General features: G+C 40.0%; 1 protein-coding gene across 1 annotated transcript; it reads right to left on the minus strand.

Annotated features, from left to right (window-relative positions):
* Positions 1 to 30,889: 30,889 nt before the first annotated feature.
* On the minus strand, positions 30,890 to 51,509 carry TNFRSF9 (TNF receptor superfamily member 9). Its single transcript, XM_068537714.1, has 7 exons — positions 51,410 to 51,509; positions 50,295 to 50,402; positions 49,768 to 49,905; positions 49,159 to 49,225; positions 47,687 to 47,817; positions 47,041 to 47,175; positions 30,890 to 30,978 (listed from the first exon to the last, which is right to left on the minus strand). Exons 1-7 carry the CDS (start codon positions 51,507 to 51,509, stop codon positions 30,890 to 30,892), a joined length of 768 nt encoding a protein of 255 aa, XP_068393815.1.
* Between the last annotated feature and the right edge of the window lie 20,580 nt (positions 51,510 to 72,089).

A 72,089-nucleotide genomic window follows, 5' to 3' on the forward strand; every position in this document is an offset into this window, starting at 1 on the left:
ACTACAATGAGGCACCACCTCATACCAGTCAAAATGGCCATCAGTAAAAAGTCTACAAATAACAAATGCTGAAGAGGATGTGGAGAAAAGGGAACCCTCCTACACTGTTGATGGGAATGTAGGTTGGTGCAGCCACTGCAGAAAACAGTACAGAGGTTCCTCAGAAAACTAAAAATAGAATTACCATATGATCCAGCAATCCCACTCCTGGGCATATATCCAGACAAAACTATAATTCAAAAAAATGCATACACCACTATGTTCATAGCAGCACTATTCACAATAGCCAAAACATGGAAACAACCTAAATGCTCATTGACAGATGAATGGATAAAGAAGATGTGGTACATATATACAATGGAATATTACTCAGCCTTAAAAAAGAATGAAGTAATGCCATTTTCAGCAACATGGATGTAACTAGAGATTATCATACTAAGTGAAGTAAGTCAGAAAGAGAAAGACAAATACCATATGATATCACTTACATGTGGAATCTAAACTATGACACAAATGAACCTATCTATGAAACAGAAACAGAATCACAGACATAGAGAACAGACTGGTGGTTGCCAAGGGAGGGGGGTTGGGGGAGGCATGGAGTGGGAAGTTGGGGTTATTAGATGTAACTTTTTATATATAGAATGAATAAACAGTAAGGTCCTAGCACAGAGAAAAATATTCAATATTCTATGATAAACCATAATGGAAAAGAATATTTTTAAAAGAATGTATATATATATATATATACACACACACACACATATATATTCAGTTACATATATGTGTATATATGAATCACTTTGCTGTATGACAGTAATTAACATAACATTGTAAATCAACTATACTTCAATTTAAAAAATTAAAAATTTTTTTAAATTAAAAAAAGAAGTATATATATATATATATATATATATATATATTTTTATGGCTGTGTTTGGTCTTCGTTTCTGTGCAAGGGCTTTCTTCTAGTTGTGGCAAGCGGGGGCCACTCTTCATCGCGGTGCGTGGGCCTCTCACTATCACGGCCTCTCTTGTTGCGGAGCACAGGCTCCAGACGCGCAGGCTCAATAATTGTGGCTCACGGGCCCAGTTGCTCCACGGCATGTGGGATCTTCCCAGACCAGGGCTCAAACCCGTGTCCCCTGCATTGGCAGGCAGACTCTGAACCACTGCGCCACCAGGGAAGCCCCGTATATATGTTTTTATTGAACTATATTTGATTTACAATATTGTGTTATTTTCAGATGTACAGCAAACTGATTCAGTTATACATACATATTTTTTCAGATTATTTTCCATTATAGGTTATTACAAGGTATTGAATATCGTTCCCTGTGCTATACAGTAGATCCTTGTTGTTTATCTATTTTATAGTAGTGTGTATCTGTTAATCACATACTCCTAATTTATCCCCCCACCCCATCCCTTTTCCCTTTGGTAATCATAAGTTTGTTTTCTATGCCCGTGAGTCTGTTTCTGTTTTGTAAATAGATTCATTTGTATTATTTTTTAAATTCCATGTATAAGTGATATCACATAATATTTGTCTTTTTCTTTTGACTTACTTCACTTAGTATGATAATCTCCAGATCCATCCATGTTGCTGCAAATGGCAATATTTCATTCTTTTTTATGGTTGAGTAATATTCCATTGTGTATATGTACCACATCTTCTTTATCCACTCATCTGTCAATGGACACTTAGGTTGTTTCCATGATAGAAGTATATTTTATTGAAGTTTTTATATTAACTTACAACCCATGGAATCATGACCATCCTGCTATCCTTCACATTGAAAAGAAGGGAAAAAACCCCACAATTATTCACTCTATTCTACAATTGGAAATGATGGATTCTTCCTTCTCTAAAAAAAACTGTAGAATGAGTCGGAGGCAGAGCTAAAGATAAAATTGGTGTCTGGCTGCTGTGACAGGCTCTCTGCAGTGCATCGCAGGGCTGCCCTCCACCCGCGGCCAGCCCAGATAAAATGAGATATTTGAACCCTGCCCAGAGACTGGTCTCTGGGTTTGCACCTCTTCAATGATTTCTTAGTGTGAAGGCTGGTGGATAATCAGCTCACTGGTCCTTCTGCCAGGGATGCCAGGGGACAAACAGCAGTGCAGTTTGGATGCGCTGCTCACTTAGAACTATCAATGAAGGAAAGACACTGGGGCACCAGAGCCTGCTCAGGACCACGTGAAAGCTCTCAGAGAACCCATCTGAAATTTGTAGTTCATGTCCCTTTACATTTTGAGAATGTTAAAATTGTGTGTTTAATAAACATTGAACCTGGCTCTCACTGTGCATCAAACTCTCTGCAAACATTAACTCATGCATCCTCATGGCAGCCCCTACCTTCTCATCTCATCCTGTGGATGAGGACATGCGCACAGCGAGGTGAGGGGGCAGGTCCAGGACTCAGCAATGAAGGAGGGAGAAGGGTTTGAGCTCAAGCAGAATCTTGTTCTTGACTGCGCTGCTCTGGCTGTCTCTACAACACCAACTTTAGGAATGAACGACAGGCAGACTGATGGGGCATAGCTCACTGAGAGAACAGCACTGAGCACCAACGTGGAACACTGGGTGTTTGGTGCCAAATCTACCTGTGTGAGTCCAGGGATGGATGCCCAGGGACCCCATAGCTGGTTTTGCTCTGGCGAGATGTTCAGTGAATGATCCCCCCAAGGGTTTCCTTCCTGCGTGATCCATATACCTTCCAAGCCCCACCTACTTGTGAGGGAAGAACACACCTGAGAGAAGCTCAAGTCTGGGAACAGGGAAGCGGCCGCTGAGAAGGCTGCTAGAATCCAGATGGAATCCAGAGGGTCTGGTTGAGAAGTGCATGGATGGACATTAAGGGACCCTGCTCACAAAAGCAGAGATGGAGACTGATGGTTGTGAAGTGTATGGAGGGTCCCTCTGTGAGAAGAAAAGAAAGAGAAGGTAGGGAGGACATGGATTATGTTTGTTTGATCTCTAACTGAAACAAGCTGACGATGAGCTCATGCTGTCTGCCGTCCCCCACTTTGCTAAAGGATGCACCATTCCTCCAGACAGCTGCTCCGTGAGAGTCAGGGATCAGACCCCCTCGGGGCCGACCTTTCAAGCTCTGGCAGCACATGGCAAGAAGGAGGACCCTCCCTCGCCTTCCTTCTCATGATTTGCTCCTCACCCTGTGCCTCCCAGCCCCACCCACTTCATCTGGGACAATGACCTCCTTGTCCTTGAATCCATGGCACCATCAGATTGAAATCCAACAGTGGGATTTACCTTAACAGATCCAGGTGCTTCTATGGGATCTTCGCTACATTCATTGGGAAACATCATACAGAAAAGAAACAAAGTCAATAGAATATGTGAGAAGTTATAGGAAGGAGTTTTTCAGATCACTGAGAAATAGAGGGGGAAAAACATGCTGCTCTTCAGACCTGGAAATTGCTTTTAATCTTTTATTAATTTTTTGCCTTCTATTACTTTCTATGTCTTTAAAAATGGCTAGATGTTTAACTTAGATCTTCTTCATCAGCTTTGTGCAGAAAAAAAAATACACCATTCAGTGCATCAGTTACAATTGGCCACACCAAAACTGAAAACGTCTGAAGGGGTTATTACCTTAAAGGTGATGGTATTACCTCTTTTTTAAATATTTTATTTATTTATTTATGGCTGTGTTGGGTCTTCGTTTCTGTGCGAGGGCTTTCTCTACTTGCGGCAAGTGGGGGCCACTCTTCATTGCGGTGGGCGGGCCTCTCACTATCGTGGCCTCTCTTGTTGCAGAGCACAGGCTCCAGACACGCAGGCTCAGCAATTGTGGCTCACGGGCCTAGTCGCTCCGCGGCATGTGGGATCTTCCCACACCAGAGCTCGAACCCGTGTCCCCTGCATTGGCAGGCAGATTCTCAACCACTGCGCCACCAGAGAAGCCCAGTATTACCTCTTAATACCATCACCTTTAACTCTCAGGAAAAAGAGTGATTCACAGCTGGGGTGCTCAGGAACTTCCCTGGTGGTCCAGTGGTTATCCTCTGTGCTTCCATGGCAAGGCACACAGGTTTGATCCCTGATCAGGGAACTATGATCCCACATGCTGCTCAGCACGGCCAAATAAATACATCAATTAATTAATAATAAAAAAAGACTTCCCTGGTGGTGCAGTGGTTAAGAATCTGGTTGCCAATGCAGGGGACACGGGTTCAAGCCCTGGTCCTGGAAGATCCCACATACTGCGGAGCAACTATGCCCATGCACCACAATTACTGAGCCTGTGCTCTAGAGCCTGCTGGCTGCAACTACTGAGCCCACGTGCTGCAACTACAGATGCCTGTGTGCCTAGAGCCCATGCTCCACAACAAGAGAAGCCACTGCAATGAGAAGCCCATGCACTGCAACGAAGAGTAGCCCCCGCTCGATGCAACTAGAGAAAGCCCGCACACAGCAACGAAGACCCAACGCAGCCAAAAATAAATAAATAAATAAATTTATTTTTTTAAATTAATTTTTAAAAAACTGGGGCACTCAGTTCAGGAAATTCACAGGACAGACACAGTTGGCAAAAGAAGGTGAGGAGCAATGCAGTGCTGTTTAGAATCAGTAACTTGTCAATGATTAATTTAAAGAAAACTATCATCTGACATGATCAAAACTGAGAAATAGTCCTCCGTAACAAGAGTCAAACAAGGGAGTGAATTGCCCAACCCTTCAGAAACAAAAATGGAGCTGGAGGAATCAGGCTCCCTGACTTCAGACTATGCTACAAAGCTACAGTAATCAAGGCAGTATGGTACTGGCACAAAAATAGAAATACAGATCAACGGAACAGGATAGAAAGCCCAGAGATAAATCCACTCGCCTATGGTCACCTAATCTATGACAAAGGAAGCCAGAGTATACAATGGAGCAAAGATAGCCTTTTCAATAAGTGGTGCTGGGGAAACTGGACAGCTACATGTAAAAGAATGAAATTAAATCACTCCCTAACACCATACACAAAAATAAACTCAAAATGGATTAAAGACCTAAATGTAAGGCCAGACACTATAAAACTCTTAGACGAAAACATAGACAGAACACTCTTTGACATAAATCGCAGCAAGATCTTTTTTGACCCACCTCCTAGAGCAATGGAAATAAAAACAAAAATAAACAAATGGGACCTAATGAAACTTAAAAGCTTTTGCACAGCAAAGGAAACCATAAACAAGACGAAAAGACAACCCTCAGAACGGGAGAAAATATTTGCAAAGGAAGCAACTGACAGAGGATTAATCTCCAAAATATACAAACAGCTCATGAAGCTCAATATCAAAAAAAACAACAACAACCCAATCAAAAAATGGGCAGAAGACCTAAATAGACTTTCCTCCAAAGAAGACATACAGATGGCCAATAAACACATGAGAAGATGCTCAACATCACTAATTATTAGAGAAATGCAAATCAAAACTACAGTGAGGTATCACCTTACACCAGTCAGAATGGCCATCATGAAAAAATCTACAAACAATAAATGCTGGAGAGGTTGTGGAGAAAAGGGAACCCTCTTGCACTGTTGGTGGAATGTAAATTGATACAGCCACTATGGAGAACAGTATGGCGGTTCCTTAAAAAACTAAAAATAGAACTACCATATGACCCAGCAATCCCACTACTGGGCATATACCCAGAGAAAACCATAATTCAAAAAGACACATGGGGGCTTCCCTGGTGGCGCAGTGGTTGGGAGTCTGCCTGCCAATGCAGGGGACACGGGTTCGGGCCCTGGTCTGGGAGGATCCCACGTGCCGCGGAGCGGCTGGGCCCGTGGGCCACAACTGCTGAGCCTGGGCGTCTGGAGCCTCTGCTCCGCAACAAGAGAGGCCGCGATAGTGAGAGGCCCGTGCACCGCGATGAAGAGTGGCCCCCGCTCGCCGCGACTGGAGAAGGCCCTCACACAGAAGCGAAGACCCAACACAGCCAAAGATAAAAATAATAAATAAATAATAAATAAAAAAATTAAAAAAAAAAAAAAAGACACATGCACCCCAGTGTTCATTGCAGCACTATTTACAACAGCCAGGACATGGAAGCAACCTAAATGTCCACCAATAGAGGAATGGATAAAGAAGATGTGGTCCATATATACAATGGAATATTACTCAGCCATAAAAAGGAATGAAACTGGGTCATTTGTAAAGACGTGGATGGACCTAGAGACTGTCATACAAAGTGAAGTAAGTCAGAAAGAGAAAAACAAGTATTAACGCATATATGTGGAATCTGAAAAAATTGGTATAGATGATCTTATTTACAAAGGAGAAATAGAGACACAGACGTAGAGAACAAACGTAAGGATACCAAGGGGGAAAGGGGAAGGGGTGGGATGAATTGGGAGATTGGGATTGACATATATACACTATTGATACTATGTATAAAATAGATGACTAGTGAGAACCTACTATATAGCACAGGGAACCCTACTCAGTGCTCTGTGGTGACCTAAATGAGAAGGAAATCCAAAAAAGAGGGGATATATGTATACATATAGCCGCTTCACTTTGCTGTACAGTATAAACTAACAGAATATTGTAAAGCAACTATACTCCAATAAAATTTTTTTTAAAAAGAGGATGATTCTGGAACAGACTGTTACACTGATGAAACAGGTTCCTTTCATACTTTTTATTTATTGTGAATTTTTAAAAAAATTTATTGTGATATAAATTGACATTAAAATTTTTTAATGCTAAAAAAAAGAAGGTGAGGAGCAATGCAGTGCTGCTTAGAATCAGTAACTTGTCAATGATTAATTTAAAGACAACTATCATCTGACACGATCAAAACTGAGAAATAATCCTCCATAATAAGAGTCAAACAAGGGCGTGAATTGCCCAACCTTCGTTTCTTATTCAAGAATCACTAGAGTTCATTCAGGAATTTCATTTTGTAACTGAAATAAAAGAGTTGAATGTACATTGCAGGATGCTCTCTCCATTTTTCAGGCCAGTGTTTGAGATGCTAAATCTCAAAGGCAACAGAGATTTTTGTATCAGTGCTTGAGATAAATGACATTCTGTGTTCTGTCATCCAGACAAGAAACGTGGCGGGGGTGGGGGCGGGGGGAGGGAGTGAATGCCACTTTCCTCATTTCAATTCATTCTGAAAACCCCTTCCAAGGGAAATATGACAAGTGCTGAATGGAATGTTTTTCTAGGCTTTATTTGAATTTTAATGTGTTAATTAAGCCCCCAAACTGTGTTTTCACTTCACCTGTAATTAGATACTTGAGTTTTTGAAAGCGACATTGCAGCTAAGTGGGGAAAGGTGAGTCATCCAGTAACCGAGCAGGACCCTATGAGGCCTTCCTGGAATAGACCCCCCCACCCACGTCCTCCGCCTGCCTTTTGTCTGTAGAAAAACTTTAGCCAAAGAATAAATTTAATCAGAGAAGTGAGAAAATGCAGGAAAAAAGGGAAACAGTCAATCAAGACAAAATAATAATAACTTAGCCATTAAACAAGTCGAGGACATTTCGTTTTTCCTCAAGGACTATAGATAATATTCTGAGCCATGTCCTTTAAGCTGTTTTGCAGATACTGACACTCCCACCAGGTGGAAGAAATTAACTATATGCTGCCCCCAAGCACATTTTTGCTGTGCCGCACAGTTTGAGGGATCTCAATTCCCCGACCAGGGGTTGAACCCAGGCCACAGCAGTGAAAGCACCAAATCCTAACCACTAGACCACCAGGGAACTCCTGGGACACACAGTCTTGAGGGTACTAACCCACTGTGGCCCCCTTTGCCTGGCAAAGCAATAAAAGCTGCTCTTTTCTACTTCACCCATCACACTGTCTCCACATTTCTACTTGGCACTGGTAAACAGAAAGCAAGTTTTGGCAACAATCCATGTAGAAGAAAGAATGAAATGGAATCTCTACCTCACACCAAACATAAAGATCAGTTCTAGATAAACTAAGTAAAACAGAGGTAAAACTTCAGCAAATTAAACCCTGAATCCAGATGGCTTTACTGGTATAATGCTGTTCATAGTATTCTCTTATTATATGACCAAGTTCTATAGTTTATAGAATCAACACATATTACAGGCATACCTTGGAGATATTGCAGGTTCAGTTCGAGACCACTGCAATAAAGTGAATATCCAAATAAAGTGAGTCATACAAATTCTTTTGGTTTCCTAGTGCATATAAAAGTTATGTTTATACTGTAGTCTATTAAGTGAGCAATAGCATCGTGTCTAAAAATATAATGTACATACCTTAATTTAAAAAAATACCTTCTTGGGAATTCCCTGGCAGTCCAGTGGTTAGGACTCTGAGCTTTCACTGCCAAGGACCTGGGTTCAATCTCTGGGCTAAGATCTCACAAGCCACATGGCATGGCCAAACAAACAAAAAAAAAACTTTCTTGCTAAAAAATGCTAACCATCATCTAAGCCTTCAGCAAGTCATAATCTTTTTGCAATAGCAACATCAAAGATCACTGATCAATGAGCCATCTCTCTCTACCTGTGACTTGCGAGAGTGGCACCTCCAGTGGAACCCTGTGGGACATAACTCACTTTCCATGTGGATAGGAATTATCAAAGCAAAAACTGCACTGGGCAGAGTTATAGAGATTTCAAAAATTTTCTCTTGAAGTGGACCTTCAGGATGGCGGAGGAGTAAGATGTGGAGATCACCTTCCTCCCCACAAATACATCAAAAATACATCTACATGTGGAACAGCTCCTACAGAACACCCACTGAACGCTGGCAGAAGACCTCAGACTTCCCAAAAGGCAAGAAAATCCCCACATACCTGGGTAGGGCAAAAGAAAAAAGAAAAAACAGAGACAAAAGAATAGGGACGGGACCTGCACATCTGGGAGGGAACTGTGAAGGAGGAAAAGTTTCCACACACTAGGGAGCCCTTTCACTGGCGGAGATGGGGGGTGAGTGGGGGGGTGGGGTGGGGGGAAGCTTCGGAGCCACAGAGGAGAGCACAGTAACAGGGGTGCAGAGGGCAAAGCGGAGAGATTCCCACACAGAGGAACAGTGCCAACCAGCACTCACCAGCCTGACAGGATTTTCTGCTCACCCGCTGGGGCGGGTGGGGGCTGGGAGCTGAGGCTCGGGCTTCGGTCGGATCCCAGGGAGAGGACTGGGGTTGACTGCGTGAACACAGTCTGAAGGGGGCTAGTTCACCACAGCTAGCCAGGAGGGAGTCCAGGAAAAAGTCTGGAACTGCCTAAGTGTCAAGAGACCATTTTTTCGGGGTGCATGAGGAGAGGGGATTCCTTTCCTGTCTGCCCACAGAAGGCAGAGCACCGCCTAAATGAGCTCCAGAGACGGGCGCGAGCTCCGGCTATCTGCTCGGACCCCAGAGATGGGCGTGAAACGCTAAGGCTGCTGCTGCAGCCACCAAGAATTCTGTGTGCAAGCACAGGTCACTATCCACACCCTCCGGGAGCCTGTGTAGCACATCACTGCCAGGGCCCTGTGATCGAAGGACAACTTCCCCGGTAGAACACACAGCGTGCCTCAGGCTGTTGCAATGTCACGCCGGCCTCTGCTGCCACAGGCTCACCCCGCCTTCCAATTATAACTACTGTACCCCTTCCTCCCCCCGGCCTGAATGAGCCAGAGCCCCCTAATCAGCCGCTGCTTTAACCCTGTCCTGTCTGGGTGGGGAACAGATGCCCTCAGGCAACCTACACGCAGAAACGGGGCCAAATCCAAAGCTGAACCCCAGGAGCTGTGCAAGCAAAGAAGAGAAAGGGGAATCTCTCCTAGCAGCCTGAGGAGCAGCAGATTAAATCCTCACAATCAACTTGATGTACCTGCATCTGTGGAATACCTGAATAGACAACCAATCATCCCAAATTGAGGAGGTGGACTTTGGGAGCAACTGTAGACTTGGGGTTTGCTGTCTGTGACTGATTTGTTTCTGATTTTTATGTTTATCTTAGTATAGTTTTTAGCACTTGTTATCATTGGTGGATATGTTTATTGGTTTGGTTGCTCTCTTTTTAAAATTATTATTATTTTTTTATTTTAATAAATTTTTATTTATTAGTATTTTTTAATTTTTTCTTTCTTTCTTTTTTTCTCCCTTTTCTTCTGAGCCGTGTGGCTGACAGGGTCTTGGTGTTCCAGCCGGGTGTCAGGCCTGAGCCTCTGAGGTGGGAGAGTCAAGTTCAGGACATTGGACCACCAGAGACCTCCCAGCCCCACGTAATATCAATCTGCAGGAGCTCTCCCAGAGATCTCCATCTCAACGCTGAGACCCAGCTCCACTCAACGGCCAGCAAGATCCAGTGCTGGACGTCCCATGGCAAACAACTAGTAAGACAGGAACACAACCCCACCCATTAACAGAGAGGCTGCCTAAAATCATACTAAGTTCACAGACACCCCAAAACACACCACCAGATGCAGCCCTGCCCACCAGAAAGACAAGATACAGCCCCACCCACTAGAACACAGGCACAAGTCCCCTCCACCAGGAAGCCTACACAAGCCACTGAACTAACCTCACCCACTGGGGGCAGACACCAAAAACAACAGGAACTACGAACCTGCAGCCTGCAAAAAGGAGACCCCAAACACAGTAAGTTAAACAAAATGAGAAGACAGAGAAATATGCAGCAAATGAAGGAGCAAGCTAAAACCCACCAGACCAAATAAATGAAGAGGAAATAGGCAGTCTACCTGAAAAAGAATTCAGAGTAATGATAGTAAAGATGATCCAAAATCTTGGCAATAGAATGGGGAAAATACAAGAAACATTTAACAAGGACCTAGAAGAACTAAAGAGCAAATAAACACTGATGAACAACACAATAAATGAAATTTAAAATTCTCTAGAAGGAATCAATAGCAGAATAACTGAGGCAGAAGAATGGATAAGTGACCTGGAAGATAAAACAGTGGAAATTACTACAGCAGAGCAGAATAAAGAAAAAAGAATGAAAAGAATTGAGGACAGTCTCAGAGACCTCTGGGAGACCATTAAACACACCAACATTCGAATTATAGGGGCCCCAGAAGAAGAAGAGAAAAAGAAAGGGACTGATAAAATATTTGAAGAGATTATAGTTGAAAACTTCCCTCACATGGGAAAGAAGATAGTCAATCAAGCCCAGGAAAAGCAGAGAGTCCCATACAGGATAAATCCAAGGAGAAACATGCCAAGACACATATTAACCAAACTATCAAAAATTAAATACAAAGAAAAAATATTAAAAGCAGGAAAGGAAAAGCAACAAATACCATACAAGGGAATCCCCATAAGGTTAACAGCTGATCTTTCAGCAGAAACTCTGCAAGCCAGCGGGAGTGGCAGGACATATTTAAAATGATGAAAGGGAAAAACCTACAACCAAGATTACTCTACCCAGCAAGGATCTCATTCAGAGTCAACGGACAGAGAAATTAAAACTTTTACAGAAAAGCAAAAGTTAAGAGAATTCAGCACCACCAAACCAGCTCTACAACAAATGCTAAAGGAACTTCTCTAGGCAGGAAACACAAGGGAAGGAAAAGACCCACAAAAGCAAACCCAAAACAATTAAGGGAATGGTCATAGGAACATACATATCGATAATTACCTTAAATGTAAATGGATTAAATGCTCCAACCAAAAGAAATAGACTGGCTGAATGGATACAAAAACAAGACCCATATATATGATATCTACAAGAGACCCACTTCAGACCTAGGGACACATACAGACTGAAAGTGAGGGATGGAAAAAGATATTCCATGAAAATGGAAATCATAAGAAAGCTGAAGTAGCAGGGCTTCCCTGGTGGCGCAGAGGTTAAGAATCCACATGCCAACCTAAGTGTCCATTGACAGATGAATGGATAAAGAAGATGTGGCACATATATACAATGGAATGTTACTCAGCCATAAAAAGAAATGAAATTGAGTTATTTGTAGTGAGGTGGATGGACACAGAGAGTGTCATACAGAGTGAAGTAAGTTAGAAAGAGAAAAACAAATACCATATACTAACACATATATATGGAATCTAAAAAAAAAAAATGTTCTGAAGAACCTAGGGGCAGGACAGTAATAAAGACGCAGACATAGAGAATGGACTTGAGGACATGGGGAGGGGGAAGTGTAAGCTGGGATGAAGTGAGCGTGGCATGGACATATATACACTACCAAATGTAAAATAGATAGCTAGTGGGAAACAGCCACATAGCACAGGGAGATCAGCTCAGTGCTTTGTGTCCACCTAGAGGGGTGGGATAGGGAAGGTGGGAGGGAGACACAAGAGGGAGGAGATACGGGGATATATGTATGTGTATAGCTGATTCACTTTGATATACAGCAGAAACTAACACGCCATTGTAAAGCAATTATACTCCAATAAAGAGGTTAAAAAAAAAAATCTGCCAATGCAGGGGATACAGGTTTGGGCCCTTGTCCGGGAAGATCCCATGTGCCATAGAGCAACTAAGCCCGTGGGCCACAACTACTGAATCTGTGCTCTAGAGCCCATGAGCCGCAACAACTGAAGCCCATGTGCCACAACTACTGAAGCCCACGCACCTAGATCCCGTGCTCCACAACTAGAGAAGCCACCACAATGAGAAGCCCACATACCACAATGAGGAGTAGCCCCTGCTCACTGCAACTAGACAAAGCCCATGCGCAGCAACGAAGACACAACACAGCCAGAAATAAATTAATTAATTAAAATAAAATTTTAAAAAAAGCTGGAGTAGCAATTCTCATATCAGACAAAATAGACTTTAAAATAAAGACTATAACAAGGACAAAGAAGGACACTACATAATGATTGAAGGATCAATCCAAGAAGAAGATATAACAATTGTAAATATTTATGCACCCAAATTAGGATCACCTCAATACATAAGGCAAATGCTAACAACCATAAAAGGGGAAATCGACAGTAACACAATAATAGTAGGAGACTTTAACACCTCACTTTCACCAATGGACAGACCATCCAAAATGAAAATAAATAAGGAAACACGAGCTTTAAATGACATATTAAACAAGATGGACTTAATTGATATTTATAGGACATTCCATCCAAAAACAACAGATTACACTTTCTTCTCAAGTTCTCTTGGAACATTCTCCAGGATAGACCATATCTTGGGTCACAAATCAAGCCTTGGTAAACTTAAGAAAATTGAAATCGTATCAGATATCTTTTCCAACCACAATGCTATGTGACTAGATATCAATTACAGGAAAAAAAACCGTAAAAAATACAAACACATGGAGGCTAAACAATATGCTACTAAATAACCAAGAGATCACTGAAGAAATAAAAAAATACCTAAACAAATTACAAAGAAAACATGATGATCCAAAACCTATGGGATGCAGCAAAAGCAGTTCTAAGAAGGAAGTTTATAGCAATACAATCCTACCTCAAGAAACAAGAAAAATCTCAAATAAACAACCTAAACTTACACCTAAAGCAATTAGAGGAAGAAAAACAAAAAAACCCCCGAAGTTAGCAGAAGGAAAGAAATCATAAAGATCAGATCAGAAATAAATGAAAAAGAAAACAAGAAAATAACATAGATCAATAAAACTAAAAGCTGATTCTTTGAGAAAATAAACAAAATTGATAAACCATTAGCCAGACTCATCAAGAAAAAAAGGGAGAAGAATCAAGTCAACAGAATTAGAAATGAAAAAGGAGAAGTAACAACTGACACTGCAGAAATACAAAAGATCATGAGCAATTACTACAAGCAACTATATGCCAATAAAATGGACAACCTGGAAGAAATGGACAAATCCTTAGAAAAGTACAACCTTCCAAGACTGAACCAGGAAGAAATAGAAAATATAAACAGACCAATCACAAGCACTGAAATTGACACTGTGATTAAAAGTCTTCCAACAAACAAAGGCCCAGGACCAGATGGCTTCACAGGTGAATTCTATCAAACATTTAGAGAAGAGCTAACACCCATCCTTCTCAAACTCTTCCAAAATATTGCAGAGGGAGGAACACTCCCTAACTCATTCTACGAGGCCACCATCACCCTGATACCAAAACCAAAGATGTCACAAAAAAAGAAAAATACAGGCCAATATCACTGATGAACACAGATGCAAAAATCCTCAACAAAATACTAGCAAACAGAATCCAACAGCACATTAAAAGGATTATACACCATGATCAAGTGGGGCTTATCCCAGGAGTGCAAGGATTCTTCAATATATGCAAATCATTCAATGTGATACACCATATTAACAAACTAAAGGATAAAAACCATATGATCATCTCAATAGATGCAGAAAAAGCTTTCAACAAAATTCAATGCCCATTTATGATAAAAACTCTCTAGAAAGTAGGCATAGAGGGAACCTACCTCAACATAATAAAGGCCATATATGACAAACCCATAGCAAACATCATTCTCAATGGTGAAAAACCGAAACCATTTCTTCTAAGATCAGGAACAAGACAAGGTTGCCCACTCTCACCACTATTATTCAACATAGTTTTGGAAGTTTTAGCCACAGCAATCAGAGAAGAAAAAGAAATAAAAGGAACCCATATCAGAAAAGAAGAAGTAAAACTGTCACTGTTTGTAGATGACATGATACTATACATAGAGAATCCTAAAGATGTTACCAGAAAACTGCTAGAGCTAATCAGTGAATGTGGTAGAGTAGCAGGATACAAAATTAATGCACAGAAATCTCTTGAATTCCTATACACTAATGATGAAAAATCTGAAAGTGAAATTAAGGAAAGACTCCCATTTACCATTGCAACAAAAAGAATAAAATACCTAGGAATAAACCTACCTAGGGAGACAAAAGACCTGTATGCAGAAAACTATAAGACACTGATGAAAGAAATTAAAGATGATACAAACAGATGGAGAGATATATCATATTCTTGGATTGGAAGAATCAACATTGTGAAAATGACTCTACTACCCAAAGCAATCTACAGATTCAGTGCAATCCCTGTAACACTACCAATGGCATTTTTCACAGAACTAGAACAAAATATTTCAGAATTTGTATGGAAACACAAAAGATTCCATATAGCCAAAGCAATCTTGACAAAGAAAAACGGAGCTGGAGGAATCAGGCTCCCAGACTTCAGATTATACTACAAAGCTACAGTAATCAAGACAGTATGGTACTGGCACAAAACAGAAATATAGATCAATGGAACAAGATAGAAAGCCCAGAGATAAACCCATGCACATATGGTCACCCTATCTTTGATAAAGGAGACAAGAGTATACAATGGAGAAAAGATAGCCTCTTCAATAAGTGGTGCTGGGAAAACTGGACAGCTACATGTAAAAGAATTAAATTAGAACACTCCCTAACACCATACACAAAAATAAACTCAAAATGGTTTAAAGACCTAAATGTAAGGCCAAACACTATAAAATTCATAGAGGAAAACACAGGCAGAACACCCTATGACATAAATCACAGCAAGATCCTTTTTGAACCACCTCCTAGAGAAATGGAAATAAAAACAAAAATAAACAAATGGGACCTAATGAAACTTAAAAGCTTTTGCACAGCAAAGGAAACCATAAACAAGACGAAACGACAACCCTCAGAATGGGAGAAAATATTTGCAAACGAAGCAATTGACAAAGGATTAATCTCCGAATTATCCAAGCAACACATGCAGCTCAATATCAAAAAAACAAACAACCCAATCAAAAAATGGGCAGAAGACCTAAACAGATATTTCTCCAAAGAAGATGTACAGATTACCAACAAACACATGAAAAGATGCTCAACAACACTAATGATTAGAGAAAGCAAATCAAAACTACAATGAGGTATCACCTCACACCAGTCAGAATGGGTATCATCAAAAAATCTACAAACAATAAATGCTGGAGAGGGTCTGGAGAGAAGGGAACACTCTTGCGCTGTTGGTGGAGTGTAAATTGATACAGCCACTATGGAGAACAGTATGGCGGTTCCTTAAAAAACTAAAAATAGAACTACCATATGACCCAGCAATCTCACTACTGGGCATATACCCTGAGATAACCATAATTCAAAAAGAGTCATGTACCACAATGTTCATTGCAGCACTATTTACAGTAGCCAGGACATGGAAGCAACAGATGAATGGATAAAGAAGATGTGGCCCATATACACAATGGAATATTATTCAGCCAAAAAAAGAAATGAAATTGAGTTATTTGTAGTGAGGTGGATGGATCTAGAGTCTGTCATACAGAGTGAAGTAAGTCAGAAAGGGAAAAACAAACACCGTATACTAACACATATATATGGAATCTAAAAAAATTGGTTCTGATGAACCTAAGGGCAGGACAGGAATAAAGATGCAGACGTAGAGAATGGACTTGAGGACATGGGGAGGGGGAAGGGTAAGCTGGGACAAAGTGAGAGAGTAGCATTGACATATACACACTACCAAATGTAAAATAGATGGCTAGTGGGAAGCAGCTGCATAGCACAGGGAGATCAGCTCGGTGCTTTGTGACCACCTAGAGGGGTGAGATAGGGAGGGGGGAGGGAGACACAGGAGGGAGGGCACATGGGTATATATGTATGCATACAGCCGATTCACTTTGTTATAAGTAGAAACTAACACAACATTGTAAAGCAATTATACTCCAATAAAGATGTTAAAATTAATTAATTAATTAATTAAAAATACCTGGAGAACAATGAAAATGGAAACACAACCATCCAAAATCTATGGCACACAGCAGAAGCATTCTAGGAGGGAAACTTATAGTGATACAAGCCTACTTCAGCAAACAAGAAAAATCTTGAATAAATAATCTAACATTATGCCTAAAGAAATAGAAAAAGAAGAAGAAAACAAAATGCAAAGTTAGTAAAAGGGAAAAAATAAAGATCAGATCAGATAAATCAAATAGAGACTAAAAAATAGAAAATATTAATAAAACTAAGAGCTGATTCTTTAAAATATAAACAAAATTAATAAACCTTTAGCCAGATTCATCAAGAAAAAAACAAGGTCCAAATAAATAAATTCAGAAACAAAAGATGAAACATTACAACTGATATCACAGAAATACAAGGGATCATGAAAGATTACTATCATGCACCAATAAAATGAACAATCTAGAGTAATGGGTAAATTCCTAGAAATGTGCAGTATCCCAAGACTGAATCAGGAAGAAATAGAAAATATGAATAGACTGATTACCAGTAATGAAATTGAATCAATAATAATAATTTTAAAAACTCCCAACAAACAAAAGTTCAGGACCAGATGGCTTCACAAATGAATTCTACCAATCACTTAAAGAAGAGACAACACCTGTCTTTCTCAAGCTGTTCTCAAAAAATTGAAGAGGAGGGAATGCTTCCCAGTGTGTTCAAAGATAGCATTACCTTGATACCGAAACCAGACAAAAACACCACACACACAAAAATTACAGGACAATATCACTGATGAACACAGGTGCAAAAATCCTTAAGAAAATATTAGCAAACCAAATTCAATAATACATTAAAAGGATCACATACCACGATCAAGTGGAATTTATCCTAGAGATGCGAGGATGGTTCAATATCTGCAAATCAATCAGTGTGATACATCACATTAACAAATTGATTAACAAATTCATTTTCAAAGAATGAAAATCATATGATCATCTCTATAGATGCAGAAAACGCTTTTGACAAAATCCAATATCCATGTATGATAAAAACCCTCAACAAGTGGATATAGAGGGAACATACCTCAACATACTAAGGGTCATATATGATAAACCTACAGACAACATCATACTCAAAAGTGAAAAGCTGAAAGAATTTCCTCTAAGACAAGGAATAAGCAAGGATGTCCAATCTTGCCACTTTTGTTCAACAAAGTATCAGAAGTCCTAGCCATAGAAATCTGACAAGAAAAAGAAATAAAAGGTAATCAAATTGGAAAGGAAGAAGCAAAACTGTCACTGTTTGCAGATGATGAAATATTATATATAGAAAATCCTAAAGACACCACCAAAAAACTATTAGAATAAACAAATTCACTAAAGTTGCAGGACATAAAATTAATATACAGAAATCTGTTGCATTTCTATACACCAACAACAATCAGAGAGAGAAATTAAGAAAGCAATCTCATTTACAATTGCATCAAAAAGAATAAAATACCTGGGAATAAATTTAACCAAGGAAGTAAAAGACTTGTACTTGGAAGACTATAAGACACCGATGAAATAAATTGAAGACAACACAAACAAATGGAAAGTTATACCTTTCTTATTGACTGGAAGAATTAATATTGTTAAAATGACCATACTACCCAAGGCAATCTATAAATTCAAAGCAAAGTGTGTATGGAAACACAAAAGACCTCAAATAGGGGCTTCCCTGTTGGCACAGTGGTTGAGAATCCTCCTGCCAATGCAGGGGACATGGGTTCGAGCCCTGGTCCGGGAAGATCACACATGCCGCGGAGCAGCTAAGCCCGTGCACCACAACTATTGAGCCTGCACTCTAGAGCCCATGAGCCACAACTACTGAAGCCTGTGCACCTAGAGCCCATGCTCCACAAGAGAAGCCACTGCAATGAGAAGCCTGTGCACGGCAACGAAGAGTAGCCCCCACTTGCCACAACTAGAGAAAAGCCCTCATGCAACAACGAAGACCCAACGCAGCCAAAAATAAATAAATAAATAAATTTATTAAAAAAAAAAAAAAAAGACCTCAAATAGCCAAAGCAATCTTGAGAAAGAAGAACAAAGCTGGAGGTATCATGCTCCCTGATTTCAAACTATATTACAAGGTGAATGTAATCAAAACAGTATGGTTTTGGCACTAAAACAGACACATAGATCATTGGAACAGAATAGAGATCCCAGAAATAAACCCATACATATATGGGCAATTAATCTGCAACAAAAGAGGCAAGAATATACAATGGGGAAAAGACAGACTCTTCCATAAATGGTTTTGGGAAAACTGGACAGCTACATGCAAAAGAATCAAACTGGACTACTTTCTCTTACCATATACAAAAATAAACTCAAAATGGATTAAAGACTTAAATTTAAGACCTGAAACCATACAACTCCCAGCAGAAAACATAGGCAGAGCACTCTTTGACATCATTCTTGGCAATTTTTTTTTGTTTTATCTCTCAGGCAAGGGAAACAAAAGCAAATATAAACAAATGAGACTACATCAAACTAAAAAACTTTTACACAGCAGAGGAAACTATCAACAAAAGGAAAAGGTAGCCTATTGAATGGGAGGAGATATTTGCAAACAATATATGTGATAAGAGGTTAATATCCAAAATATACAAGGAACTCATTCAACTCAACATCAAAAAAAACCCAATTAAAAAATAGGCAGAGGGCTTGAATAGATATTTTTCTATAGAAGACATACAGATGTTCACAGACACATGAAAATATGTGCAACATCACTAATTATTGGGGAAATGCAAATCAAAACCACAAAAAGATATCAACCCACACCTGTCAGAATGGCCATCATTAAAAAGAACAAATACCAAGTGTTGGCAAGGATGTGGGGAAGAGGGAACCCTTGTGCACTGTTGATGGGAATGAAAATTGATGCAGCCACTGTGGAAAATAGCCTGGAGGTTTCTCAAAAAATTGAAAATAGAACTGCCATATTATCCAGCAATTTGACTTCTGGGTATTTACCTGAAGAAAACAAAAACACTAATTTGAAAAGATATCTGTACCCCAATGTTCATTGCGGCATTATTTACAATTGCAAAAATATAGAAGCAACCCAAGCATCGATCAATAGATGAATGGATAATGAAGATGTGGCATATGTACAACGGACTATTACTCAGCCAAAAAATTAAAAAGAAGAAATCTTGCCATTTGCAACAACATGGATGAATCTGGAGGATATTATGCTAAGTGAAAGAAGTCAGACAGAGAAAAACAAATACCGTATGATCTCACTTATACATGGAATCTAAAAAACAAAACAAAAACAGACTCACAGATACAGAGAACAAATAGTTGGTTGCCAGAAGGGGGCACTGGTGGGGTTGCAAAATAGGTGAAGGAGATTAAGAGGTACAAACCTCCAGTTATATAATAAATAAGCAACAGTGATATAATATATAGCATAAAGAGTATGGTCCATAATATTGTAATAACTTTGTATGGGAACAGATGGTTACTAGAATTATTGTGCTTATCATTTTATAATGTATGCAAATGTCAGATCATTATGGAGTACACTTTAAACTAACTTAATACTGCATGTCAACTATATTTCAATAAAAAAGAAGTGATTGAATTACAGGAAACTGTATTATAAACATGTCATTAGAAAACTTTGGGAAAAAAATGAACATTCACAATGTTGTGTAACCATTGCCACTATTTCCAGAACTTTTTCATCATCCTTACCCCCAGCCCCTGTTAAAGGACAATTTTGCAACACCTGTAAACATATTATTTTATTTCATTTTATTTTATTTTAAAATGCAAAATATTTTGATTTTTGTTTTAATCAATTTGGAACATGTATCAAAGTATAAAACAAATAATAGCTATTTCCTCTCAATTCATCCATATTTATAATAAATCTGGATAGCACATGGAAGAGGGTCTCTCTGAAAGTAATGATTTAGATATGCCAGGTTATTTGGTATTCGAAATACCTTTCAGAAAATTTTTGTTAAACACCATGAAGAACACAAAATTTTAGAAATTTTAATGGAATTTCATTGAATCTACAGGTAAATATTTTAAAATATTACTTTTTTCTTATCAGAAAATATGGCTTTCTTTCACTTTTCTCCCTATATGTGTACCTTGCATACCTTTTATATGATTTTTTTTTTTAGTTTTTATTGGAGTATAGCTGATTTACAATGTTGTGTTAGTTTCTGCTGTACAGCAAAGTGAATCGGTTATACATATACATACATCCACTCTTTTTTAGATACATTTCCCATTACAGAGTATTGAGTAGAGTTCCCTGTGCTGTACAGTACCTATAAACATTTTAAATTCACATGCCCTATAGTCCAGCAGTTTCACCTCCAGGGCTCTATAAAAATATTCATAAGCATGAAAGAAGAAATTCATTGCCGTATTAATATTCAACTTAGGGACTTCCCTGGTGGTCCAGTGGTAAAGAATCTGCCGTGCATGCAGGGGACATGGGTTCGATCCCTGGCCTGGGAACTAAGATCCCACATGCCACGGGGCAACTGAGGCCGCGCGCCACAACTACTGAGGTCGCCTGCCTCAGCGAGAGAGCCCACGTGCTGCAAAACTGCAGAGCCCACACGCCACAACTAGAGAAGAGAAAACCCACACGCCACAACTAGAGAGAAGCCCGCGTGCTGCAACAAAGAGCCCACGCGTCTCAACGAAAGATCCCGCATGCCGCAACTAAGACCCAACGCAGCAAAAAATAATAAATAAATAAATATTAAGAAATAGCACAAAAAATTCGACTTAATAATTAATAAGTAACGGTAGAGTGGTATGGCCTAATTTTAAGATATCATTGCAAATGCATCATGGAAAACAAATTTGTTTTTACTAATTATCTGCAGCAATTTAAGCATTTATCATGTGAGACAGTTTTGACACTCTTATTCCATATCTTTATTTAAAATTTATATCTTAAAAATGATTAAGGCTAAGCACTGATACCTAAAAATTCTAAAACAGCATTATTTTTCCATAGTATTCTCTATGAACATTTAACTTTATTTTAAGAATGCTTCATATTTGAGATCTATAGGCCAGAAGAAGAATTCTATTTTTAAAAAGTGTTCTTGTGACACAGGAATAAACATAGTGTAGGGTAATTTCATGTACCAAACATATTTATTCATTAACATTACACAAGCCATGAAGGAATTTGTCTTTTAAAATAAGGGAACATTGTTTCACTGTCAAACATACACACAGAATTCATTTGTAAAGCTTAATACATGGAATGTTTTACTTTAGATATAAGTCCCTGCTGTTTCAACTTCCTGTATTTTTTTCAGTGAAGAAGGAGGAACTGGAACACAGCCATGGTTATCAGACTGCAAAATTGCACAGGAGGTAAGCAGGCATCCCCACATGGGACAGCTGTGCTAGGATTGATTTCTTGGGGCCTCTTAGAACCAGACCAGCCAGTGTCTATATTTGGAAACACCATAATTGCAGGATATGTGATTATAATTACACTGAGTTATCAGCATTTGTTGCAATCAGAAATGTTAAATTGCTCAATAGAAGTAAGTGTTATTGCACTGAGCACGGCTAAACATGCTATACATGCTTATTTAATAAGAATATGATGAGATGGTTTCTTGAGTGCTTGGCTTGTGAGGGACACGGTGCCACATGCCTTATTTATGTCATCTTAGCAACTGCCCCATGTCATTTGACAAAGGAGGAAACCAAGGCTTAGAGGCTACGTTGACTCAGACACAAGGGGTGAGGGCAGTGATCAGACCTCAGACTGGCTGAGTCCAACATCCGTGAACTTAACCCAAATACTGTATGGCCTCAAGCTGTCTTAGTAGGTGTATCAGATGGAAGAGTTCTCAATAGATTCTGGCTTGCTATGTGACTTTAATAATAGTGAAAAGAAATCTTGCAAAAGCACAACCCAGGATTTCTTATGTATGCCAGCATGTGCTGGTCTAATGCCACCTCATCTCAGCTCTCTGTGTTTGACAGGTTGTCTCTTCCACACTGGGGTAAATTGTTTATTTCACAGGATCTTGCCAACACCAAGAGCAGAAAATGAAATCCCATCTCAGGTCCTCTGAATAGAAGCAAAATCGGAATGCAAAGGGAATGATATGCATCCCAAATGGAAGATAAAATCTTTAACTTTTCCCCCAATCACCCCAAAGTGGAAAAGAACACTTATATGATGCTCAGCCTTCTTACAAGTCCCTCTCCCTGCTAAGACCAGCAATCATGATCGAAGTTGGAAGAAAATAAACTGCTATCAATCTTAAAGCTCTCAGTAACCATAGTGAGCAACTCACCCAACCTGTGTCTTCACTGGGTAAAAGGTAGAAGAGAATTTGACGGGATCTTATTACAATAAATGAAAGCAGTTGGTGTTGCAGAAATATTTTCTTGAAAATTATGCAATAAGCGGGTGGCTCCCAATGTGCTTTCTTGATCTCATTCATTCACTCGTTCATTCAACCCACAGTTACTGGCACTTTCCAAGGGTCACAGCAGAAATTCAGTGGTTGGCAGACAATAAAGAAGAAAGAAATATACAATGTGATGTTAGGTGGTGATGAGGATGTCTGGTTACAGTGAGTTCTCTCCAGTATACAATGTACGCAACAGTCTGTACACCCAGTCTTTGTCATGGTCAAAGCCATATTCTGGTATCAAAGGCTCTGAGCTCTTCTTATCCCATGGAGGCTGGGGGCGGAGTGGGAGGTTGAAAGTGGGGAAGGAGGAAGGGGAGCACTTTTCAGCTGACTTCTTTCCCTTGCTGATGTCCATCTCCTCCTTGAAATTCTCATGCACTAGAGGAGGCTGGTTTGCTGGATCCTGCTGCTGGTGCCCTAACATTACCCTGTGAGTTAGTGTTTCTGGTAACCTGTCTTCAGAAAGATCGAATGATGTATTATAATGGCCTTTATAGTAAGTACCTAGTTCGTGTGTAAAATCTGAACTTGGAATCTTTCTGCAACTCTCTTGCCAATATCTTCAACTTCCTTCTCCCGCTGACCTCTGTCACTCCCTCCTGGAAAACCCCGGCCCCAGGGGCGGGGGGTGGGGTGGTGGTGGGCAGTTCGCTTGGTGTCTTCTGAGACCTTGCAGGAAGCTCGGCCCTAGTGGATCAGGACCCGCCGCCCCTGCAGGGTGAAGCTCTTACCTGGAAGGAGCTCGCCAACCTCCAATAAAATGAGCTCTTTATCTCCCATCCTCCAGCCTCCCCTACACCCTCCACACCGGCAGAGGACCCCAGAGAACCTTCTGTCTGGCAACCCCCCCCCCCTCCATCTAGCCCAGCACCTGCGTTCGTCTGGCCTCCATGGATACTTCCGCCCTCATTCCCTGCGCTCCAGCCACGCCCTGTCCGCCCATCAGGCACTGCCCGCCTGCCAGCCCCCCGCCCCCCCAACCTGATTCCCGTTCTAGACTCTCTCCTATTTATTTAGTTAGTTAGTTAGTTACAACGGGTCTTAGTTGCGGCTCCAGGGTTCCTTAGTTGTGGCTTGCCAGCTCCTTAGTTGCGGCATGCATGTGGGATGGAACCCAGGGCCCCTGCATTGGGAGCACAGAGTCTTATCCACTGCGCCGTCATGGAAGTCCCTAGACTCTCCCTTTAACATCTGCATCTCACCTTGCTCAAGTCTCTCTGATTAAAAGAGAACCAAATACTCCCCCTTAACGAGGTTTGCCCAATTTAGCAAATAAAAATACAGGTCGCCCATGGGAATTCGTTCCAGTGGTTAGGACTCTGAGCTCTCACTGCAAGGGCCCCGGGTTCAATCCCTGGTCAGGGAACTAAAATCCCACAAGCCACGTGGCCCAGCCAAAAAAACAAAAACAAAAACAAAAAACAGGACGCCCAGGTAAATTTGAATTTCAGATAAACCACAGACAATTTTTACTAAAAGCATGTCCCAAATAGTGCATGGGACCTATTTATACTGAGAAATTATTCACTTCTTCTCTAAAGTTCAAATTTAACTGGGAATGCCGTGTTTTATCCGATGACCCTACCCCAAGACACCAGGTGGCTCCCCGGTTCCCACGCCATCACCTTTCTTTCACCGTCTAACTTTTGAAAGGTTTGAGTTCGCCTGCTGTCTCTTACCATGCATTCCCACGGCCTGGTTTTCCCCCGAAAGAGTTCCCATTAAGGTTAATACTTTGTAGCTAAACCCAGGATCTGTTTTATTGTCAACTCTCCCGGCATCTTGGTGGCCGTGGATGGTCCTGACTCTACCGTCATCTGCTGGATTCTGGTGACCCCGCCCTGGCCTCTGCGATGCCCCTTTCCCCATCCCCCATCTCCCCCCCAACCCCCTGCACCATGTGGCCCCTCCGCTGGGGTATACCACAGGGTCCGGGGCTGACACTGGGCCTGCCCCTTCCTCCTCCAGGGTTTCTTTCTTCTGCTGATGGTACCACTGTCTTCCCAACTGCCCAAGCCAGGAACCAGGGCCTCGTGCCCCATCCCCAGATGTGTCCCTCCTGGAGGAGCCCCGCATCCCTTTAATCCATTGTCCTCACTGTAGTCAGGGAGATCTTTCGAAAATGCAAATCACATCAAATCCCTTTCCTGGCTCCCCAGTCAGTGGCCACAGTTTAAAATCCGAGCTTCTAAATTTAGCTCCTAAACTCTGGGTATTTGGTCCCTGCTGACCCTGCAGCTCCCTTCATCTCCCCTCCATTCCCTGACCCCAACTCTCACTCCCGTTTGCCTGGGACCCTCGCTTCTTCTGGAAAACACACAGCCTGAGTAGATACCACCTACTCTTCCCATTTGTCCTCACCGTCCCCAGGAAGCCCTCCCTCCACCCCTGCTGTGTGTGCTTTTCCCCCTTCCCCACCAAACAGGCAGGCGCCCTAATGCACAGCTGTCTCTTTACCAGGCTGGAAGTTCCAGGAGGTCAGTGCTCTTGCCTCCTACTTCACGAGTCTACTCCTGGCACATAGTAGGTCCTGGTAACATTGTGTCTCTTATCAGTCCCCTGGCCTCAAAGCCCTCAAGGGGGAGGTGGGTCCGTTGTCTTGGTGTCCTAGCATGGGGCTGATCAGAGCATCCAGAGGATGCCGGTCCAATGAAGAGGTCATCTATTTCAGAGTCATCCCTTCAGTGGGTTTGTCAGAATCAGCCTCTTCCATGAATTTGTGAAAGACGTGTTAATTGAAAGGCTTCAGTGACAATTTGAAATACAGCTGTCTGAATCAATATTGATATAAAAAACAGCATTCATGTTTGTATGTGACTAAAAAGTCAGGTGTTGGGAGACAAAGAAATCCCAAACTTGAAATCTTTCTCGTACCTAGGCACTAAAGTCTGTTTCCATCGTTTACAAAGAATAGCACATCATTTCACTATTAATTAGCCTTTATGATTTGACATTGCAACAGGAATAGAACTTTTTAAAAAATAAGTGTTTTTCTTAGATATTCTTTTTTTCTGTGAAATGGTCAATGTGTGTTTTATTATAGAGGTTTTTTAAAAAAGAGAGGTAATGACTGCTCTGCTGGCCCCACCACACACAGACCACACATAACTCACACTCTCTGTGGTCCGTGAGCACACCCCACCCACAGTGGAAAGATCGGCTCTGCAGAAGAGGGAGACACCCACTTCAGCCACCATATGCCCCTCATATCAAAAGTTTCCATCAGAGTGATACCTTCCACCAAAGAAGAAAATCCAAATTGGCTTCAGAAGTAACCGAAGCTTGTTTTGCAGCATTTAGAAAACTGTTTCCAACTTGTACATCCCTAAATATGTTCATTTGTTTGGATCAGAGAAATTTCCATGCATTTCTATTAAACTTAATTATTGGATTTCCTGAATTAATCCTCAAAGGGGACCATTTAATTCTGTCTTGATTTTCATTCTTTGTTAACTGTCATTTAGGGGGAAAGGTGACTCACACCCCCAAGTTCCTGTATTTTTCATTTATAACATTTAGACATTATACCAAAATATACTATGATAAGAGTATGGTACAGTCTGTGTAATAAACACAGCCTCTGTCAGATAAGCAGAATAAATGGTGGATTTTCTTTGTTTATAATCTGGGACAAATGAGTTAGCCTGGGTGGCCCAAGCCTGTGGGGCGTGACCGGTCCCTTTGTGTTTGTGGATAATGGACAACAGAGAATTAAACATCAAGAGTCCAAAGTTGAGAGTGAAAGAAAGCCATGTTGGAATTCAGTGTTGTAGTTTGGAAAAGGGAGAAAAAATTATACCTAGCTCTGTTCTGAAGCAGGGGTGAACGCCCTCAGCTTTGCTTTGCCTCTTATTTTAAAAGGATTGTAGCACCAATGACTGTTCTCTTATTCTTACCAGAATACCAGGTTAGCAGAATTCTTGCCTGAAACCTCCTGGTCAGGCTCCCAAAATATCAACCGGCTCCACCCAGAGACCGCATATGAGCCATTCAGGGAAGGTCAAAGTTCTCAAGTCAAATCTCAAATGTTCTTGTTCTGGAAAAGTAATCATGCCCATTCATACTTTTTCATGTGTTTGGTGAGATTGGCTAGAAAGTTTCAAAAAATCCTCCATAAATATTACCTTCATCTTTTACTATAAATAACAAACTCTTATCAAAACAGTAAAGAAAGAGCCAAATGGAGGTACTTCATCTATTTAAATTAAAACAAAAAATGTTTCTGAACACATTATTATATCATACACCAAAGCATCCTTTAAGGGGGAGGGAGGAATACCTATTATTATACTCGTTATTGCATTAAATTTCTTTCCGGCAGTAATTTTCTTGGAATGTGACCGAAGTGTCACATTTTCTTGGAATGTGACCGAGTGTGATCCAAGTCAATGTGATAGAACCATTGACTGAGTCATCTGCAATCAAATGCTTTTTTTTTCTTCCAGAAAAATCATTCGATATAACTCAACACCCTTTCATGATTACAAAATGAAAACTAGCCCTCTGCACTAACCAGGAATAGAAGCGAACTTCCTTAACCTGATCAAGTATATTTACCAAAAAAATACCCTGAAAGTATCCTCTATAAATAAGATAAAAAACAGACTAACACATTGTACTGGAGGTCCTGACAATAAGTCAAGCAGTACCCCCAAGCAAAAGAAATAAACGACAAAAGACTAGAAATGGAAAAAACTATTATTATGACAAATACCATGATTGTCTATATAGAAAACCCCAAAGAATCCACATACGTACTATTAGAAAATAAAAGGAAAGCTTAGGAAAGAGGCAGGCTATAAAGCAATATACGCAAATCAACGACATCTCTCTACTCCGATGACAAAAAAAAAAAAACTGCCTAAATGGCAACAACAACGAACCTAGAGATAAATCTAACTAAAGATGTACAAGTTCTGGAGAAACTTTATGAAACTTTATTGAAGGACATTAAAGACTTGTCCTGCCAGGTATCAAGAAGAGCTATTATTAAGCTACTGTAACAAAGACAGTGCGTATTGGCACACGGACAGATAAACCGACCAATGGAACAGAATAGAGAGCTTAGGAACCACCCGTGGATAGATGGAAATTTGATAAATGACAGAGGTGTATTGAAGATCCATAGGGAAAAAAGGGACCATTGGATAAATGGTACTGGGACTAGTGGTTATCCACATACAGAAGTCAACATTGGATCATTACTCACGACATACACAAAAATTACTCCTGATAGGTTAGAATTAAATACAAAAGACAAAACTTAAAACTTTTAGAATAAAATGTGAGGAAATATTTTTATGATATTGGGGCAGGGAAGGATTTCTTTAATCAGGACACCAAAAAAAAAATGTTAACCATGCAAGAAAAGAGCTGTAAACTGAACCATATTAAATTAACAACGTTTCCTCTTATTACCACAAAGACAAAGAGAGACACAATTTAAAAGAGAAAAAACAAATTGCACACAAATATTTATAGCACATATAAGTAACCAAAGATTATTATGTAGACTACATAAAGCACTTTTATGAATCTATAAGAAAAAGAGAAATAACCGAGTTTTTAAAATGGTTTAAAAAACACGAGCAAGCATTTCTCAAAAAAGAAACACAAAATGTATAAAAACGTGACGGAAATGCAAAATAAGACCATGGTGAGATGCCATCCTAAACCCACTAGGTTGGCAAAATTAAGTCTGAAAAAGCCTGAGGTGGCAAGGATGGGACTCAGTGGGACGCTTGTACGCTGCTGACAGGAGCACAAATTAGAAAAACCACATTGAAAAGCAGTTCAGCCCTGCAGTAGACTTTTTATTGTTCAGAAATGTTTGCTGCCCCTCCCTGTGTGATGATTATACTTTCTGCCCTATTATTGCCGAGCTTGGCTGCAGGAATTTTTCTTGAAGTTAGAATCTAGCCAACTACATATGAGTGTGTTCCTTTGCCACAACATGGTCAGTGTCCCAAGTAGAAGCTGCGCTCTCCACCTACATCCCAGAGTGAAATAACATGGGACAGAGTCACAGCCAGCCTTCAACGGGCATGTAATGACATCCAGAAATGCACCTCTGTTGTGTGGTTGTAATCCATTAAGATTTGGGGTGGGGGGCTCATTTGTCATTTCTGCATAATTTGGCATATCCTTACTGATACGGGACTAGCTCATAAAGTTGAACATTCATATGCCCTAAGATCCAGAAATTCTACTTTAAGGAAGTTTCCCTAGAGACACTCCTAAATGGAAAACATATAAAAGAACATTCATAGCAATATTTTCCATAATTGCAAAAAGAAACCTGGAAACAACCCAAATGTCCTTTGGTTCAGAGTGGATTGATAAATAATGGTATATTTGCAAAGCTATACAGCAGTAAATATGAATGTATTCTAGCTACGCACAATAACATGAATGAGTCTTACAAATATACTTCTGAGTGATTAAAGCACAAGTCTCCATACAGCACAATACCATTTTCATAAAGCTCAAAAACAAACAAAACTAAGTAAAATAGTTGTGGGGTACATAATTATATGATACATGATTTTCTTTTAAGCAAGGAAATGAGAGACAACATTGCTGTGAGAAGTTGCCTGGAGTTGGGGTGGGGAGGTAGACAGCAGATGAGGGAGGGAAGCAGCACACAGATGGATGCTCTGACCCTGACTTTGACCCTATAAAGGGTCAGTTATTAAATATTCTAGGCTTTGTGGGCCATACAGTCTCTGTCACAACTACTCAGAGTTTCAGATAATTTTATGCATCATGAGGTATTATTCTTATTTTGATTTGTTTTTAATTATTTAAACATGTAAAACCATTCTTAGCTCATAAACTATACGAAGGCACATGGCATCTCAGATTTGGCCCATGGGAGTTTGGCAACTCCTGCTCTAGTGCTCGGGTTGCGCTATGTGTTCATGGGTCTTCACTCCTGTTTCATTTACTAGTTTATGTATATCAAATATTACTGCTAAAGTTTTTACAAATAAAATAAAAAGTAAGCTGTGGCTCAGAGGGGAGTAGGACAAAGGCAGAAGATGGGAAGATGGAGAGGACGAAGGATATGCAGGGACATTTGATTCTTTCCAAAGCTGTTCCTCAAAGTTTGCTTTTTCTTCTTTTGTTTGTTTGTTTGTTTGTTTTTGGCCACATTGTGCAGCATGCAGGCTCTCAATTTCCCGACCTGGGATCAAACCTGTGCCCCCTGCATTGGGAGTGAGGCGTCTTAAGCACTGGACCACCAGGGAAGTCCCAAGGTCTGTTTTTTTTTTCAGTTTTTTGCTCTTGACCCCAAACTTGGGCAATGATGATGACTGTTCTCATTCTCCCCTGACAATGGAGGATGTCTTGTGCTGAATGATTGAACCAATGGAAAATTTGATGGGGGATAGTGCCTGCATCTTACGGCTTATTGCCATATGTCACATTAGCACCAAAAAAAAAAAAAAAAGAATTGATTTTGATTATAATTTTAGCTGTACCATTGGTCTACATGATTAAATTTAATTCTCTTTGGATTTCAAGAAAACTAGCCCAAACCTCTTAAGCAGTATCTAGAAAATGTCACTTTTACCACCACTTCTGTCCCATATTTCTGTTCTGTTAAAAGTGGTACATCTTGAAAGGCCAACTCATTAGCATTTAGAAAAAAAACTTAAGGTAACCCTTGGTATTATCCGGTATGGAGTTTTTAAACTTGAAAGGTACGGTAGTGGGATCCCTCATATTTCTCCTGTGATTCTTCCAACATGTCTTTGGATTTCCTCTTCACAGTTCACACTCTCCTTCCTCTTCTTCTGGAAACCGGCAACTGCAGGCATCTTCCTCTTGGGCTGTTTGTACTGGTCTCATAAATGCTAAAAAGTAATTTAAAAGACAGTTATCTTTTGTTGTCTGTTTGAATCATTTAACATTCATTTTCCATAAATCCCATTTGCAGAACATCTGTAAGCAGCAAACATTTTCAACTTTAGTTTGAACCAACTCATCAGCAAGAGAGGTAATAGCAAGTATAAACATTTTTTCAGGATTATTTTTTTTTTTACCAAATACTTTTTTATTGGTCCTGAAAAAAACTAGTTTCTTTATTGTCTACAAAGGCTAAAAACAGTCTTGAGCATGAATCATTATAGCATAAAATTAGTCATGTGCCAAACGTAACTGTAGTTTCAATTCAGCAGCACATGTTTTAGTCTTGAGGGTTACTTGGATTACACATTAGATGGTTTCTTTTGAATGAAATGCTTATGACATCGAGATGTTAAAGATACTCCCACTGCTTCCATCAATTAGTAAGTAAAGAACTGATTTATGCACTAGCTTCCAGATTTTCATTTACATGGTAGTGTATAGTATTTGTGTTTTTGCCGAGCAACTTTCAATCCTAAAATATATATTAAATTATACATATATATATATATATATATACACATACACACATATATAACTGTGTCCCCACACCCAAGTCCACCAGTAAATATAAATTATTTTTATAGCCTGTCAAAGCAAACGGTCCTACCCCAATTTTACATGCTTGTTACTATTAAAAATAAAAAATAACCAGGGGGCTTCCCTGGTGGCACAGTGGTTGAGAATCTGCCTGCAATGCAGGGGACACGAGTTCGAGCCCTGGTCTGGGAAGATCCCACATGCCACGGAGCAACTAGGCCCGTGAGCCACAATTACTGAGCCTGCGCATCTGGAGCCTGTGCTCCACAACAAGAGAGGCCGTGATAGTGAGAGGCCCACGCACCGCCATGAAGAGTGGCCCCCGCTTGCCGCAACTAGAGAAAGCCCTCGCACAGAAACGAAGACCCAACACAGCCATAAATAAATAAATAAGTGGATACATGTATTAAAAAACACACACACAAAAAAAAACCTGTTCACAGAACTGTTAAGAAAAAAAATAATAATAATAACCAAAACCCAGCAAGCACACTATCTCCAAGAACTTATGAAAAACTGGCAAGACATCCAGGAATACCAATGAGACGTTCTTTTCCTTTGAAATAGCATCGAAGATGAATTTTTAAATGGAAATCTGCTTCTGGAAGGATACAGTAGTCATAGTTTTCCCTATTCTTCCTGCCAAGTATTGCTGAAAAGGCTGGACGTTTTATATATAACAAACATAAGAGGAATCTGAAAGGTAGCAAGAAAGCAGACCAGTTAAGGAGCTTGGAACCCAAGGAACAATATGGCCTTGAGTTCCCTGAGTATTCTTTCTGTTTCATATGTCCCAGACTGGGAACTGGAGAAGTAGGCTAAAAAAAAAAAAAAAAAAAAATGCCCCAAGAAAAGTCTGCTCTCTCTAGCGACAAAACCAGGAAAAGAGCAGAGTAACAAGACTAAAAGCTTTTAGTTAATCACAGCTCTAATCTAGCAAAAAAAAAAAACAAAAAAAAACAAAAACAAAACAAAACAAAAAAAACCATGGCCCCACACCCAAGCCTGCCACTAAAGACCCAGTAGAGAGCACAGACTTACACCCTTGCCAACTCTATCAAGGCTCACTGCCCTATCCTCATTGGGGCAGCATCAGAGGAGTCCGAGTGGAGAGCTAGGACTTCACCACCACTCAACAGTAACAAGGCCACCCCCACCCCCCACCCATTCAGTGTCAGTGGAAACCATGTGGGGAGCAGGAACAAAGTATCTTTCCTCATCCCAGCCAGGGTAGTGTCAGTGGGGGCTTAGTGGGGAGCAATAACAAGGATCTACCACCCCCAGGAGGTCTAGTAGAGAACCTGGACTTCCACCTCCACCTGGCAGCATCTTCCTTCCTCTGCCAGAGTGGTGTTAGAGGAACCCTGAATAAACACCAGCTTTCAATTATATCCAAAGTCTGATAACATCATAGCCAATGTCTAGGTTTCAATTAAAAAAAAATCACTTGTCGTTCTAAGAGCTAGGAAGATCTCAACTTGAATAAGAAAAAGCAACAGATGCTAGCATCTAGGTGATATAGATGTTAGAGTTATCTGGCAAGGACGTTAAAGCAGCCATCATAAAGATACCTCACAGAATTCCCTGATGGTCCAGTGGCTAGGACTTAGTGGTTTCACTGCTGAGGGCCCAAGTTCAATCCCTGGTTGGGGGAACTAAGATCCCACAAGCTGCGTGGCATGGTAAAATAAAGAAGCTTCAACAAGCAATTGGGAACACATTTGAAGCAAATGAAAAAAAGAAAAGAAAATTTTAAAAAAGAACCAGGTGACAATTTTAGAACTGAAAAATTACAATAACCAAACTTTAAAATATCAGTGAATGGGCTCAGCACAAGAATGGAGAAGACAAAAGAAAGAATCATTACCCAATCTGAACAACAGAGAGAAAAGACTGGGAAAAAAATGAACAGAGCCTCAGAGACATGTGGGGCTATAGCCAAAAAAAGCTTAATATTCATGTCATTGGAGTCCTTGAAGAAGAAGAGAAAGAGAGTAAGGCTGAAAAAGTAATTGAAGGAATAATGGCCCAAAATTTCCCAAATCTGGAAAAAGGCATAAATCTACAGATTCAGGAAGCTAAGTGAATGCTAAACAGGATAATCCAAAGAAATCCACACCAAGATACATTGTAGTTTAAGTTTGGAAAACGAAAAACCAAAAAAAAAAAAAAAAAAGAAAGAAAGAAATCTTGAAAGCAGCCAGCGAGAAGCAACACATCACTTATAGGGGAAAAATAAATTGAATGACAGTGAATTTCTTACCAGAAACCAGGCAGGCCAGAAGAAGTGGCACAACATTTTTCAAGTGCTGAAAGAAAAGAACTCTCAAGCCCAAATTCTATATCCAGTGAAAATATCTTTCAGTAATGAAGGGGAAATCAAGAAATTTTCAGAAAAAAGAAAACCTACCCTAAAAGAATGGCTCAAGAACATTCTCTAAACAGAAGAGAGATGATAAAAGAAGGTATCTTGGAACATCAGGAAGGAAGAAAGAACAACAGAATGAGCAAATATATGGGTAAATAAAATAAACTTTCTTTCTCTTGAGTTTTCTCAATTATGTTTGATGGTTGAAACAAAAATTATAACACTGTCTAAGATGGATCTCAAAGCACGTAGCAGAAATATTTTAGGCAAGTATATTATAAATTGGAAGAGGTTAAAAGGATGTAAAGGGAGGTAAGATTTCTATACTTTTTTCAAACTGTTATAATGTTGATGTAGACTATATAAATTTGTATAATACTTAGAGCAACCACAGAAGAGCTATACAGAGATACATTCAAAAAAATATAAAGATAAATCAAAATGGAATTCTAAAAAATGTTCAAGTAATCCACAGGAATACAGAAAAAGAAAACAGAGAAATGAAAGCCAGAGAAAGCAAACAGAAAACAAAACATAAAATAATATCTTGAACCCTAACATATAAATAATTACATTAAATGTACATTGTTTAAATGTACCAATCAAAAGATAGAAATTAGTAGTGTGACCATTGTATGTAGTCTATAAGAAATTCACTTCAAATATAAAAATGTGGGAAGGTTGAAAGTAAAAGGATGCAAAAAGATATACCATGCATATTATTAATTTTTAAAAAGCAGGAGTGGCTATATTACTATCAGATAAAGTAGACTTCAGAGCAAAGAAAACTACCAGACATAGAGAGGGACCTTACATAATTATAAGAGTTAATTCACCAAGAAGGCATAGCAGTACTAAATATGTATACAACAAGCAACAGAGCTGCAAAATAGGTGAAACAAAACTGAAATGAGAAATATACAAATCCACAATTATATTTGAAGAATTAAACGGCCCTCTCCCAAGAGTTGATAGAAAAACTTGACAGAAAATCAGCAAGGATATAGAAGAACTCAACAACATCATCAATCAACAGGATCAAATCAATATTTATAGAACACTCCACCAATCTTTTCAAGTGTCTACAGAACATAGACCAAAATGGACCCTAACCTGGACCATGAACCAAACCTCAGCAAATTTAAAAGAAATCATACAAAGTGTGTCCTCTTATTATAGTGGAATTAAAATAGACATCAACAGCAGAAAGAAAACAAGAAAATCACCAAAAACTTGGAAACTGAAAAACACACTTTTAAATAATCAAGAGAAATACAAAAAATACACCAAACTGAATGAAAATGAAAAACACAACATATCAAAATGTGTGGACGCAGCTAATTGAGTACTGAGAAGGAAATTTATAACATGAAGTTCTTATATTAGAAAGAGAAAAAGTCTCAAGATTAGGAACCAAGATGGCGGAGTATAAGGACGTGCTCTCACTCCCTCTTGCAAGAACACCAGAATCACAACTAGCTGCTGGACAATCATTGACAGGAAGACAATGGAACTCATCAAAAAAGATACCCCACATCCAAAGGCAAAGGAGAAGCCACAATGAGATGGTAGGAGGGGCGCAATCACAGTAAAATCAAATCCCATAACTGCTGGGCGGGTGACTCACAGACTGGAGAACACTTATACCACAGAAGTCCACCCACTGGAGTGAAGGTTCTGAGCCCCATGTCAGGTTCCCAACCTGGGGGTCCGGCAATGGGAGGAGGAATTCCTAGAGAATCAGACTTTGAAGGCTAGCGGGATTTGACTGCAGGACTTCGACAGGACTAGGGGAAAGAGAGACTCCACTCTTGGAGGACACACACAAAGTAGTGTGTGCATCGGGACCCAGGGGAAGGAGCAGTGACCCCAGGGGAGACTGAATCAGACCTACCTGCTAGTATTGGAGGGTCTCCTGCAGAGGCAGGTGGTGGCTGTGGCTCACCACGGGGACAAGGACACTGGCAGCAGAAATTCTGGAAAGCGCTCCTTGGTGTGAGCCCTCCCAGAGTCCGCCATTAGCCCCACCAAAGAGCCCAGGTAGTCTCCAGTGTTGGGTTGCCTCAGGCCAAACAACCAACAGGGAGGGAACCCAGCCCCACCCATCAGCAGTCAAGCAGATTAAAGTTTTACTGAGGTCTGCCCACCAGAGCAACAGTCAGGTCTACCCACCACCAGTCCCTCCCATCAGGAAACTTGCACAAGCCTCTTAGATAGCCTCATCCACCAGAGAGCAGACAGCAGAAGCAAGGAGAACTACAATCCTGCAGCCTGTGGAACAAAAACCACATTCACAGAAAGATAGCCAAGATGATAAGGCAGAGGGCTATGTACCCGAGGAAGGAACAAGATAAAACCCCAGAAAAACAACTAAATGAAGTGGAGATAGGCAACCTTCCAGAAAAAGAATTCAGAATAATGATAGTGAAGATGATCCAGGACCTCAGAAAAAGAATGGAGGCAAAGATTGAGAAGATGCAAGAAATGTTTAACAAAGACCTAGAAGAATTAAAGAACAAACAAACAGAGATGACCAATACAATAACTGAAATGAAAACTACACTAGAAGGAATCAATAGCAGAATAACTGAAGCAGAAGAACGGATAAATGACCTGGAAGACAGAATGGTGCAATTCACTGCTGCGGAACAGAATAAAGAAAAAAGAATGAAAAGAAATGAAGACAGCCTAAGAGACCTCTGGGACAACATTAACCGCAACAACATTTGCATTATAGGGGTTCCAGAAGGAGAAGAGAGAGAGAAAGGACCCGAGAAAATATTTGAAGAGATTATAGTCGAAAACTTCCCTAACAGGGGAAAGGAAATAGCCACCCAAGTCCAGGAAGTGCAGAGTGTCCCATACAGGATAAACCCAAGGAGAAACAAGCTGAGACACATAGTAATCAAACTGGCAAAAATTAAAGACAAAGAAAAATTATTGAAAGCAGCAAGGGAAAAACGACAAATAACATACAAGGGAACTCCCATAAGGTTAACAGCTGATTTCTCAGCAGAAATTCTACAAGCCAGAAGGAAGTGGCATGATATACTTAAAGTGATGAAAGGGAAGAACCTACAAACAAGATTACTCTACCCGGCAAGGATCTCATTCAGATTCGATGGAGAAATCAAAAGCTTTACAGACAAGCAAAAGCTAAGAGAATTCAGCACCACCAAACCAGCTCTACAACAAATGCTAAAGGAATTTCTCTAAGTGGGAAACACAAGAGAAGAAAAGGACCTACAAAAACAAACCCAAAACAATTAAGAAAATGGTCATAGGAACATACATATCGATAATTACCTTAAACGTGAATGGATTAAACGCTCCAGCCAAAAGACACAGGTTCGCTGAATGGACACAAAAACAAGACACATCTATATGCTGCCTACAAGAGACCCACTTCAGACCTAGGGACACATACAGACTGAAAGTGAGGGGATGGAAAAAGATATTCATGCAAATGGAAATAAAAAGAAAGCTGGAGTAGCAATACTCATATCAGATAAAATAGATTTTAAAATAAAGAATGTTACAAGAGAAAAGGAAAGACACTACATAATGATCAAAGTATCAATCCAAGAAGAAGATATAACAATTATAAATATATATTCACCCAACATAGGAGCACCACAATACATATGGCAACTGCTAACAGCTATAAAAGAGGAAATCAACAGTAACACAAAAATAGTGGAGGACTTTAACACCTCACTTACACCAATGGACAGATCATCCAAAATGAAAATTAATAAGGAAACACAAACTTTAAATGACACAATAGACCAGATAGGTTTAATTGATATTTATAGGACATTCCATTCAAAAACAGCAGATTACACTTTCTTCTCAAGTGCGCACAGAACATTCTCCAGGATAGATCACATCTTGGGTCACAAATCAAGCCTCAGTAAATTTAGGAAAATTGAAATCATATCAGGCATCTTTTCTGACCACAATGCTATGAAGTTAGAAATCAATTACAGGGAAAAAAACGTAAAAAACACAAACACATGGAGGCTGAACAATGCGTTACTAAATAACCAAGAGATCACTGAAGAAATCAAAGAGGAAATCAAAAAATACCTAGAGACAAATGACAATGAAAACACGATGATCCAAAACCTATGGGATGCAGCAAAAGCAGTTCTAAGAGGGAAGTTTATAGCTATACAAGCTTACCTCAAGAAACAAGAAAAATCTCAAATAAACAATTTAACCTTACACCTAAAGGAACTAGAGAAAGAAGAACAAACAGAACCCAAGGTTAGCAGAAGGAAAGAAATCATAAAGATCAGAGCAGAAATAAATGAAATAGAAACAAAGAAAACAATAGTAAAGATCAATAAAACTCAAAGCTGGTTCTTTGAGAAGATAAACAAAATGGATAAACCATTAGCCAGACTCATCAAGAAAAAGAGGGAGAGGACTCAGATCAATAAAATTAGAAATGAAAAAGGAGAAGTTACAACAGACACCGCAGAAATACAAAGCATCCTAAGAAACTACTACAAGCAACTCTATGCCAATAAAATGGACAACCTGGAAGAAATGGACAAATTCTTACAAAGGTATAACCTTCCAAGACTGAACCAGGGAGAAATAGAAAATATGAGCAGACCAATCACAAGGAATGAAATTGAAACTGTGATTAAAAATCTTCCAACAAACAAAAGTCCAGGACCAGATGGCTTCACAGGTGAATTCTATCAAACATTTAGAGAAGAGTTAACACCCATCCTTCTCAAACTCTTCCAAAAATTGCAGAGGAAGGAACACTCCCAAACTCATTCTATGAGGCCACCATCACCCTGATACCAAGACCAGACAAAGATGCTACAAAAAAAGAAAATTACAGACCAATATCACTGATGAATATAGATGCAAAAACCTCAACAAAATACTAGCAAACAGAATCCAACAACACATTAACAGGATCATACACCATGATCAAGTGGGATTTATTCCAGGGATGCAAGGATTCTTCAGTATATGTAAATCAATCAATGTGATACACCATATTAACAAATGGAAGAATAAAAACCATATGATCATCTCAACAGATGCAGAAAAAGCTTTTGACAAAATGCAACACCCATTTATGATAAAAACTCTCCAGAAAGTGGGCATAGAGGGAATCTACCTCAACATAGTAAAGGCCATATATGACAAACCCACAGCAAACATCATTCTCAATGGTGAAAAACTGAAAGCATTTCCTCTAAGATCAGGAACAAGACAAGGATGTCCACTCTCACCACTATTATTCAACGTAGTTTTGGAAGTCCTAGCCACAGCAATCAGAGAAGAAAAAGAAATAAAAGGAATACAAATTGGAAAAGAAGAAGTAAAACTGTCACTGTTTTCAGATGACGTGATACTATATATAGAGAATCCTAAAAATGCCACCAGAAAACTACTAGAGCTAATCAATGAATTTGGTAAAGTTGCAGGATACAAAATTAATGCACAGAAATCTCTTGCATTCCTATACACTAACGATGAAAAGTCTAAAAGAGAAATTAAGGAAACACTCCCATTTACCACTGCAACAGAAAGAATAAAATACCTAGGAATAAACCTACCTAGGGAGACAAAAGACCTGTATGCAGAAAACTATAAGACACTGAAGAAAGAAATTAAAGATGATACCAACAGATGGAGAGATATACCATGTTCTTGGATTAGAACAATCAATATTGTGAAAATGACTATACTACCCAAAGCAATCTACAGATTCAGTGCAATCCCTATCAAATTACCAATGGCATTTTTTATGGAACTAGGACAAAAAATCTTAAAATTTGTATGGAGACACAAAAGACCCCGAATAGCCAAAGCAGTCTTGAGGGAAAAAAACGGAGCGGGAAGAATCAGACTCCCTGACTTCAGACTATACTACAAAGCTACAGTAATCAAGACAATATGGTACTGACACAAAAACAGAAATATAGATCAATGGAACAAGATAGAAAGTCCAGAGATAAACCCACGCACCTATGGTCAACTAGTCTAGGACAAAGGAGGCAAGGATATACAAAGGAGAAAAGACAGTCTCTTCAATAAGTGGTGCTGGGAAAATTGGAAAGCTACATGTAAAAGAATGAAATTAGTACACTCCCTAACACCATACACAAAATTACACTCAAAATGGATTAGAGACCTAAATGTAAGACCAGACACTATAAAACTCTTAGAGGAAAACATAGGAAGAACACTCTTTGACATAAATCACAGCAAGATCTTTTTTGATCCACCTCCTAGAGTAATGAAAATAAAAACAAAAATAAACAAATGGGACCTCATGAAACTTAAAAGCTTTCGCACAGCAAAGGAAACCATAAACAAGACTAAAAGACAACCCTCAGGATGGGAGAAAATATTTGCAAACGAATCAACGGACAAAGGATTAATCTCCAAAATATATAAACAGCTCATGCAGCTCAATATTTAAAGAACAAACAACCCAATCCAAAAATGGGCAGAAGACCTAAATAGACATTTCTCCAAAGAAGACATACAGATGGCCAAAAGCACATGAAAAGCTGCTCAACATCACTAATTATTAGAGAAATGCAAATCAAAACTACAATGAGGTATCCCCTCACACCAGTTAGAATGGCCATCATCAGAAAATCTACAAACAACACATGCTGGAGAGGGTGTGGAGAAAGGGAACCCTCTTGCACTGTTGGTGGGAATGTAAATTGATACAGCCACTATGGAGAACAGTATGGAGGTTCCTTAAAAAACTAAAAATAGAATTACCATATGATCTAGCAGTCCCACTACTGGGCATATACCCAGAGAAAGCCATAATTCAAAAAGACACACGCACCCCAATGTTCACTGCAGCACTATCTACAATAGCCAGGTCATGGAAGCAACCTAATTGCCCATCAACAGACAAATGGATAAAGAAGATGTGGCACATATATACAATGGAATATTACTCAGCCATAAAAAGGAACGAAATTGGGTCATTTGTAGAGACGTGGATGGATCTAGAGACTGTCGTACAGAGTGAAGTAAGTCAGAAAGAGAAAAACAAATATCGTATATTAACGCATGTATGTGGAACTTAGAAAAATGGTACAGATGAACCGGTTTGCAGGGCAGAAATTGAGACACAGATGTAGAGAACAAACGTACACCAAGGGGGGAAAGCAGCAGGGGGGTGGGGGTGGGGGTGTGATGAATTGGGAGATTGGTATTGACATGTATACACTGATGTGTATAAAATTGATGACTAATAAGGACCTGCTGTATAAAAAAATAAATAAAATTAAATTAAAAAAAAAAAGATAATCCCCAACAAAAAGAGAAATAAATAAAAATAAAGCACTAACCTCGGAAATGGTCATTATATCATTTAAAAAAAAGAAAGAAAGAAAGAGAAAAAGTCTCAAACCAATAACGTAAGCTTCCACCTAAATAGAAAAAGAACAAAATAAATCCAAAGCAAACACAAGAAAGGAAATAATAAAGGTAAAAGCAGAAACTAGTGAAATTGAAAACAGAAAAATAATAGAGCAAATCAATGAAACAAAGAGCTGGTTCTTTGAAAAGATCAATAAAATTGACAAATCTCTACCAAGATTGATTCAGAAAAAAAGAGAGAAGACACACATTACCAACATCAGTAGGTGATATCACTACAGACCTGCATACAACAAAAGGATAGTAAGGAAATAGTATAAATAACTTAAACACATAAATTTGACAACTTAGATGAAATGGACCAAGTCCTCAAAAAACATAAACTATCACAATTCACTCAGTATGAATCAAATAACTTGAGTGCCCTATAATTATTAAGGCAATTGAATTTGTAATTAAGGAGCTCCAAAAAGAAAGCTCCAGGTTCAGATAGTTTCACTAGACAATTCTATAAACTATTTAAAGAAGAATTAACACCAATTCTACACAATCTCTTCCAGAAAACAGAAGAGGGAACATGTCCCAACTTATCTGAGGAAGTCAATATTATCCTGATACCAAAACCAGACAAAGACAGTACTAGAAAAGAAAAACACAGATCAATATTCTTCATGAATATAGCTGCAAAAATTCTTAACAAAATATTAGTGAAGAGAATTCAGACATATATAAAAATAATTATATACCATGACTAAGTGGAGTTTAGTCCAGGGATGCAAGGCTAATTTGAAATTCAAAAATCAATCTATATAATTCATCATCTCAACAGGCTAAAGAAGAAAAATCACATAATCAAACCAACTGATACAGAAAAAAGCACCTGACAAAATTCAACACTGATTCATGATTAAAAAAAAAAACTTCAGAACACTTTCTCAACTTGATAAAGAATATCTACTAAAAATCTGTAGCTCACATCATACCTACTGGTGAAAGACTGAATGCTTTTCCCCAAAGATTAGAAGCAAGGCAAAGATATTCCCTCTTGCCACTCTTATTCAACATAGTACTGGACATTCTAGCCAGAATAATAAGGCAAGAAAAGAAATAAAAGGCATATAGATTGGAAATGAAAAAAAATAAAGTTATTTTTTTTTGCAGATGACACTATGGTCTATGTAAAAAATCCCAAGGGATCTACAAAATACCCTAGAACTAGTAAGCAAGTTCAGCAAAATCACAGGACACAAAATCAAACTACAAAAACCAACTGTATTTCTATATACTAGCAATGAACGTGTTGAAACCAAAATTTAAGATACAATATCATCTGCAATTGTTAAATCTAAATACTAAGGCCTAAATTTAACAAAACATGTGCGGGACTTGTATGCTGAAAACTACAAAATGCTGATGAAAGAAATCAAAGAAAATATACGTAAACGGAGAGACATACTGTGTTCATGGATTGGAATAGTTAAAGTAGTAAAGATGTCAATTCTCCCTGAATTGATACACAGATTTAACACAATTGCTATCAGAATCCCAGCTGACTTCTTGCAGATAGGGATAAGATTATCTAAAACTTATATAGAAATGCAAACGAACTAGAATAGACAAAACAATTTTGAAAAAGAAGAATAACATGGGAGGACTCATTCTACCCTATACCCAATTTCAAGACTGTTTTACAGCTACAGTAACCAAGACTGTGTGGTATTGGCAGAAGGAAAAGCACACACATCAGTGGAACAGAAGAGAGAAACCAGAAAGAGTCCCCACACAAGTACAGCCAACTGATTTTTGACAAAAGTGCAAAAGCAATTCAATGGAGGAAGGATAATCTTTTCAATAAATGATGCTGAAGCCATTGGACACCCATCAGCAAAAAAAAAATAAAAATAATTTGTAAATATTGGCCTGAAACTCTCACACCTTATACAAAACTTAACTAAAAATGAAGCATAGATTTAAATATAAAACATTTGGAAGATAACATAGGAGAAAGTCTAAATCTTTGGGACCTAGGACTTGGTAAAGAGTTCTTAGACATAATCCCATAAATGAAAAAATTGGCCAATTGGAGTTCATCAAAATTAAAAACTTTTTATCTGCAGAAGATCATGTGAAGAGGATGAAAAGGCAAGCTACAGACTGGGAGAAAGTACTTACAAACCTCACATCTGATAAAGGACTCATATTGCGGAGATATAAAAAACTCTCAAATGTCAAAAGTAAAACAAACAGTCCAATTAGAAAATGGGTAAAAGACATGAAGGAACATTTCACTGAAGAAGATATACAGATGGAAAATAAGTACATGAAAAGATGTTCAACCCTTAGAGAAAGGCAAATTAAGACCACAGTGAGATATCAGTACATACCTATTAGAACAGCTGAAATTAAAAATTGCTGCAATACAAACTGTTGGTGAGGATGAGGAGAAACTCTCCTACGTTGCTGGTGGAATGTTAAATGGTACAACTCCTCTGGAAAAGTGTTTAGCAGTCTCTTAAAAAACTAAATACACACTTACCATATGACCCAGTAATTGCACTCCTGGGCATTTATCTTAAAGATATAGAAACTTATGTCCACACAGATCTGTACTTGATTATTCATAGCAGCTCTAATGTAACAGTCATAAACTGGAAACAACCAAAATGCCCCTTGATAGGTGAATGGTAAAACACACTGTGGTACAACCTCACCTTACAACACTAGTCAGCAATAAAAAAGAGTCAACTATTGAAACACAACTCAGATGGATCTCAATGGCATTTGCTGAGGGGAAAAAGCCAGTCTTAAAAGGTCTCTTATTTATGATCCATTTATTTATTGTATGATACCATTTATATAACGTTCTTGAAATGACAAAATTACAGAGATGGAAAACAGATCTGTAGTTATGAGGGGTTAGGGATGGTGGGGGAAAGGCAGTGTTTGGAGTATAAAGGACCAGCAGGAGGAGATCTTTGTGGTGATGGAATAGTTCTGTATTTTGATTGTGCTAGTGGTTACACCAATCTACACATGTGATAAAATGACACACACTAAACTAAACACACACAATGTGCCAATGTCAGTTGCCTGGTTTTGATAGTGTACCGTAGTTACGTACGATGTAACCCCATGAGTGGCACATAAGATTTCTCTGTACTGTTTGTACAACTTCCTGTGAATCCTTATTTCAAAATAGAAAGTTTTAAAAAATAACCTAAAATTTTTTTAAATGGATTACTGTTCCATTGAAACTCAATAATTACTCATAAATTCTTTTGAAAATCATTTTATAAAGACCTTTATTGTAGATTGGGGTAAAGCTGGGAGGGATAGTTGTTTAAAACAGAGGTTTCAGTGAGAACTTAGAGCTTAAATCAGAGGTGTAGACCTCAAAAAGAGAGTCAAAGAACAAACCACAGGGTCGGAAAATATATTTGTAGTACATGAACAGTAGACTAAAACATTCCTATAGATTAATAAGAAAAGGACAAACAACCCAGTGGGAAAAGTCTCCAAAGATCAGGCACTTTGCAAGAGAGGAAATCCGAATGACCAATATAACATGAAAAGATGTCCAATCTCACTAGTAATCAGGGAAATGCAAACTAAAACCACGAGATATTACTATACACCCACCAGACAGATAAAAATTAAGAAGTCTGATGATACTAGGTAGTAGCAAGGATTGGAGCAAAAAGAACTCTCATATGCTGCTGTGAAAGTGTAAATGAGGTCTATTATTCTGGAAAACAGTTTGGTAAATCTAGTACTAAGGACCAAGATACACATTCCTCATGTCCCAGCAATTTTATTCCCAGGTTAAAAACAAAACAAAAACAGAAACACAAAAACAGAAACATGTGCTTATGTGTACTGAGATACGTAGACAAAAATATTCAAATATCACTGTCTGTAAGAGCCCCAAATTGGAAACAACAAGTGTCCAGGAATATTAAGATGGATAAACAAACTATGATACAGTCATTCAAGAGAAGAGTATTCAACACTGGAAATCAACTAAAGATAAATGCCGCACGTGGATGAATCATAAAGATACAAAGTTGAGTGAAAAGGGGAAGGAAAATGTAGAACAGATACAGTGTGATTCCACTTGTCTGAAGTTCACAAGCAGCCAAATTAAACCCTGTTCTTAGGTAACAAAACTATAAATAAGAGCAAGGAAGTGAACACCGTAAGAATCTAGTTGTGGTTAGCACTAGTGGAAGGAAGGTTTTCATCTGGAAGGAACACAAGAAGTGCTTCCGGGGAGCAGAGTACGATCTGTTTCTTGACCTGGGTAGAGTTACACAGGTGTTCATCTTACAGTTTGTTAAACTTTATGCCTATGCATTTTCCTGTATATTTCAAAATGTTCAAAAGGTTTTATATTGTTTTCAGAAAGAAACTTTATACAAATTAGTGTACTGCATCTTTAGATAAGACTTTACTAATACTTCCCCTCCTATATTTTTAACAACCCACAAACTGACACTCTCCAGGCTTATTATGGTGGCTTGGGCTACATCACAGAGCTCTCAGAGCACTCCTCCTATACATGAATCCCTCTTAGTAAGTCTAGCCTGCTATCTATGGTTCTGTTCTCCACAAAGACAAAAATGCAGATTGCCCCCATCTATAAGCCTTTTGGAATCAACGTTAATAGCGTTCGTTTAGTGAGTATTGACCCTGTGCCAGGCACTTGCCCAGTTCCATATAGAAACAGTATCTGGTTTAATGAATGGAATCCATTATTGAAATGTCTCATTTACTCCAGATCAGTGTCCTGATCATTCATCTCATTAAACCCACTTTAAGCTCCCTCCTTGTTCTCTAGGCCTTCTTCTATGTGTGGGTCTAGTTCAGGTTAAGGCCACTCATCAGCCAGAGGAGCAGTGCTCGATGGGGCAACGTTATTTCTGATTCCTCTTTGTCAGTATCCTGTATCCACAACTGAGTGGCCACACACACACACACAGTTGTCCAAGGCTGCAGCATACTTAAAGTGGTCATTTTCCTGGAACCCCTGGATTATGTTCTGCCATCACCAGGCTTTCTCCACGTCAGCACCATTGACACCTGGGGACGGCTAACTCTTCGCTGTGGGGCTGTCCTGTGCATTGTAGGATCTTTAGCAGCGTCGCTGAACTCCACTCACTAGATGCCAGGAGCAAAGCACTCCCTACCCCACCGCTTAGACTGTGACCACCAAAACTGTCTCCAGGCACTGCCAAACGTCCCCTTGGGGGCCAAATTGTCCCACGTGATAACCACTGTCTTATACTAACCTAGCTTCTGTAACTTAAAACAAATCATCTTCCTCTTTCTACTGTAAAAAGCCTAGCCTCAAAAAGCTCATAACGAATTTCCCTGGTGGCACAGTGGTTAAGAATCCGCCTGCCTAATGCAGGGGACACGGGTTCGAGCCCTGGTCCGGGAAGATCCCACATGCCGCGGAACAACTAAGCCCGCGAGCCACAGCTACTGAGCCCATGTGCCACAACTACTGAAGCCCTCAAGCCTAGAGCCCGTGCTCTGCAGCAAGAGAAGCCACCGCAGTGAGAAGCCCGTGCACCGCAAGGAAGAGTAGCCCCCGCTCACGGCAGCTAGAGGAAGCCCGCGCTCAGCAGCGAAGACCCAATGCAGCCAAAAATAAATAAGTAAATAGTTATTAAAAAACAAAAGAGGCTCATATCTAACACTTTTATGTTCCTCTTACGTTGTTTGAATATATACAGGAGCTTCTTTCGGCCCTGTTTGACCACAGAGAAACGGAGCACCACGAAGGACGCCAGGAACAGCACTGCCGTCGACGTCAGAGCAAGAAAGAAGATGATGATCTGGGTGGTGTGACCTTTAAAACAGAACAAAAGGAGAAATTCAGACAAAAATAAAAGTTTGCAAATATGCTAATATTTATATTTGCATTTGTAAGCTCTTAAGCATGAGAAGTCGTGCCTTGGGCATCTCCCACCAGCTATCTTAGTAAACTTGCCTGCTTGTTAAGAAAACTTTTCTTACACCCTTAGTCATTTTCCTAGAAGCCCACAAAAATTAAGTGGTTTGGCCTTTCTAGCCTATAGGAAACATGGAACTCTATAATCGCCATTACTTGGCATTATCAAAGGTGTAGTGTCTGTTTGGATGCAGTCTCACCTTGCTCTGCTTACTAATGTGGAATTCAGAGCGAATAAGAAACACCCGAGGAAATGGATGGGTCCCTTGAAGCCAGGGTAAGAGAAGGAAGGCATGTCGAGGTGCCTGCTAGAGGCAGAGATGCAAGGCATCAGGATCTTGGAGTGACTTAGACACCAATCTGAACGGCCACATACATTCACTTGATTTAACAGCAACAAACCAGCTACCTGGCTCTCCCCCAGGGGCAGGCATGACGGTGGAAGATGCACCTGGAGAGAAGTCAGCTGACGCTGGTCCGCATACCACATCGCTTTCCTTCGTCCCATTCACAAGGACAGACTTCCCATCCAAAGAACAGCTTAGATGGTCCAATGAAAAGAGTTCAAATAATTAATTCAGGTACGGATCATTCTAATTAAAAAAGACTGACATTTTCTACCCAGTAAAGCAGTTCTGGTGAAAAAGATGTGTGGATCTGGGTTCATAGGCAAAGCAAAGATATTTTGAAAAACTTCGACTTGACCATCTGGGCTTCTTCCAATGTTCACTTGGCTTTCATGGCTCTCCACAATTCATCCCACTCTATCTACCTAATTGGATTCTTCTTTCTTCCCAGGCTGGGGAGTCCTGTCCCACGACAGCTTACTTCAGGCTGTTGCCTGGTTAGTCTCTCACCCCCACCTTCTTAAGCATATTTGACCATCTCTGGCACACAGGAAGGACAGACAACTTAGCCTAGGGTTAGGAGCTCCTAACCCTATGATATGTTGGCATCAGACTGACCAGGGTTTGAGCCCTGGGTCGGTCCCTTTGTAGAATGACCTTGGGCAAGTTGGGAAATCTCTCTAAGCCTCAGTTTTCTCATCTGAAAAATAAGATATACATGTCCCAGGGCTGTTGTGAAGAGTAAACGACCCTACGTGCCTGACTTACTCCCTATAAATGGTAGCCATCCATCATCATTGTCGTCATCACCATCGTCATTGTCCTGTGTCTTTCCCCTGCCTCTTTTTACTTAAAACAAACCCACCTATTCTCCAAAGCCCAGTTCGATCCCACTGTCCATGCAGACTCACTTCCCTGCTCTGAACTATTTGTGTCAAAAGACAAACAAACAAAAAACAAAAACAAAAAAACCTTTCTAATCTGTTATGAACCAATACTTTTGTAACACACAATAAGAATGTAAATGTAAAATAATGATAAAAATGATTTTCTAGTAAGAAGATCAAATGCAAAAAGAACAAAGGTGTACAAAATACACTGTTGGCTGTTTTACTACCTGTGATAGTCTTGTTTGCCCAAGACTATGTTAAAGCTTTTGAGGGAAGGAAACATACTTTACCCTCTTCTATATCATTATCAGTGCTGGCACTGAACACTTGAAGGTGGCCTGATCAATGGAGGAAGGTCAGAGGCAGCAAAGAGATTGGAAGGACACAGAAGAACACCTGCGGCAGACAGTAACTAAGTTCCACTGGCAAATCTGACCTCGTTGTTCTGGGCATTACTTCTGGAGAAAATGCCCACTTTGGCAATCCAGTCACAATTACCCCATACTGTTCCCATACCACCTATTTGCATGTTATTCTATGTCTACACTTGATAGGTTTAAAAAAGCATCAGTGATCACATTCCTTGTCTTTAGAAAAGTTAACCCAGATACTTTATTTTGTAAGCAGAAAGAAATGATACATACTCTGTCCAAGGTTTACAGTCACCATGTTCCCGATCATTAAATGTCCCAAAGGAACAGTCTTTACAACCTTTTGTAAAAATTAAAGGAATAATAAAAAAGGAAGCATTTTTATCATTTTTAACTTTCTCTGTGATGAACATGATCACATAATAATAAAGTCATTAACTTAATACAATCTGTACCGATTGTCTAACAATTCTTCCTGAATTCCATTAGTGATGAACAATTCTTCTTGAACAGTTTGTGATGAACATAATCCCATAATAAAGTCATTAACTTAATACAATCTACACAGATTGTTCAACAGTTTTTCTTGAAATGAAACCTTAATACGACTAAAGGTTTTATTCTCATTGTACATAGAGTATTGTATATGCATGTATAGGATGCATGAAAAGGCATGGTTCTGGTGAAAAACAAATGTTGTGATTTCAAATTATTTCCACTGACTGAGAAATAATTTTGTAAATGTCAGATACTTAGCAGTTCATTACTATTACTTAAAGGTTCTACAAATCTACGTTTTATTTTGTAATCGAAGGACCAAGAACTAAGTTAACAACATATGACTAGACAACAAATTGGCACTGTATAGAAGAGGAAACCTACCCTCTTTTGTTAATTCTTGACCTTGTTTACAGTCCTCTTCACACATGGTACATCCTTCCCCCAGGCAGTAGAATCCCGACACACACTCACACTCTGCATTGCTGGTGGAGGAACATGCTTTCTTGGTCCTGAAAACACCTACAAAGTCCCCCAGTGTTACAATACCCTTGATCTCCAAATCCAGGAAGCAAATTTATGTTCTGCAATAAAAACCGTGCTTGTTCTACTTAGAAGGGTCCTAATGATCTCAGAGTATAAAGTTTACTTTTAAATATCTATAGAAGACTTTTTTACATTTTGCTAATTAAAAAATTCTCTCTTGTCTAATGAATATTTCCTCTACTATTTAAAAAGCTCAAGCCACCAACAGTTGCTGTTACAGTAAATTATTTTACTGGACCTGCCTATTAACAGAGGAGCCAGCCTATTTGACACTTCAGATTTTCAAAAGAGATCAGTACACTCGAGAATAAAAGCTTGTCTTCCCAACATATATCTGGATGGAGAATACATCTTTTAAATCATACCTTCACACTTCCTGCATACATCACAGGTCTTTTGTCCACTTGTGCTGGAGAAACTATTTGAAGGACAAGGAGTGCAAAGCTCATGCTTGTTTTTCCCACAGAAAGTACCTGAAAAGAGTAGATAAGAGCTGTACATGTTTGACAATAGACCGTCATCACCCAAAGCATTATGAGGTTCACAAGAAAACCAGAACACGAAACAAAGATTCGTTTTCTAGGTACCACAGCGATAGACTTTATTTGTTGATTGACTGTTTTAAATTATCCATTTGCAAGATTGCCCTAAGCATAATCACAGAATTAAAAATAACAAAGTATAGATATTGCAACAAATAAATCAATGGAAAGAAAATAGTTCCCTTTATCTATTGAATAAAACAGAATGATTTCTCTTGATTGAGCCAAGAGATCAGTGACTGGATTCAGGAGATCAATGTCCTTTATTGGCACACTACAATTTAAATGTGTCTGCCTTCTCCCACTCTGTTAAGCCTACTGCCACTTGCTTATTCCCTGCTGCGCCCCCTAGTCTAAGCACTGTCCTCACACACAAAGCTAACATTTGTTGAGGTCTTTCCCTGTGCCGTGCACTGATCTAAGCCCATCATAGGATCCTCCCAGCAATCAATCCTATGAGATAGGTTCTCATATCATGCCCAGATGATGAAGCTGGGGCACAAGAGTTTAAGTGACAAGCCTGCATTCACACAGCTAAGAGGTAGCATTCAAGAAATATTTGTAAATGAATGAATAAAAGATCATTACTGGGGGAGAGGGATAAATTAAGAGTTTGGGATTAACAGATACACACCACTGTATATAAAATAGATAAACAACAAGGACCTACTGTACAGCACAGGGGACTATATTCAATATCTTGTGTTATATATATATATATATATATATATAATATATAATATATAAATAATATATATATTATATATATATATATCACTTTGCTGTATGCCTGAAACTAACACAATATTGTAAATCAGCTATAGTTCAATTTTTAAAAAAAGATCGTTAAAACAGAGCTCATAAGCCCTGACTACCAGACTAACTGAGCCATGTTTTCAGCAGAACAGATCAAGCACACATGTTAATTTGGTTCTTACCCGCTGAACAGTTACTACAGAAATCCTGCAATGATCTTGTCCTCTCGAAATTCATGACCAACAGCACAGTAGCCACTATGTTGTAATAACAATTTCCCATGATGAAATCTTGCATAGATGTATTAGCCAAGCAGATTCCAAAACAATTTTATCAAAGTAGCTGGCTTCACAAGTACCACTCTGCAAAAGGTAAAAGTTTCCTAGGATGAGGTGGTTTCTCCTTTCAGAATTATCTACAGTTCAACTATCACCTGTACAATTCTACAAGATCATAACTCAGGGTTTGCAGGAAAAATTAATGATGGAATACCATGGAAAAGGTAGCAAATTCATAGAAACTTCTAGGATAAGAGAAGCATGACTAAACACATAGCTTTCTGTAGATTTGCCAAAGTCTAAGAGTGTACTTTCCAACATGTTTTGCCAAAATGCAGAAATAACAATAGCAAGAACTTTTGGGGACTTTCATAGATATTTAGCATTAGCATCTAGATTTCAACAATGCCTGTGGCTTGCTGCCCCTGAAATATAGTCCTTAAAAGGAAAATCTGTCAGGGGCATCCAACAGTTCAGCTCAGTGAGAAGACATCTCATTATTACTATTCTCCCTTTGTCCAAACAGCATGTGGAATTTCAACACCTAGTTGCTAAAATGTTGAAACACCTCCTTGTTCAACTCATTATCACATTTTCTTAATAGACATGTATCTGCTCATTTTGAGATTTGAAGCTCATCTAGTCATAAATCTTAGAGTCCAACAATCTCTATAGGCCAGGTTCTTGATCCTTATTTAATGGACTATGGAATAAAAGTTATTAGAAATTAGAAGGGAAAAAATCTAGAAATGTACAAAGGGAACAAAGCATCCTCATCCCTCCTCGGTTCCCCCCATCTGCCCCAAATGGACAAACCTTGAGATCGCAGGGCTGGTGGAGAACTTTCCTTCTCCTTGATCTTCAGAGCAGTGAGGTTCTGCAGCTGACAAGGGCTGCAGGTCAAAGACTCAAAGAGGGGAGTTTGGTGACTCAACCGGGGGTGGGGCCTCGTGGGAAATCCCCAGAGACAGCTCTGTGAGGTAGCTCACTTGATATTTGCTGACCTCAAAGTCCCCTAGAGCTTCTGTCCCCACTTAATAACACACTTCAAACTAAAAGCAGCCCTCTGCTGTTAGGGTATTTTTCAGATGACTTTGGCAAACAGATCTTGTCACTTAAAGTAGTTCTCCATGTCAAAGCTTTTAAGGCATCCTTAAAATATTTGAGATCTGAAGGATGAAACCCACTTTTAAAGAAAGGTCAGCACTCCTGTCAATTACTACCCCTTAACCCTATAATAATAGTGATGCTATAGCTATAACTTATTGACTGCAGCCGATGTACCAGGCATCAGTTAAGCAACTTAGTTGCAAATGAACCCTAGGTGTTGATATGATGATGATGAGGTTGAGCATGCGTATGACAGCATTATGCAAATGAGATCATTGAGCTATGAGTCTGGCTAGATTACCAGCAGGACGGGGAGCCAGGATTAGAAACAAAGATGACCTGACTCCTTTTGACTGTGTTCCTTGCTCTCTGGGTGAGATGGAGGTAGAAGAAGGAAGAAATGGAGGGGAACTGGAGACAAAGGAAGCATAGAATTTATATGGTGGGTGACTTTATTGGGCGAAGTTAGGATCTATGAGGGCTTTTAGAAAACCATTATTTCAAATTAAAAAAAGAAAAGAAAGAATAAGAGGAGCAGGGGGAGGAGGAGGAGCAAGAAGAGGAGAGAAAAGAGGAAGAGGAGGAGGATGCTTTCAAGATGCTAAAACTCATCCAGCGTTGAGTGGCTAGGGACCCTCAGGAAGACGACCAGGGGAGCCAAGAGCAAGAGTGGTTTTCAATAAAACAGATGGTTTTCTATTAGGATCCAAACAGAAGAGTTCTTTTTCCGCAGGAGACAGGGTGGCTTTGTCTTGAATTGGGGGATGAAGGGGGAGGGGGGCAAATACTTATTAAACACTTGCTGTGTGCTAAGCACCTTACACATCTCCACGACTCCTATGATGCCATCAACCTCCTTAGAAACTTTCAGTGGCTCCCTGTTGTCCACAGAAGAAAACCTGGACCCTATAGTACAGTATTCAAGGACATCCCAGATCTGACCTGAAGTTGCCTTTAAAAAAAAAAAAAAAAGATATAGTTCACATAAATGTCACCATTTTAAAGGGCACATTTCAGTGGATTTTAGTATTCACTATGTTGTGAAACCATCACCAGTATATAATTTCAAAACATTTTCATTGGTCCAAAAAGAAACCCCATATCCATTGGCAGTCACTCCTCAGTCTCCCTCCCCCCAGCCCCTGGTAGCCACTAATCTGCTTTCCGTCTCAATGAATTTGCCAATTCTGGACATTTCATATATATAGATCATACGATAGCTGGTCTTTTGTATTGGGTTTCTTTTACTTAGCCTAATATTTTCAAGGTTCTTCCATGATGTAGTACATATCAGTACTTCATTCCTTTTTTAGGGCTGAATACTATTCCATTCTGTAGGTTTACCACATTTTGTTCATCCATTCATCAGCTGATGGACATATGAGTTGTTTCCACTTTTTGACTATTACGAATAACACTGCTATGAAGATTTGTGTACAAGTTTTTGTACGAACATATGTTTTCAGTTCTATTGAGTGTGGAATTGCTCCACTGTGTGGTCATCCTGTTTCACTTTTTGAGGAATTACCAGACTGTTTCCCACAGCAGCTGCAGCATTTTACATTCCCACCAGCAATGTACAAGGGTTTCAATTTCTCCACATCCTTGCTACCACTTGTTAGTTTTCTGTGAGGTTTTTTTTTTTAACAACAACAAAAAAATTTTTTATTATAGCCATCCAAGTAGGTGTGAAGTATCTACTTGTGGTTTTGATTTGCTACCCATGCCCCAATTTTATCAACCCTCACCCACACCCCATGTAATGGGAATAGTAGAGTATAGCACATGGTTAAGAGTCCAAGCTTTACTATCAGGCTGATTTGGATCGAATCTAGGCTCTGCCATCTTGATGGTCATGCAAACTTGGGCAAGTTTCTTAACCTCCCTAAATCTCAGTTTTTCCAACCATACCTTACAGATACAGGAACCCTGTACCCCATCCTCATTTAGTGAGGATTAAATGAAACAATGAATATGAAGTGCTTAGTTCAATGCCTGGCACATAGTTCTCAAGAAAATAGTAACTGTTATTATGAGACATTGTTTCAAAAATTTCCCTCCCCAGCCTCCCACAGTGATTAGCAGTAAAGCACCCAGGGCAAGTAGCAAGAGAGAAGGAGAAAAATGCATGGGCTGTCTACAGAATTTATTCACCAATTCTGAGCATCATCTGAGAGTCATTCTCCCTGTGATAACTGTGGGATCCCCTCCACCAACTTCAGCAGAGTTGGCCGAATGTAGGAGCATCACACCATAGAAACTGCACTGCTGATAATTTCCTAACACTTTCAGGGTCACAATCTAACCTCATTTAACTGTGGGACTCTGGGTTTAACGTGACAGCGTGACATTTAACTGGACTATATTTTTATTTAACTTCCTGCTACTTGCTAATTTACATTTTGGATATTCTGTGGGCAGAGTTATTACCTCCCCTGAAAGTGATGTGTGTCGTTTCCTAGCACAGTAATTAGCTCACCTTTCGAAGCTGGGCCAATGACATAAGTGTCTTTACTGAGCTAAAAGATTCTCAAGATTAGTTTTGCCAGCCAACGGTTAAACAAAATCAGCCACTTCAGAATTATTATTCTACCAAAAGTTGTGCACAGCTTCATTCAGCTGTGTGAGGAGTTTTATAATGTTCACTTTTCTGCATTTTATTTGATAAAATCATGATAAGAAGCTAAGGCAAATTCTATTGGTAACTAGATGCGCATAATATTTAAGCTAGCCAAAGGTATAACACTCTTTTAGTACAATTTTCATTTGCTTTAAAATATCACTACACATCACATTGCTTTATCCATTTTAGTCTTCTAAACAGTCAAAGGCAACAAAAAAACTCACCCCTTCTAAAAAGCCTTCCCAAACTAAACAGAGATGAACCCAACAAAACATCAACACTTTAGCAATATCAGCAATAATCTTTGTTTCATCACATTCTGAGCATCTCACTCTAAGCCAAGGAAGAGATTTTGTTTTAACTTGACTGGCTGTGGGTCTAAGACTGAATGTATCAAGTGAGTATAGTTTGAGGTTAAACAGCATGAAGGCTCAACTACTCTAAATAAGATAAAGACAATACTTGGAAAGAGAAACAGCCCCTCAAAATAAGCTTCCTGTAAAGTATGCTCCTTTCCTGCCAGCACACATCTTAGAGGTAATCTCACCCATGGAATGTTCACTATCTACATTTGTTATTTCCCCAAAAATGGATTCATTCAAGATGCAGTGTCCTTACCCCTCCCCCAAGCATCTATCCATCCATCCATCCAGGTAGCAGTTGCTGTTAGGGATGGTTGATGCTTGTGATGCCAATGGGAGTTCTGACACATGGGAAGGAGGAAACTAAAAAGGAATTGGAAAAAAGAAAATGAGTGGGAAATCAGAGAAAAGGAAGGAGGTAGAGTGGGGCAAAGAAGGAAGCATATATTGTAAGGAAAAGTGGAATGTTAGCAGCCATCAAATTTGCTCACTTTTCCTCCCTGTTCACACTTTCTCTGTGTGATATCCACATCTATGTTAGTGACTCATAGATCTGTACCTCCAACTTCAGACCACCTCCAATCCTGCAGCACCCAGGGCAAGAGGGCAAATGGAGGCCCACATAGCATAAGTCCAGATATTCAGAAGTTACACATCAAGCTAAATACACTGTTAAATAAACTCCATTCTGTCCAGGGCAGGGCCCCACAAATCAAACGCACACAATGAAAACACGGTGCCTCTGATTGGGGGTCTGGTGCTTCATGCTGGCATAGAGAATACATAATGCTACCAACGGCTCTATTGCCTTTGGAGATAACACTGTCTGTCCCCAGGTCAACTCCTCCCCGCAGCTCTTTTCTACATCCTGAAACGCAAGGTGACGGGGTCTCTGTGCTTTGCTACTGCCAAACAGAGCAGCCCTGCCTTGGAGCACAGCGAGTGTGAGCCACAGAAGTAGGGAGCTGGGAAAAGGCAAACCAATTAATCAAATCCTGGGACTTCCATGGTGGCACAGTGGTTAAGAAACTGCCTGCCAATGCAGGGGACACGGGTTCGATCCCTGGTCCAGGAGGATCCCACATGCCGCGGAGCAACTAAGCCCGTATGCCACAACTACTGAGCCTGCGCTCTAGAACACGCAAGCCACAACTACTGAGCCCCTGTGCCACAACTACTGAAGCCTGCGTGCCTAGAGCCCATGCTCCGCAACAAGTGAAGCCACGGCAATGAGAAGCCCGCATACCACAACAAAGAGCAGCCCCCTCTCGGATTGGTTCATGATGGCGGAGCAGAAGGACGTGCGCTCACTCCCTCCTGTGAGAGCACCGGAATCACAACTAACTGCTGACCAATCATCGACAGGAAGACACTAGAACTCACCAAAAAAGATACCCCACATCCAAAGACAAAGGAGAAGCCACAATGAGATGGTAGGAGGGGCTCAATCACAATAAAAGAAAATCCCATAACTGCTGGGTGGGTGACTCAAACTTGAGAACACTTCTTATACCATAAAAGTCCACCAACTACAGTGAAGGTTCTGAGCCCCATGTCAGGCTTCCCAACCTGGGGGTCCGGCAACAGGATGAGGAATTCCTAGAGAATCAGACTTTGAAGGCCAGCGGGATTTGATTGCAGGACTTTGACAGGACTGGGGGAAACAGAGACTCCACTCTTGGAGGGCACACACAAAGTAGTGTGCACATCAGGACCCAGGGTTAGGAGCAGTGATCCCACAGGAGACTGAACGAGACCTACCTGCTAGTGTTGGAGGGTCTCCTGCAGAGGTGGGGGGTGGCTGTGGCTCACCATGGGGACAAGGACACTGGCAGCAGAAGTTCTGGGAAGTACTCCTTGGCGTGAGCCCTTCCAGAGTCTGCTATTAGGCCCACCAAAGAGCCGGGTAGGCTCCAGTGTTGGGTCGCCTCAGGCCAAACAACCAACAGGGAGGGAACTCAGCCCCACCCATCCTCAGACAAGTGGATTAAAGTTTTACAGAGCTCTGCCCACCAGAGCAACACCCAGCTCTACCCACCACCAGTCCCTCCCATCAGGAAACTTGCATAAGCCTCTTAGATAGCCTCATTCACCAGAGGGCAGACAGCAGAAGCAAGAAGACCTACAACTCTGCAGCCTGTGGAAGGAAACCACATTCACAGAAAGATAGACAAAATGAAAGGCAGAGGACTTTGTACCAGATGAAGGAACAAGACAAAACCCCAGAAAAACAACTAAATGAAGTAGAGATAGGCAAACTTCCAGAAAAAGAATTCAGAATAATGATAGTGAAGATGATCCAGGACCTCAGAAAAAGAATGGAGGCAAAGGACTTCCCTGGTGACGCAGTGGTTAATAATCCATCTGCCAATGCAGGGGGCATGGGTTCGGGGCATGGGTTCGAACCCTGGTCCAGGAAGATCCCACATGCTGTTGAGCAACAAAGCCTGTGCACCACAGCTACTGAGCCTGCACTCTGGAGCCCTTGAGCCACAACTACTGAGCCCACGTGCCACCGCTACTGAAACCCACAAGCCTAGAGCCTTTGCACCATAACAAGAGAAGCCTCCACAGTGAGAAGCCCATGTACTGCAACCAAGAGTAGCCCGCACTCACCACAACTAGAGAAAGCTTGTTTACAGCAAAGAGGACCCAATGCAGCCAAAAATAAAAAAACAAAAAATAAAAAGAATGGAGGCAAAGATCGAGAAGATGCAAGGAATGTTTAACAAAGACCTAGAGGAATAAAAGAACAAACACCTAGAAGAATAAAAGAACAAACAAACAGAGATGAACAATACAATAACTGAAATGAAAAATACACTAGAAGGAATCAATAGCAGAATAACTGAGGCAGAAGAACGGATAAGTGACCTGGAAGACAGAATGGTGGAATTCACTGCTGCGGAACAGAATAAAGAAAAAAGAATGAAAAGAAATGAAGGCAGCCTAAGAGACCTCTGGGACAACATTAACCGCAACAACATTCGCATTATAGGGGTCCCAGAAGGAGAAGAGAGAGAGAAAGGACCAGAGAAAATATTTGAAGAGATTATAGTTGAAAACTTCCCTAACATGGGAAAGGAAATAGCCACTCAAGTCCAGGAAGCGCAGAGAGTCCCATACAGAATAAACCCAAGGAGAAACACGCCGAGACACATAGCACACAAATTGGCAAAATTTAAAGACAAAGAAAAATTATTGAAAGCAGCAAGGGAAAAACGACAAATAACATACAAGGGAACTCCCATAAGGTTAACAGCTGATTTCTCAGCAGAAACTCTACAAGCTAGAAGGGAGTGGCACGATATATTTAAAGTGATGAAAGGGAAGAACCTACAACCAAGATTACTCTAGCCGGCAAGGATCTCATTCAGATTCGATGGAGAAATCAAAAGCTTTACAGACAAGCAAAAGCTAAGAGAATTCAGCACCACCAAACCAGCTCTACAACAAATGCTAAAGGAACTTCCCAAAGTGGGAAACACAACAGAAGAAAAGGACCTTCAAAAACAAACCCAAAAAAAAAAAAAAAAAACAACAAACCCAAAACAATTAAGAAAATGGTCATAGGAACATACATATCGATAATTACCTTAAACGTGAATGGATTAAATACTCCAACCAAAAGACACAGGCTCGCTGAATGGATACAAAAACAAGACCCACATATATGCTGCCTACAAGAGACCCACTTCAGACCTAGGGACACACACAGACTGAAAGTGAGGGGACGGAAAGAGATATTCCATGCAAATGGAAATCAAAAGAAAGCTGGAGTAGCAATATTCATATCAGATAAAATAGACTTTAAAATAAAGAATCTTACAAGAGGCAAGGAAGGACACTACATAATGATCAAGGGATCAATCCAAGAAGAAGATATAACAATTATAAATATATATGCACCCAACATAGGAGCACCTCAATACATAAGGCAACTGCTAACAGCTATAAAAGAGGAAACCAACAGTAACACAATAATAGTGGGGGACTTTAACACCTCACTTACACCAATGGACAGATCATCCAAACAGAAAATTAATAAGGAAACACAAGCTTTAAATGACACAATAGACCAGATTGATTTAATTGATATTTATAGGACATTCCATCCAAAAACAGCAGATTACACTTTCTTCTCAAGTGCGCACAGAACATTCTCCAGGATAGATCACATCTTGGGTCACAAATCAAGCCTCTGTAAATTTAAGAAAATTGAAATCATATCAAGCATCTTTTCTGACCACAATGTTATGAGATTAGAAATCAATTACAGGGAAAAAAATGTAAAAAACACAAACACATGGAGGCTAAGCAATATGTTACTAAATAACCAAGAGATCACTGAAGAAATCAAAGAGGAAATCAAAAAATACCTAGAGACAAATGACAATGAAAACACGACGATCCAAAGCCTATGGGATGCGGCAAAAGCAGTTCTAAGAGGGAAGTTTATAGCTATACAAGCTTACCTCAAGAAACAAGAAAAATCTCAAATAAACAATCTAACCTTACACCTAAAGGAACTAGAGAAAGAAGAACAAACAAAACTCAAAGTTAGCAGAAGGAAAGAAATCATAAAGATCAGAGCAGAAATAAATGAAATAGAAACAAAGAAAATAATAGCAAAGATCAATAAAACTAAAAGCTGGTTCTTTGAGAAGATAAACAAAATTGATAAACCATTAACCAGACTCATCAAGAAAAAGAGGGAGAGGACTCAAATCAATAAAATTAGAAATGAAAAAGGAGAAGTTACAACAGACACCGCAGAAATACAAAGCATCCTAAGAGACTACTACAAGCAACTCTATGCCAATAAAATGGACAACCTGGAAGAAATGGACAAATTCTTACAAAGGTATAACCTTCCAAGACTGAACCAGGAAGAAATAGAAAATATGAACAGACCAATCACAGGGAATGAAATTGAAACTGTGATTAAAAATCTTCCAACAGGGGGCTTCCCTGGTGGCGCAGTGGTTGAGAATCTGCCTGCCAATGCAGGGGAGATGGGTTCGAGCCCTGGTCTGGGAAGATCCCACATGCCACGGAGCAACTAGGCCCGTGAGCCACAACTACTGAGCCTGCGCGTCTGGAGCCTGTGCTCCACAACAAGAGAGGCTGCGATAGTGAGAGGCCCATTCACCGCGATTAATAGTGGCCCCCGCCTGCTGCAACTAGAGAAAGCCCTCACAGAAACGAAGACCCAACACAGCCAAAAACAAATAAATAAATAAATTAATTAATTAAAAAAAAATCTTCCAACAAACAAAAGTCCAGGACCAGATGGCTTCACAGGTGAATTCTATCAAACATTTAGAGAAGAGTTAACACCCATCCTTCTCAAACTCTTACAAAAAATGGCAGAGGAAGGAACACTCCCAAACTCATTCTATGAGGCCACCATCACCCTGATACCAAAACCAGGCAAAGGTGTCACAAAAAAAGAAAATTACACACCAATATCACTGATGAATATAGATTCAAAAATCCTCAACAAAATACTAGAAAAAAAATCCAACAACACATTAAAAGGATCATACACCATGATCAAGTGGGATTTATCCCACGGATGCAAGGATTCTTTAATATATGCAAATCAATAAATGTGATACACCATATTAACAAATGGAAGAATAAAAACCATATGATAATCTCAATAGATGCAGAAAAAGCTTTTGACATAATTCAACACCCATTTATGATAAAATCTCTCCAGAAAGTGGGCATAGAGGGAACCTACCTCAACATAATAAAGGCCATATATGACAAACCCACAGCAAACATCATTCTCAATGGTGAAAAACTGAAAGCATTTCCTCTAAGATCAGGAACAAGACAAGGATGTCCACTCTCACCACTATTATTCAACATAGTTTTGGAAGTCCTAGCCATGGCAATCAGAGAAGAAAAAGAAATAAAAGGAATACAAAATGGAAAAGAAGAAGTAAAACTGTCACTGTTTGCAGATGACATGATACTATACATAATCCTAAAGATGCTAACAGAAAACTACTAGAGCTAATCAATGAATTTGGAAAGTTGCAGGATACAAAATTAATGCACAGAAATCTCTTGCATTCCTATACACTAATGATGAAAAATCTGAAAGAGAAATTAAGGAAACACTCCCATTTACCATTGCAACAAAAAGAATAAAATACCTAGGAATAAACCTACCTAGGGAGACAAAAGACCTGTATGCAGAAAACTATAAGACACTGATGAAAGAAATTAAAGATGATACCAACAGATGGAGAGATATATCATGTTCTTGGATTGGAAGAATCAATACTGTGAAATGACTCTACTACCCAAAGCAATCTACAGATCTAGTGCAATCCCTATCAAATTACCAATGGTAGTTTTTATGGAACTAGGACAAAAAATCTTAAAATTTGTATGGAGACACAGAAGACCCCGAATAGCCAAAGCCGTCTTGAGGGGAAAAAACCAACCTGGGGGAATCATACGCCCTGACTTCAGACTATACAACAAAGCTACAGTAATCAAGACAATATGGTACTGGCACAGAAACAGAAATATAGATCAATGGAACAAGATAGAAAGCCCAGAGATAAACCCACGCACCTACGGTCAACTAATCTAGGACAAAGGAGGCAAGGATATACAATGGAGAAAAGACAGTCTCTTCAATAAGTGGTGCTGGGAAAACTGGACAGCTACATGTAAAAGAATGAAATTAGAACAGTCGCTAACACCATACACAAAAATAAACTCAAAATGGATTAGAGACCTAAATGTAAGACCGGACACTGTAAAACTCTTAGAGGAAAACATAGGAAGAATACTCTTTGACATAAATCACAGCAAGATCTCTTTTGACCCACCTCCTAGAGTAATGGAAATAAAAACAAAAATAAACAAATGGGACCTCATGAAACTTAAAAGCTTTCGCACAGCAAAGGAAACCATAAACAAGACTAAAAGACAGCCCTCAGAATGGGAGAAAATATTTGCAAACGAATCAACGGACAAAGGATTAATCTCCAAAATATATAAACAGCTCATGTAGCTCAATATTTAAAGAACAAATAACCCAATCCAAAAATGGGCAGAAGGGGCTTCCCTGGTGGCGCAGTGGTTGGGAATCTGCCTGCCAATGCAGGGGACACGGGTTCGAGCCCTGGTCTGGGAAGATCCCACATGCCGCGGAGCAACTACGCCCGTGAGCCACAATTACTGAGCCTGCGCGTCTGGAGCCTGTGCTCCGCAACAGGAGAGGCCGCTACGGTGAGGGGCCCGCGCACCGTGATGAAGAGTGGCCCCCACTTGCCGCAGCTAGAGAGGGCCCTCGCACAGAAACGAAGACCCAACACAGCCATAAATGAATGAATAAATAAATAAATGAATAAATAAAAATTAAAAAAAAAAGTATTTGTTCCTTCTTAAAAAAAAAAAAAAAATGGGCAGAAGACCTAAATAGACATTTCTCCAAAGAAGACATACAGATGGCCAAGAAGCACATGAAAAGCTGCTCAACATCACTAATTATTAGAGAAATGCAAATCAAAACTACAATGAGGTAACCCCTCACACCAGTTAGAATGGCCATCATCAGAAAATCTACAAACAACACATGCTGGAGAGGGTGTGGAGAAAGGGAACCCTCTTGCACTGTTGGTGGGAATTTAAATTGATACAGCCATTATGGAGAGCAGTATGGAGGTTCCTTAAAAAACTAAAAATAAAATTACCATATGATCCAGCAATCCCACTACTGGGCATATACCCAGAGAAAACCATAATTCAAAAAGACACATGCACCCCAATGTTCACTGCAGCACTATTTACTATAGCCAGGTCATGGAAGCAACCTAAATGTCCATCGACAGACAAATGGATAAAGAAGATGTGGTACATATATACAATGGAATATTACTCAGCCATAAAAAGGAACGAAATTGGGTCATTTGTAGGGACGTGGATGGATCTAGAGACTGTCATACAGAGTGAAGTAAGTCAGAAAGAGAAAAACAAATATCGTATATTAACGCATGTATGTGGAACCTAGAAAAATGGTACAGATGAACCGGTTTGCAGGGCAGAAATTGTGACACAGATGGAGAGAACAAACGTATGGACACCAAGCAGGGAAAGTGGTGGGGGTGCTGGTGGTGTGATGAATTGGGAGATTTGGATTGACATGTATACACTCATATGTATAAAATTGATGACTAATAAGAACCTGCTGTATAAAAAAATAAATAAAATAAAATTCAAAAAGAAAAAATGAGTATCCCCCTCTTGCCACAATTAGAGAAAGTCTGCGCGCAGCAATGAAGACCCAATGCAGCCCAAAAAAAAAAAAAAAAAACTGGAAAAAATAAAAATCAACATGAGATTTTTTTAAAAAAATTAATCAAATCCCTCTCAGAGGCCTAGGATGCGATAAATTCTCGCCTAATCTGTTATTATGCAGAACATTATGGAAATTATAGCTTCCCAGAAGTCCCAAGTGTCTATTATCTTGATGTTACTTATGCTCCGTTTTGTGGTTTTGGAAGTCCTTGTGAATTACCGTGGAATTCAAAATAGTTGCACAAGAAATCTGAGGAAGGCTTTGCAATACTAAACGATTCCTGTGACTGTTAAATCTCCATATATGTAGGAAGTAGCATGAGAACTGTAATAGTGGTTCTTTACAGGAATTAACTAGAAGGACATTGAACCCCAGAATGGCAAACAGTTTTAACTTTTATAAAAGTATTTAATAAAATTTAATTAAATTTCACAAAATGAAAAGGTCAGATATATTTAAACAAATTAGATATTTGATTTTTATCAAGTATACTATTTTAATTTTAATAGATAATTTTGAAACTTTCAGAAGAAAAATACTTTTTTTTTGGCTGCACCACGCAGCTTACGGGATCTTAGTTCCCCCACCCAGGATTGAACCTGCACCCTCAGCAGTGAAAGCGTGGAGTCCTAACCACTGGACCGCTAGGGAAGTCCTGGAAAAATAACTTTAAAACAAACATGAAAACATTTTAACTTAATTTAATTTAATATTATGGACCAAATATATACTAATGTATGAATTATATGTCTTTACCACCCATGCAAACATTTCTAGGCCATCAAAGAACATTGACACCTGTAGTAATTAAATCCAGTCATGTTTGATATTTTCCCACCTTTGTCACATAAAAGCAAGAATTTTTTTATTTTGTTATTTTGAAGATTTCTCTGTTGAAGTGGAAAAACAGAACACATTCAACACTGGCTGGGTTTGCCACTTATTTAGATGTAGGGTGTATGAGCTCCATTTGTACACTTGCTCAAGGCCCACAAGTGGTAGTGAATGTGTTGAGAGGCACATAGTAGGCAGTCAAGAAACCTTTCTTGAATGAATGGAGTGATTGAATGAATGAGTTAATGAATGAATGAGTAACTCCAGTCTCAGAGTCTGCCTACTTCTTCACTACCTAAGGTTTTACTTCTCCCCCTCTTCCTTGGGAAATCGTTCTGGTGTGTAAACCCCAGCCAAAGCTGTACAGTTTTCCTTTCCCACATTTGCTTTTCTGCAAATGGCTCACATTTACTGAGGGTTTACTACCTGCAAGGCACTGTTTTATGTTTACATAGTCCCCTAAATTATACCTCACAGCATCCTTCATCCCTGGGGCACGAGAAGCTGGGTAGCCTACCCAGTGTCCCCTGGCTGGAAAGGAGCCGAGAAAGGGTTCAAACTCAGCTGTCTGGCTCCACAGCCCATGCTCCTACCAAGGACTCTTAGCCTTCCATCTTGTAGACCTGATGCTTGTGGTGCCCCACAGAATAATGTTCTGAAGTTTGTAAATATAATACAAAGGATTACAAAGGAGACCGATTGTATTGAAATATACTTACCAAATATTTAAAAACCGATTTGTGATGTAGTAATACATGGGCTTCTTCATGATCACATACCTTCAAATTCACCTTTGGGTAAATGGTATTTGGGGATATCTGCAAGAACCGTAATGTGATATGAAAATAACTGATTTCTATTGGTGCAACACCACAGGTACTGTTCCTTTGTCTATGTTTGTGAATTTTTTAATTCAAAATTGAAGGCTAGGTTTCCATTAGAGATTAGTGAAAATGAAAGATGTAGTTTTCCCCATTCAAATTCACACACCCCTGAACTTTGTGCCCCTTGGGCATCTGCAGACCCCCACATTACAACCCCTGTACCAAGTCCCTTTGCTGCCTTTCAGGCCAAGATAAATGTCTTGTTTTGAGACAGGTACTCAAAGCTTAAATAGGTTTAGCTCTGGGAATCTGCTCTGACTCTAAGAAGAGCCATTTGCACTTTATCTTTTTCAAATCCTTCCATGAAATCCTGTCACTGTATCTCAAGGCAAAAACTCTAACTATTCAATTTCTACCCCTCATCTTCTTCACCAAGATGGTACAACTTCATGGCATATCATTTTCTCTGTTCCTCTCCTGTGATCCCATCACCACTGAATTTAAACAGATTGTAACTACTGATAAATAAATGTTTTCTAATCTTAATAATAGCAAATACTTATGGGTTAATTCCTGCATTGCAGTCGTGTTTCAGCACATTACTTTATGCAGCCTCTTACCAATTCTAGGAGGTAAGAACTAATGTAACTCTTCTAATGCTAAAGAAACAGAAGCTGAGAGAGTTCAAGTAACAGCCCAGTATTAATGGCAGCATATGAGTATTTATTCTAGGCCAATGTTCTAGCTTTGTCTTTGTAAACTCTTTTAATCCTTGTGAGAACACTTTGAAGTTATCCCTGTTTTATAGGTGGGGAACCCAAGGCATGAACGATAAGTAATTTGCTCAGGATCACTTAGCTAGCATGGGGCAGAGCTGGGCTGGACCCCAGACAGGCCACACTCAGAGCAAATATCAATACTTTCCCACCACTCATGCTGCCACATTTAAGGAACGAGGAAGCCAGGGATGGAACGCAGTCTCATTCCAAGGTTGCCTTAACATTTGGCCACCGGTTGTGACTAACTCAGGAACTGCCCGTAATGGAGCTACTCATTCCTGTGAATGAATAAAAAGATGTGTTGACTCAGCAACCAAGACTGAGGCTGTCAACTCAGTGGTTTGTGAGCTGAGTCGAAAACCACAATCTCATCTACGTGAATGGTTGCCAAGAAACTGACAGTTTAAACTTTGAGAAATGTTACGAAGAGTGAAATCAATAGCCCATAGTACCCACTTTTTAGAGGGAGCCAAACTAACCAAAATAATAATAATAACAAAATTCAAAAATTTTTTAAAGTTAAGAGCTTGTCATCAAAAACTATTAAGTAAACAAGTGTTCTGTATTTTTAAATTCTGCTGGAGAGAGTTTCCATGAGCCACTAAGGGTTGGGCTGCAAATGACAACTGTTGCCACAGCAATATCACTCCAACAAGCAACGTGACCTTGAAGTTTATGACTTAGAGCTAAAGATCAAGTTCTGCCTATAGGGTATTTGCTCCCTGCCCCTACCATTCACTTTAGCCCTTGGGAAGGTAGGGGTTTTAAAATGTATCTGATTATCTCATAAACTCAACTTTTGTCAACTAACATTCAAGTATTTTTCCTGCAAATAAAAAGGACAACATCCAGAGATGGATTTTGTTTCCTTCCTAAATTTTTTTTTATAATTTTTATTGGGGTATAATTGATTTAAAATGTTGTGTTAGGGACTTCCCTGGTGGCACAGGGGTCAAGAATCCGCCTGCCAATGCAGGGGACACGGGTTCAATCCCTGGTCTGGAAAGATCCCACATGCCGCGGAGCAGCTAAGCCTGTGGGCCACAACTACTGAGCCTGCGCTCTAGAGCCCACGAGCCACACATACTGAGCCCGCGTGCCACAACTACTGAAGCCCGCACGCCTAGAGCCCGTGCTCCACAACAAAGAAAAGCCTCCACAATGAGAAGCCTGCACACCCCAAGGAAGAGTAGCCCCTGCTTGCCCCAAAGAGAAAGCCTGCGCAAGCAACAAAGACCCAACACAGCCAAAAAAAAAAAAAAAAAAATGTTGTGTTAGTTTCTGCTATACAACAAAATGAATGAATTAAACATACAGATATCCACTCTTTAAATAGATTCTTTTTCCGTATAGATCATTACAGAGTATTGAGGAGTTCCCTGTGCCATACAGTAGGTCCTTATTAGTTATCTATTTTATATATAGTAATGTGCATATGTCAATCCCAATCTCCCAGTTTATCCCTCCCCCGCTTCCCCCTGGTAACCATAAATTTGTTTTCTACATCTGTGACTCTATTTCTGTTTTCTACATAAGTTAATTTGTACCATTTTTTTAGATTCCACATATAAGCGATATCATAGATCTGTCTTTCTCTGACTTATTTCACTCAGTATGACAATCTCTAGGTCCACCCATGTTTCCGCAAATGACATTATTTTGTTCTTTTTTATGGCTGAGTAATATTCCCTGGTGGTCCAGTGGTTAGGACTCCATGCTTTCATTGCCAAGGGCATGGGTTCAGTCCCTGGTCGGGGAACTAAGATCCTGCAAGCCGTGCAGCATGGCAAATAAATAAATAAATAATAAATTAATAAAGTAATAAATTAATAAATAAATAAATAAAGCAAAAGCACATTCCCTCCGAACTTTTTAAGAGCAATCGGTATTATCTACCAAATAATTCCACTCACTGGAGTGGTGTCAATCCATTTCTTCCTCCAAGAAACCTACCTCCTCGTCTTCTGGGTTTCCATTCTAATGGAAGATCTCTGCATTAACCATTGGTTTTCATTAAGATTTTTTTCAGTGAAATGTCGCCGCACTAAATAACAGTTCCAACGTATGTGTGTGCAAATTGTGAATACTTCATATAGGCCTACTGGGTCTATCCCATCCAAGCCATCTCCAAGTTTCCTTGTTACTGTCATTATTCTCCATCCCTTATCGATTTAATAACTTCAAGTCAACAAGCATTTCTTGAATGTCTAATGTAAGTGTGTCATGATCTAACCCCCTACCTCCTCCTGCTCTGAGTCCCACCACTCCCCTCTGGTCTGACTCCCTTGCTGTTTTTTAACATACTAAACACGCCTCTGCTTCAGGGCCTTTACGCTGCTCCCTCATCTAAAATCTCTTCCTCCTGCTTTCTATATGACTTCATCTTACTCAGGTTTCCTCCTCAGGAAAAAAAAAAATGCCTTCCTTGACCACTCTCTATTCCCTGTCATTCGCCATCTCCTTTGGAGGACATTGTTTTTTCACTGCTGTGTCCATGGCACCCAGGGTAGGACTGGGCACGTGACAGGCACTCAGTAAGTGCTTCTTGAATGAGTTTTGCGTTTTGCTGTTTTGTGAGGCATAGATAGATACGGCACCATCCCAATAGCTTTTACAACCTAGAGAGGGAGGAAGAAGTTTATACACATTGGGTAAGGCCACACAGCCTTATAGATTCTATATTAGGGGGACAAAGTACTATGGGAATATAGAGAAAGTTTCCTGGAGGGATTGGCACTGCAACTGAGTTTTGCAGGATGGATAATGCATTGAAAGTATGGTACGGAAGCATAGGGGCATTCCAGTTAGAGGAACTGCTATGTGGAAGCATGAAGAAGGCAAGTACAGGGTATGTTCAAGGAACAGATAAAGTGAGTGAGGGAGAGTAAGAGGTCAGAATGTGGAAGATCAGGCAGAAAAGAGGTTTGAACCACAGTGTGGAGGGATTTGAATGTCCTTGGCAAACCTCCTATTGATTTTAATCCCCTACATAGCAGCGCACTGCCAAAGACCGCAGATCCACAGAATGTTGTAGACATGCAAAAGGTCTATAGGTTCTCACCCTGGTGCAGCCACAGTTTAACAACCTGTGGAGTAAATGGGCCTCAAAAAAAAAGAAAGGGATACAAGATGCAGTCAACAGGTAGGGAGTCAGGAAAGTTCTGCTAGGTTCAAATGTGTGTTGCTGGGTGGAATGTTGATTACTTTGCACACTGAGAGAAACGTTGGTATAGCTCCTGGATGATATGAAGACATTACTGAAGCAGAATTAAAGAACTCAACAGGAAATAACAAAAAGGGACTCAACATTTCAATTCCTTTGAGCTTAGCGTTTGAGGTAAGAGAGATCTAGGGCCTCACCAAGCTATGGACAGGCATTACTATTCACATTTTACAACTGAAAAGGGTTTTTAAAGCTTTGATAAGCCATACTGAAACCCTAATCAGATCTTACTGTACTTCCAGAAAGAAGGTGCCCGTAAGAGCAGAGCACAGCAGCAGCTGTATTCTGGGAGAAATCAGAAACAAAAAACGGAGCCCACGGCACAGCCTTGTTTTCCCACAGGGCTCTGCAGGTTTTCCAGTAAGTTATCAATGAGGTGATGAATACATAGGATGCTGCAGAGCCTGGGTTTTGATTCTTCAAAACAACCATGGCTCCAGAGACCGGGGACAGGGTCAATGTCGTCGTTCCCTCGCGCATCCACCGGCCTCTGCCACCAATCGGCCACCGGAGCCATCTGGGACGAGGAGGTGGGGAGCGTCGATTTCCTGCCTCCCCCTCCCGGGCGCAACCTTCCCCGGAAGTCCGCAAGGTCGTTAAGGGGCAGCGACCCCTACGTGACTGGCCGCGTAGTTCAGGGCCCCTTCTCGCCGCCCACAAGGAGGGGACCTGAGGGGTCAAGTCCCGCAGCGGCTAGACGTGGCCACGAACGCAGCCAGTGCCCCAGCACCGCGCGCTCCGAAGCCGCGCGCCGCCCCCACGCCCTCGCGCCCGCCCCGCCCCGCCCACTGCGGCGCGGCTCGACCAATCCGGGCGCCGCGCGACCCGGCCGACGGAAGTGGGTCTGACGTCACTGTGGGTCAGCCGGCCCGTTTCCGGCGCTCGGCTGACCGTGGGAGTTGTGTGTCGTGGCCCACGGTTGGGGGAGCTTTTTACACGGGGTGGGAGCAGAGGTGAAGGCATCCTCCGGGCCCCTCGCAGACCTCGGTGTCAGAATTTCCCTCCTTGAGCCAACGCTGCTTCAAATGTCAGGGCTCGCCCACTCTTCTCCGGTCTCGCCAGCCTAACCTTTTGGGGGCTCGCAGGGGAAATTCGCAGTTCCTGCCGGACCTCTCTAGGGAGTGCCCTGAACCCAGCCTTTACTGGATATTGAAAAAATACATTTATTTGATGCCACAAATGGCTTTTTTATGCCCAGTAACTGCAATTAGAGCTTCCACCCCCCCCAACCTTCCCCCGCCTTTCAGTGTAGAGAAAGCAGGTGAAAATAAAATGACGTGGGAAATAAGATTAAAATAGGAACAAGAAATTGGTTGAAATCACATCGTAAACTGCAGTATTCTACAAATGTAAAGTATTAATCTATAGCCATAGTCAAAGAAAGGAAGGAACGTCTTATAGGGTGAAATCAGGATAACACCTGCAAGAATTTATCAAACACCTGCTATGTGCCAGAGGCTGCAATAGATGGTAGGGATTCAGCAGTGACCAAGACAGGAAGGTCCTATCATGGCGTTCACAGGATTAAGGGGAGACATAATAAATAAGTAAACAAAAGATAAGAAAATGCTGAATAAGTGCTATCAATGAAATAAAAGGATACAGTCATAGAAAATGAGTGTTATTAAGCAAGATGTAAGTGACCCGTGAAAAAATAATAAATAACCTGGCAACAGTTTCTTTGCTATTTATTGTGATCTGGCTACTTCCAGGAAGTTGCTTTGTAGAACCAGTATCAGAAGGGCCATGGTTGGCTGTTGGCTAATGTAGGGGCCGCAAAAACTTTACCTTCTTAAGGTCTCTGGTTGGACCTGAGAATTGACATAAGATTTAGAAAAAGCATGCAAATTAATATAAACTTTACCATGACCTGTGAGATTTTGTAAGGAATTGAAGACCCAAAGAAGAGATAAAACCTAAGTGGGTTGAGCAAAAAGTGGGAATTGTGGAAAAGTAGAAGAAAATTGGGGAATTTAGAGGAAGTTGAGAGTTATTTTAACGAAGTCTCTTTGTACAAATTCTAAGAGACCCACCTCCGTCTCTGGTGATAAGAATGTTTCTTTCTTCTTGTTATGGGGAGGGCAGTTCCTACGTAAGAGCATCATTTGCTTTGGGGAAGAAAAATTGGGAATCAGAGTGCTGATTGTTTTCCATATGCCTTTAACTCAAAATAATCGATATGCTAAAGTGGCATACTTGGAGGTGGCACGTCCTAAAGTGCTTCAGTAACATTAGCAACACCATTTCTCCACTGTTGGATTGTGAGCTCCACAAGGCAGCTCAAGATCTCTTAAATACATGTTGCAAGAGCTGCAAGAAACTGACAATTTTAAGCTCCTTGAAAACAGGGAGAGTCTTTTAGTATGCACTTGCTCCAATGCCTAAAGACTTGTCAAATGTTGAATTAAAAATGCAGTGGATAGGACGGCACTGTTCTACCTGGAAAAAAGGGACTGAACTAGGCGATGTCTTCATTTCCAGTACTAGAACAAGGCTTTTT

The sequence above is a fragment of the Eschrichtius robustus genome, chromosome 3 (genome assembly GCF_028021215.1).
Source record: "Eschrichtius robustus isolate mEscRob2 chromosome 3, mEscRob2.pri, whole genome shotgun sequence".
Taxonomy (NCBI): domain Eukaryota; kingdom Metazoa; phylum Chordata; class Mammalia; order Artiodactyla; family Eschrichtiidae; genus Eschrichtius; species Eschrichtius robustus.

Coding starts and splice junctions, on each gene's coding strand:
- TNFRSF9 (XM_068537714.1), bottom strand. CDS start 51,509: ATGGGAAATTGTTATTACAACATAGTGGCTACTGTGCTGTTGGTCATG. Junction 50,403..51,409: donor CTGTAGTAACTGTTCAGCGG/GTAAGAACCAAA, acceptor TACTCTTTTCAG/GTACTTTCTGTGGGAAAAAC. Junction 47,176..47,686: donor TGCCCCTGGGGGAGAGCCAG/GTAGCTGGTTTG, acceptor TCTGTTTTAAAG/GTCACACCACCCAGATCATC.